The 65,599-nt window shown below is 36.6% G+C and overlaps 2 protein-coding genes across 2 annotated transcripts; one reads left to right on the top strand and one right to left on the bottom strand.

Annotated features, from left to right (window-relative positions):
* Nucleotides 1–10,948: 10,948 nt before the first annotated feature.
* Nucleotides 10,949–35,579, bottom strand: CCDC122 (coiled-coil domain containing 122). Its single transcript, XM_007466467.1, is given in 5 exon segments — nucleotides 10,949–11,119; nucleotides 25,141–25,257; nucleotides 26,015–26,413; nucleotides 34,904–35,019; nucleotides 35,534–35,579. Coding segments are annotated over 5 exon segments (849 nt in total).
* An 11,401-nt stretch (nucleotides 35,580–46,980) lies between these two features.
* Nucleotides 46,981–55,132, top strand: LACC1 (laccase domain containing 1). Its single transcript, XM_007466466.1, has 6 exons — nucleotides 46,981–47,534; nucleotides 48,138–48,316; nucleotides 49,413–49,578; nucleotides 52,376–52,601; nucleotides 53,754–53,914; nucleotides 54,948–55,132. Exons 1-5 carry the CDS (start codon nucleotides 46,985–46,987, stop codon nucleotides 53,911–53,913), a joined length of 1,281 nt encoding a protein of 426 aa, XP_007466528.1. The 5' UTR covers nucleotides 46,981–46,984; the 3' UTR covers nucleotide 53,914; nucleotides 54,948–55,132.
* Nucleotides 55,133–65,599: the final 10,467 nt, after the last annotated feature.

Genomic DNA, 65,599 nt, shown 5'->3' with positions numbered 1-65,599 from the left:
CTTCCCCTACACTTACTGTATGCAAAGACCTCCTATGGTGTATTGTACAGAAAATGAAGTCATTAGATAGTCAGCATTGTCATCATCATCATGATGATTTTCATCATTACTATTACGCAAAGGATTACACTATAACTTGGCCAGTGGTCTTTGTGTAGTCGTTTCTCAATTTAGTTTATTATCATGTATTGCTAAAAAGGGGTCTACTCTCTTTTTCTCTGAAAACCTTATAGTGTTATTCATGTACTAGAAGAAAACATGGGCATGTTCCTTTATGAGTTAGGTACAGGGAGAACTTTCCTGTGACACAAAATACAGAAGCAATAAAGAAAAAAATTGATAAATTTAACTACATAAAAATAAAACAACTTTGCATGGCAAAAGAAGTACTATAAACAAAGTAAAAAGGCAAATGACAAACTGGAATAAATATGTGCTACTTGTATCACAAACAAAAGATTATTCTGGCATCAGGATAGATGTATTGACCAATGAAATAGAATACAGAGCTCCAAAATAAACCATCCCATATATGGTCAAATGATTTTTGACAAGGGTGCCAAGACCATCCAATGGGGAGAGGACAGTCTTTTCAATGAATAGTGCTAGAAAACTGGATGTCCACATGCAAAGGAATGAAGTTGGACTCTTACCTTACGTCATATACAAAATTAACACAAAGTGGATTAAAGACCTAAATGTAAGAACCCAAACAATAAAACTCTTAGAAAAAAACATAGAGGAAAAGTTTCATGACATTGGATTTGGCAGGAATTTTTTGGATATGATACCAAAAGCACAGTCAAAAAGAAAAAATAAATAAACTGGATTTCATCAAAATTAAAATTTTCTGCACATCAAAGGATGCAATCAACAGAGTGAAGAGGAAATCCATGGAGTGGGGAAAATATTTGTAAATAAAATATTTGATAAAGGATTAATATCTATAATATATCAAGAACTTCTACAGCTCAACAACAACAACGAAAATAAAAACAACCGAATAAAAAATGGACAAAGGACTTGAGTAGACATTTCTCCAAAGAAGATATACAAATGGCCAATAAGCACATGAAATGATTCTCTACATCACTAAGGAAACATGGCTCAAAACCAAAGTGAGATATCACTTTATATCCATAAGCATGGTTATTATAAAAATAAAATAAGTGTTGGCGAAGATGCTGAGAAATTGGAACGCTTGTACATTGCTAGTATGCTAACATAATCTCCCAGGTTTGGGGAGTGAGTTCAACATGAGTGATCCACATGATATGGCTACCATACAAGCCTTTGTAAACTTAGGCTGCATTAACAGAAAACTGAGTCCCAAGTATGGAATGAAACAAGACTCTTCTACAGGTGGTTGATCAGACTAATACCTTAAGTGTTGTTTTCTGTTCTGCATCTTTCATAGGACAATACTAAGGCAGAACACATCCAGAGGGATGTGACTAGGATGGCGGAGGGATATGAACTAAAGTCACATGAGTTGTTATAAACTGGGAATATTTAGCTCAGAGAAAACAGTTCTTGGGCTGGACATGGGCTATATATTTCCGGCACTTTGAAACAGAGTTCATAGTCACTTTAAAAACATATATAATTAAAATATACTGTTCCTAATGTTTTGCAATCTACTTTTCCTCTTAATTCATTCAACAAATTTATACTCTCAGTAATATGCATATTAATAAGCTCTTTTTTCTCATTATTTTTAATAAGGTATATTTGGCTTTTCATTTTTTTTAACCTTTATTGGAGTATAATTGCTTTACAATGGTGTGTTAGTTTCTGCTTTATAACAAAGTCAATCAGTTATACATATGTTCCCATATCTCTTCCCTCTTGCATCTACCTCCCTCCCGCCCTCCCTATCCCACCCCTCTAGGTGGTCACAAAGCACAGAGCTGATCTCCCTGTGCTATGCAGCTGCTTCTCACTAGACCTACTAGAGAATGGACTTGAGGATATGGGGAGGGGGAAGGGTAAAGTGACAAAGTGAGAGAGTGGCATGGACATATATACACTACCAAACGTAAAATAGATGGCTTTTCATTTTTTTGTTCACTCCACTCCAGGGCCCACCATATTAAATAGTGCTGCAATTTTTATTCAGATTCAAAGAATGCTTACAATTTCAAGAACTTGGGTATTCTCTGAACTTATTTGCCTAAATTGTGATGCATTAGCAATTACAATAGTTAATATCACAGAATACACGTTTTCCCTTTGGTATATGGGATGTTAAGCTATGTTACTATGGTCATTTATTTATTTATCAGCTACTCAGTGCTTTTTCTCAAATGGCCCTGGTTAAAGCAGCCACAATTATACTAAGCTATATCTGAAATTAAAGCATTTGGGAAACATCCTAATGAAAGCTCAAAACTCCCTTTCTACCTGAAAATTAACACTCTCCAAGGCCTAATAAGCATGGTTAAGGATACTTCTGATGCCAAAACTCTGAAAAGCACTTAAAACCCCTGTGCCATCAGCTAATGGAATATTGCCATTCTAGGGGAAGAAAGTAAAGAATATTTGAAAATGATTAAAAGGGAGGACATTTTTAGTGGTGTAAAGACTAATATAATAATAGACATAGGAAGTTGGTTTCCTGAAAATGATTTTGCTACAGATGTAATTAGGAAAGATATAAAGTGTGTCATTGGGAAAAATTATATTAGAATTATAGTTAAACTCCACAATTATGCATAAACCATATAGAAATAATAAAAACAAAGTGAAATTGCCCCAAATTATCCTGAATAGGCATTACATTTATGAATATACAATATTCAATAGAACATTACAATATTCTGTTGAATACAATATTCAATAGAATATTACAATATACTGTTGAATATTCAACAGTCCTCCTTGTTTAGTTGTATTTTTATGAAGCTTTCACAGCTTTCTTCTTTAAAAGATGGAACATTTTACATAATTTTTCAATACATAAAACTCTTTTAAAAGCATGGTTCAAACTGTTTATAATTGAAGAACACAAGGGCATATTTCTTGTGGCTTGTTAAACATGTTTACTTTCATTAGAGTTACATAAAAGTTTCATTTCATTTTCTAAAAAAGCATTTAAAGAAAAGTTTTGGTGTTTATAAATATTCACATATTTTGGTTTAAAATCATAAAAGTAAATTTCCGAAGTAATTTTCATGTTTTTTAAATAATAAATGAATTGTCTGTTATTTGGTATCATCCTATGTCAATCAAATGATCCCATGCCAGACTATCCATAATTAAGCCCAATATATAAAAGCTTAAAGTTATTTTAACCTATTTTAAACAAGGAACTCTACATAAGTTCTCTAAATTATAAGCCAATATTTATTTTGATTCAGAAATCATGGTATATATTTCTTAGTACTTCTAAGCTACAGCATTGCAGAGAAACTGAGGCATTTTAAATGTAGTTCAGCTTTATAGTAGCTGTAACTGTTGAACTTGGTTCTGAGGCTGTGTTATTGTTGACTCCTGAATGTAGGAGAGAGAACTTGAAGCAAATCTGTGAAAATACATGCCTACAGAAGACCTAGAATTTTGTTTTGGCTGGTGGAAAGGGTTTATTGTTAAATCGAACAGAAAATAAAATGGAAAAAAAGGCAGTGTTTACTGTTTAGTCCTGAAATGGATTTTGTGTCTTTGGAAAGTTTTTCTTTTTTCTTTTTTTCCCAGAAGAGGCATTTCATGCTCAGTTTTTACTCAAAGAAGATAACTCAAGAAATAGTATTAATAATAAGATTAGAGGTAGGAGAGACTGACGACAGGGATGTTGGGAGATAATGACAAGAAGAGCAATGGTTATCTTATTCACTAATTCATTCAACATACGCCAGAGCACCTATTATGTATGCCAGGTATCTGCTTGCTGATGGCAATGCAAAAGGGAATAAAATAGAAACTTTCAGAGTCTGATAAGTGAAAACAATCACGAGAAAATAATTGCTTTGCAGCCCACCTCAAATGTCACCTCTTCTTTTAAACTCTTCCACCGTCATCTGGAAATAACTGCACCTTATTTTGTGTTTCCACAGGGTTTGGTTTATGCTTCTATTACAGGATGTTTTATGTTGTATTTGAACCTATTATATACATGTCTCTCTTGCCAACTAAATTAATCTCCTGAATGGAAAGAACCATGACATATTTATTTTTGCAATTACCTAACAAAGAAGGTAGAACGTGAAATTTGTTTCTTTGCCATCATCAGCTCACTGTGTTGGGCTTTAACGCATACCAGTCAGCTTCTTTTTTAGATTATGTTACAAAATGAAAGCGGATATTCAAATTTTGTTCCTATTGCTGGGCCCTACTTCCATAAGTGTAAGACATTTTGCAGAATTTTAACTTATTTATACATCAGCTTGAAGTTTTGAGAACTAGCAACACTAATGTTTACAAGTGTTTGGAGGCCAAGAGCAAGAAGTCTTAATAACTTTAGCCTAGGTTAAAACCATTTTCACAACACTAATAATTTTTTTTTATAACTGTTACCAATTTTATATTTTTTGATGCTGTTAATGTAAAAAATCACAAAGATATTATAAAAGACCCTTAGCAATACTTTTAAAGTGACTGTAAATTTTATGAAACCATGATGACAGATGCTATGATTTTGATTTTTTACAATGTTCTGTCTTCTAGATCCACATTTCTTTGTAATATTCTGAGTTAATTATTCTTGATCTGCAACAGACTGTTATTCTAGGGTTTTGAGTTGTAGGTGGAATAATGAATGATTAAAAGGGAGAATTGCTAATTTTAAAAAATGGAAAAGATGGGAAAGGATGGTTTGAAAGAACCAGGATGATTATACAAGGCCATAGGATCTGGGGATGTGCACACATGATTTTTTCCTGTCCCTGTCTTTGTCGTTTAGTTGGAAAGAGAGCAACCAAAATGTTTTCCTTAAATATCACCCTTTTTGTCTGGTTGCATGAGTCTTTTAATAAACCTGTCTAAAAATCACATGACCTCAGCACAGTTGAAAAAATTTTAAATTAAAAAATTGTTAAATTCAAAATCAAGATTTATTTAATAAATTTATAGTATGTAGCAACATGGTAGTTCCTAAGAATACTAATATCAAAAAAAGTTTAATACAAAATAGTGATTGATTTATTATACTTGAAGGCTCATAGTGTACTTTTACTGTTGTACTAAATAAATGGAATAAAGTTTGTGTCTGTTGGCTTGCCTTTTTAACTTAAAGCAAATAAAAATATCAAAATTATACTAAATGGGATAGTAATTAGATTTCAAAGGTGCTAAGTTTCTTGCTTTTTTTTTCCCTGTTGCTGCTGCTGCTGGAAGCAGAATTGATCTGGAATGAGGAACCGGAGTAGAGTAAGTCATATCTTGAAAATAGAGATTTCAATGTGTAATTATTTTTGCAAGGTGACTTGGTTTGGGATTCCCAGAAGCAGACTCCGAGCAAGTGATTTATTAGTGAAGTCCTCCCAGGAGAAATTGGTGAGGGAAGCAAGACTGGAAAGAAAAAAAAAAGCCAAGCAAGGCTGTAATAGCAGGTAAAGTCCTTTTGAGGGTAGCAGGACTCCCACAGTGTTGGTGAGAGCTAGTGGAGGTAAAAGCATAGCTCACTTGGGAGAGGGGTGCTCAAAAAGGATAAAAAAGAGATCTGAGAGGGTCTGGGCAGAGCACTGACTGTGTCAATGTTTCTGAGAAAGTTTATCTCTGGGGTGCAGTTCAAAATAAAGATGGAGTCTCTTGCAAGACAGTTATAAATGAAGAGATTGTTTTCAATGTTCGGGATCTAAATTTAGGCAAGTGAATTAAACTTTGGAGTTACACCAAAAATGAGAATTGGAGTCTGAAGATGATACAACTGGGGCTCTGCAGAGACTGAGAAAAGGAAAGCTCTGAAGAGGAAGTGGTATTTTTTGCTGGAAAGAAATGGAAGAAAAATGAGAGAATTAGACTAATTATTAGGAAACTGTGCCTGAGTAAATTACATTGACAGATTAATTGAGATTGAAAGGCTTAGAAGATGAATAATCTAAATTAGTGAAAGATTAGAAAAAGAATGGACTCTTCTGAGAATTGAGTGCTTTATACAAATTTGTATGAACCACAAATTAAAATAATATCAACATTATCTAAATTCCCAGCCAAGTCAATATTACATCCAAGGGACGGAGGTGTCCTCAAAACGGTCTCCCTCTAAGGAATGACAGACACTTGACAATGGCTGTACACAGTCTCTGTGGGAAAGGTGGATGAGGAAAAAACTGTGTAATAGTTTCAGCCAAGTATATGTGCTGACATCTGGCTGGCTAACTGGGCATGAATTAGTTAACACTAGTCATTGAAGACAAAACAACTCATTTTTGCAGGATTGTTATATTTTTCCCATATCACATACATAAAGAAGCACTATGGAATCAAGGAGAAATAGTCTTGAAAGCACCTTGAGGAAGCTTCTCCAATACAAGCACGGGGATTACAAATTTCTATTCTATGTAAAATAATGTCATGGGGAGTAATAAGTAATACATAATAGATAAGGTGGATGATATGTCTTGACTTAAACGTTTTGGACAAGAAAGAAATTTGAAGGTCTATCTTAGACTGGCAGTGTGTTATTATTGCCTCTAAATTACCCTGTGCTATGTGGCTGAGCAACACTGGCAAATATCTGTAATTTAAGGGTTTTATTCTAATTCTGACATGATTGTTATGCCAGAGAGCTTTTTGAGTAAGAAGCCTTTTAAAACTATTTATCACATGAACTCTGGTTTTGCTTTTGGAATACATCATCTCATTAATTAAAAGATTGAAGTTTCATGTCTGTCTTTACTGGGTTATGTAAACAGCAACTCTGTCATTACTAAAGCATATGCTATTTAAATTTTTCTAAAAATGTAGACCTCTTAGCCATCATTGAAATAGAACATTACAGAAGAGAAAAAGCAATTTGGAGCATCCCATTCTTAGATATGTATTGAATAAATCTATTCTGTTATTAGTATCTGTTTCATTTTATTTTTCCTGGTTTCGGTCATAGTTCAGTAACATTCAGGAGAAAATGCTATATGGTAGCTAATGGGATATAGAAGACCCATTACTTATCCTGCCAAATTTATCAGGAAAGTAAAAGAACAAAAACCAAAAACCAAACCCTTCCCTTAGAAACACATTATAAATTCAAGTAAACAAATATAGCATAGGTTATTTATGACAGGCACACAACTTTTAGCTACTGATCATTAGCTTTACTAATCATTAGCTTAGTTAATGAAAAATAAAATATAATATTGAAAATATGAGCAACTAGTAAATCAAATAGTTTTTAGTTGAAAAACCATAAGTTCTTCTTAGTCTACTGATTCTCCCCACCAAAAAATAGTCCTAAATTTCCACAGTATTGATATAGGCCTTAATGATTTGTATGGATGAACAAGGGATTCCATGTTCAATGCAAGATGATACAGGAACTTTGAGTATTAATTGTAATCACCTATGTGAACTTTACAAGGTTCCAAAGCAATTTTTATAAGCAGAATTTCACTTTCCTTAGCCAAAATGTTTTACTAATACTGACTTTCATGTACTGATGTCATACAGTGTGAAGTAAGTCAGAAAGAGAAAAACAAACACCATATGCTAACACATATATGTGGAATCTAAAAAAAAAAAAAAAAAAAGGTTCTGATGAACCTAGGGGCAGGACAGGAATAAAGACGCAGTTGTAGAGAATGGACTTGAGGACGCAGGGAGGGGGAAGGGTAAGCTGGGATAAAGTGAGAGAGTAGCATCGACATATATAAACTACCAAATGTAAAATAGATAGCCAGAGGGAAGCAGCCGCATAGCACAGGGAGATCAGGTGCTTTGTGACCACGTAGAGGGGTGGGATAGGGAGGGTGGGAGGGAGATGCAAGAGGGAGGGGATATGGAGATATATGTATACGTATAGCTGGGTCATTTTGTTATACAGCAGAAACTAACACAACGTTGTAAAGCAATTATATTCCAATAAAGATGTTTAAAAAATAACAAATTTTTAAAGCAGTTGTAGGTTTATAACAAAATTGAGAGAAAGTCACAGAGGTTTCCCATATACTCCCTGGTCCCACACATGCACAGCCTTCCCATTCATTAACGTTACTCACCAGAATGGTACATCTTTTTAAACCAAGGATGAACCTACACTGACACATCATAATCACCCAAAGTCCACAGTTTACCTTAGGATTCACCCTTGGTACTGTACATTCTACACATTTGGACAAGTGTATAATGACATATATCCATCATTACAGCATCATACAAAATATTTTCACTGCCCTAAAAAAATCCCCTGTGCTCCACCTAGTCATCTCTCCTCCAACCCCCGACCCTCAGCAACCCTGGCAACCACTGATATTTTTACTGCTTCCATAGTTTTTCTTTTTCCAGAATGTCATATAGTTAGACTTGTGTAACTTTTTCAGATTGGCTTCTCTCACTTAGTAATATACACTGAAGTTTCCTCGTATCTTTTCATGGCTTAAAAACATTTCTTTTTTAGCACTAAATAATATTCCATTGTCTGGATATACCACAGTTTATTTATCCATTCACCTACCAAAGGTCATCTTGGTTGTTTCCAAGTTTTGACAATTATGGAAAAAGCTGCTATAATCATCTGTGTTTTTGTGTGGACATCAGTTTTCTACTCCTTTGGATAAATACCAAGGAGTGTGACTGTAGGACCATATGTTAAGGGTATGTTTAGTTTTGTAAGAAACTACCAAACTATCTTCTAAAATGGTTGTATCATTTTGCATTTCTGTTTTTTTGGATAAATTATGAAATTTATTTATATTTCACCTTTTAAAAGCCAGAACATAACAAATGTCACTTTCTGGAAAGTTGTCTTATTAGAAATACATGAAGTGCACTTAATACAAGGAACTCAGTTTCTTGGTATCACCAGTGAGACCACCATCATCAGGTCCCGCAAATGAAGGTTTTGTCAAATTTCCCTTTAAACTTAGACTGAGATGAACTTCTTCCAAAATGGTTGTACCATTTTGCATTTCTGTTTGGGGTTTCTGTTGCTCCACATTCTCATCAGCATTTGGTGTTGTCAGTGTTACAGATTTTGGCCATTCTAATAGGTGTGTAGTGGTATCTCGCTTTTTTTGTTTGTTTGTTTGTTTGTTTTGCGTTACGCGGGCCTCTCACTGCTGTGGCCTCTCCCGTTGCGGAGCACAGCCTCTGGACTGCGCAGGCTCAGCAGCCATGGCTCAAGGGCCCAGCCGCTCCGAAGCATGTGGGATCCTCCCGGGCCTGGGGCACGAACCCATGTCCCCTGCATTGGCAGGCAGACCCTCAACCACTGCACCACCAGGGAAGCCCTCTCATTGTTTTAATTCTCATTTCCCTGATGACATATCATGTGGAGCATATTTTCATATGCTTATCTGCCATCTGTGTATCTTCTTTGGTGAGGTGTCTGTTAGGTCTTTGGCCCATTTTTTAATCTGGTTATTTGTTTTCTTATTGTTGAGTTTTAAGAGTTTACTTTATATTTTGAATAACATTTCTTTATCAGGTTTGCCTTTTGCAAATATTTTCTTTCAGTCTATAGCTTGTCTTATCATTCTCTTGACAGTGTCTATTACAGAGCAGACATTTTTAATTTTAATGAAGTCTAGCTTATCAATTATTTCTTTCATGGTTTGTGCCTTCAGTGTTGTATCTAAAAAAGACATCACCATACTGACGGTTAGCTAGGCTTTCTCCTATGTTATCTTCTAGCAGTTTTATAATTTTGCATTTTGCATTTATGTCTGTGATCTACTAACTCTAACCCTAAGCCTAATCCTAAAAAATAGCAGAAAGAAAATAACCTAGTTCTGAGTCATGGGCCAACGCTGATTGTGTTACAGCATAAGCCACTTGAAGTGTTAGCCATAATAAGCCATGCAAATTCCTAATAGGACTACTAATATTAGGCAAACAAGATTATCAGGTTTTATGTCAGCTATACTCTTACTGAATCTTATGCACATAGAAAGGTGAGGAGAAAATGGACCTAAGATACCTTTTTGATGTTATTGTTTTGAACTCATTAAATCCTAAAAGTGAATATTTAAAAACCATATCTTCAATAATTAATGTTTTGTTTCTGCTTCTAAAAATTTGATGCAGTGGAGCCACAAGAAGGAGTGCTTTTATACTAAAAGGCACTAGTTTGTTGCTGTGGACATAGTATATGACTTTCAATGAGAAAAAAAATGTTAGTCTACATTGGTTAACATTAAGAGCTGGTATGTTTGCCTTACATGATGTTATAAATTCAATTTAGCTATAGAATAGTAAGAAAGAACATACAGACAGAAAAGTGAACAAAAAATTGTATACATTGCAACACTCTAAAAATATGTTATCCAACAGCAAAGAAAAATGATTGTTACCTTCTGGATAAAAGAGAAAAACTAAGTAAATATCTGAAGCCTTGAACACATAACGACCTTATTATAAATGTCAACATTTATGGACTGCTTTGAAGCCAGGGGTAAAAATGCAGGTAGTTTGAAACAGACAACCATTTAAAATATCTTAACAATTTAAACCACTGTAAATTCAAATGCATCTTTTCTTCTAAATTTTTGCTTCATGTGCTAGTGAAGGCAACATGTTTATAAACAGGCATTCATGAGTACAATACATCTTATACACTCAACATATTCACACAGAGTCTTTCACTATTCTTCTGTGAGCCTTCCTATTGTCTCTCTATTGCTATCAATTATTGGGCTGGAAGCCATTTCAGCAAACAGATGACTGATTCAAAGAATCGGTCAAAGAAAAGAAAACATATCTGTCATTAAGAGATGTCAGTTGTTAAGACCCAAAGGATATTCTCACCTTTCTATCCCATAATTTTTGTGGCATAGTCTGTGCTCAGCATTACCCTATACTACATTACCCTCTGGCCACGTTAATCTTTCGTTCCAATACATTTTCTCAGTTCAGCTGCAGTTTTTTGCAGCTGTTGAATGTTCCATTGCCATTGTCTTCTATCTGACTGAAGCTTGTTCACCTGACAGTGCAAACGCTTGAGAATTGCACCGTATCTCTTATGTTGTACCTATTAAAAGAAGAGCACATGTCAATGGGCCTTGAGAAGGAAAAATAGTAAACAGCCATAAAGGATATTTTGACTACTCTAAAGAGGAAAGGACTTGATTAAAAATTACTCACTGTAAATAATAATGATAATAAAAATAAACAGTAATTATAAGTATTCAACACATTACATGCTAGATACTGTGATGAGAGCTTTTTACATGTAATTAAATTCTCATAACACCTTATGATGTAAATATTATTATCCCCACTTTTGTATAAACTGAAGATCAAAGAGCGTAAGTAATGCACTCAAGGTTTCACAGCTAGCAAGTGATGGTGTTTGGGATTTGAACACAAGGGAAGCATCTGTGATGGAGGGCCTTCTACTTATCAAAGCAGGTTCTGGTTAAGAGAAATGGTTTCATTTCCTGTATCTAGTGGTTCACTGAAACATAGACCCATTGATCTAAAAGATCCAGGAGATCATGTAGGCCATTTCTCTGCCATTAAGTAGATCAGTATTTATGCTGAGACAGACAAGGCTACAGCAGAGGGCAGTGAGGCACAGTGGAAAGTGCATGGGCTAAGGCTGAATAATATTTCATTGTGTGTATATACCACAGTTTGTTTATCCATTCATCCATTGATGGACATTTGGGTTGTTCCTATTTTTGGCTATTGTGACTAACGCTGCTATGAATATGGATATAAATATATCTTTGAGACTCTGCTTTCAATTCTTTTAGGTATATATCCAGAAGTAGAATTGCTGGATCATACAGTAATTCTATCTTTAACTTTTTGCTCAACTGCCATGCCGTTTTCTACTCTGGCTGCACGAGTTTACATTCTCACCAGCGTGTGGGAGGGTTCCAATTCTTCACACACTGAAAGTATTTGATATTACCTGTCTTTTTGATCATAATAAAAGCCATCTTAGTGGGTGTGAAGTGGTACTTCCAGTGAGTGTGACAGTGGTATTGTAGTAAAACACCCACTTTAAAGTGAACTGATTAGTGGGGCTGGGAAAGTTACTTCTTCATGCTCATGTCTATTTAAGAGAGAGCTCTAGTCAGTCAGGAAGGTGATTCCAGGTCAATACAAAGAAGAATCAATTTGTCAAAACAATTTGTCAAAACACCAATTCACCAAATTTGTCAAAATAACCAATTTGCCAAAATAAGTTTATAGCTTAAGATGGCTGTAGGGAGACAAGACTCTGGGTTTCTGGGGCCTTAAGACTCTGTCCCCGACCTGTCTCCCCTTCTCTCTGTAACTCAGCTTTCCTTTTTACTGGGGCCCTTTTTCCTGGGACCCTCAGTACAGGTTCCCCTCTCTCTTCCCCAGCTCCTCCCTTAACTTGGGGGCTTCTTCACCTTTATTATGCCATGGCTCGTTTTGATAGTATATGAGGACTATGGACTTCTCCTTAGAATGTTTTTAAATGCATAAAATAAAACATACAGGATTACAAAAGAAACCAATTATATGGAAACACAGTTCTGCAGAGCATCAGGGGAACTAGGACAGAAACACTGTAAGCATTCCAAAATACTGGTATAAAAACAAAGTGAAAACTTGTCAAGTAACACTTCACATAAATTGCTATAAACTTTAAACATCCTTTTAAGTTTTCAGTTTTGTTAATTCTTCAAAGTCAGATAGTTCATTCAAATTGGTGAACTAGGCCTCCTGATATATTGTCAAAACAGAAAGTGACTTTAAAAGAATTATAAATAAATTAGTAAACAGAAACATCATATTAGATAATGAAACTATATTCAAAAGGAGATTTTTAATATATCAAGTATATTCAAAGGGATATATATCAACTTATATGTATATATGTAATACACATCACTGCATATAATATTTATTAATATGTAATAAATATATCCATTGATATATCCAATAGCATACATTCATAAGGAGAATATAGTCAATGAATATGCTTATATACATGTTCATAGAATATACTAATAGAAATCAAATAACTAGAATAAAATTTTGGTTACTCCATAAATCATATTAGCCTGCTTCTAAAATTATTCTTCAGCAGTGAAGCTGTGAAACTAATACACCATGGATCAGAGTAGAGACATGCAAAGCCCCCTTAGTGGGACTCTAGATCACCAGCCTCAGCTAGATATCACAGGAGGTATTAATATAAACTAAAGAAAGAATATATCAGCAGAAGGTATTATGTGAAGAATGTAGCACAAAAATAGGCAAGTGAAGGAGGCATGTGTTGGTAGTTCCCATCCAGTGACTATCTGATAAGAATAACGCTGTTACGGAGATTGGCTCCTTGAGTGTCCAGAGCCAGAGGTCAAGAACACTCCAACTCAAATGAATGACTTGATTTCCATGCTCAGTAACCAGCTTTATGATAATTTGGCTTCCAGTGTAGTTTCCTTACAGGGAGAAGCAGCACTAATGACTGACAGGTTTTCTGATTTCCTTGAGAGTTTTGTGTACTATTGTAAATTAATAAACTGGCATTTGAGTTTTATACATCAGGTTCTTGTGAACTCTACTAGCACTTCTCCATGTCTACCCAACCCTGGGATACTTAAAAGGTTAATTTTCTAAGCCCACAAGGCTAAAAGGAGGTTTTGGCCAAGAAGTGACTTCATAAAGGTGAAGGTCACATTGTGAGCCTTCTTGAAGGCCAGCCAATTGTTCAGCCTCTATTGGTATAATTCTGCCTTTGGTATGTGTCAAAATTCAAACTTGAATACCATTACACAGCTAAGGATGTAGTGGTTCTGGAGAGAATACAGCTTTTTTTGCCTCTAAGAAATGGAGGGGTTACTATTCTTATTTAGTTATTGTTACACTCAAGGCAGAAATAGGAATAATAATGAAGCAGGGGTGGTGCTCAGAAAACACAGCGGCAAAAAGAGTGGCCTCTTCATTCCCTTCACTCTAGACACACTTCACTTCTAGAATCTGTGTCCAAGTACGTTCTCATCTTAAGACTTTTGCACTTACTTTTTCCTTTGCCTGGAAAGCTATTCCTCAGATCTACATGACTAGCTCCTTCACTTCTTTACATTGTTTGTGTTTTGAAAGTTAAACCAACTCTGCATTCCTGAGATAACCTTTGCTTGGTCATGAGTTACTAACCTTTTTATACATACCAGCAGATGTCAATTTGAAAATATTCTGCATCTACGTTCATGAGGAACATTGGTCTGTAATTACTTTCCTGGTAATGTTCTTGTTCATTCTTTGTGTCAGGGTTATGCTGGCCTCCTAAAATAAGCTGGGAAGAGTTCCACCCTCCATTTTCTGAAAAAATTTGTATAGGCTGGGTATTATTTGTTCCTTAGATGTGTGATAGAATTTACCAGTGAAGCCATGTCAGTCTGAAGCTTTCCTTGTGGGGAGGGTTTTAATTATGAGTTCAATTTCATTGATTCCTACTTCACACCATTTATATAGCCTAATTTTAAATGGATCATAGGTCTAAACATAAAAGTAATTTCTTCCTGTGTTACTGATGTTATGTGCACTTTTCAAGGAATTTGTCCATTTCATCTAAGTTGTTAAATTTATTGTTGTTTATAATAGGCCTTTATCATCCTTTTAAGTCTATAGGACCTAAAGTAGTGTCCCCATGATTCTCATTTTTTTGATCAGTATTGTTATGGTTTATCAATTTTATTAGTCTTTTCAACTTTTGGCTTTGCTGATTTTCTCTGATTTTCCATTTTCTATTTCACTTATTTCTACTATTTATTATGTCATTTCTTCCTATTTGCTATTGGCTGAATTTATTCTTATTTTCTAGTCTCCTAAGATGGAAGCTTAGATAATTGCTTTTAAACCTTTTTTCTCTTCTAATATGCACATTTAAAGTTGTAAATTTTCCTCTAAATACTGCTCTAGCTATACCCTATGGTTTTTTATATGCTGTGTTTTCATTATCATTCAATTTCAAATATTTTCTAATAATTCTCATGATTTTTTTTGTGATTTCTTCTTTGACTCATGGATTATTTATAATTGTGATGCTCAATTTCAAAATGTTTATGTATTTTCTAGCTTTCTTATTGTTACTGATTTCTAATTAAATTCTGCTGTTATCAAAGAATATCAAATTCTTTGAAATTTATCATCCAGTGTACTGTCTATCTTGGTGAATGTTCCATGTGCATTTGAAAATAAAGTATAATCAACAGTTATTAGGTGGAGTATTTTATATATGGTAATTAGGTTTAGTTGGTAGATAAGTTGTTCAAATATTCTATATGCTTGCTTACTGATTTTGCATATTGTTCCATCAACTATTCAAAAAAGTTGTTAAGCTCTCCAATATGATTGTAGATTTGTGTCTTTTTCTTTTTAATTTTGTCAGTTTTTATGTATTTTGAAGCTTTATGATTAGGTAAATACACATTTAGTATTATTATTTGTTTCTGGTGAATTGCCTGGCCCTCTCCAACTTTGATGGTAGTCCATATCTTAAAATCTACTTGATATTAATACAGCCATGACCAGCTTTCTTAAGACTGATGAAGGGCCTCTCACCATTGTGGCCTCTCCCGTCGCGGAGCACAGGCTCCGGACGCACAGGCCCAGCGGCCATGGCCCACGGGCCCAGCCGCCTCGCGGCACGCGGGATCCTCCTGAACTGGGGCACGAACCCGCGTCCCCTGCATTGGCAGGTGGACTCCCAACCACTGCGCCACCAGGGAAGCCCATAGCTTATCTTTTTCTATCTTTCAACCTGTCTGTGTCTTTATATTCAAAGTGCATCTCTTGTGAAAAAGTTATGTTCACAAATTGTTTTTTCAATCCAATCTGATCAGTTTTACCTTTTAATTGGAGTGTTTAGTCCATTTACATTTGATGTAACCACTGATATGTTTGGGTTTAAGTCTACCATTTCAATATTTGTGTTCTATTAGTCTCTTTTGCCTTTTTTATTTATTTCTTTTCTGTCTACACTCAGAGTGGATCACAGACCTAAATATAGAATGCAAAACTATAGAACTCCTAGAAGATAACACAGGAGAAAGCCTAGATGACCCTGGTTTTGGTGATGTCTTTTTACATACAACACTGAAGGCACAATCCACGAAAGAAATGATTGATAAGCTGGACCTCATAAAAATTAAACCTTCTGCTCTGTAAAAGACATTGTCAAGAAAATAAGACAAGCCATAGACTGGGAGAAAATATTTGCAAAAGACACATCTGATAAAGAGCTGTTATTCAAAATATACAACAAACTCTTAAAATGCAACCATAAGAAAACAAATAACCAGATTAAAATATAGGCCAGAAACCTGAACAGACACCACACCAGAGAAGATATACAAATGGCAAATAAGCATATGAAAACATGCTCCACATGAAATGTCATCAGGGAAATGAGAATTAAAACAATGAGATACCACTACACACCTATGAGAATGACCAAAATCTGCAACACTGACGACACCAAATGCTGGTGAGGATGTGGAGCAAGAGGAACTCTCTCCTTCATTGCTGGTGGGAATGCAAAATGGTCCAGCCACTTTGGAAGACAGCTTGGTGGTTTCTTACAAAACTAAACATACTCTACCACATGATCCAGCAATCACACCCTTTGGCATTTACTCAAAGGAGTTGAAAACTGATATCCACACAAAAATACAGATGTTTATATCAGCTTTATTCGTAATTGCCAAAACTTGGAAGCAATCAAGATGTCCCTCAGTAGGTGAAAGAATAAACTGTTGTATATCCAGATAACAGAATATTATTTAGCACTAAAAAGATAAATAAATAAAACAAAAAATGAGCTATCAAGCCATGAAATGTCACAAGGAACCTTAAATGCATATTACTAAGTGGAAGAAGCCAATCTGAAAAGGCCACAAACTGTATGATTCTAACTATATGATATTCTGGAAAAGGTAAAACCATGGAGACAGTAAAAAGATCTGTGGCTGACAGAGGCTGGGGGAGGGAGGGATGAATACATAGAGCACAGAGGATTTTTAGGACAGTGAAACTTTTTTAAAAAAATTGGTTATCTATTTTATACATATTAGTGTATATATGTCAATCCCAATCTCCCAATTCATCCCACCACCACCACCCCCCTGAAACTCTTCTGTATGATATTATAATGGTGGATACATGTCATTATACCTCTGTCAAAATTCATAGAAAGTACACCACCAAGAATAAACCCTAATGTAAACTATGAACTCTGGGTGACAATGATATGTCAACATAGGTTTATCAGTTTTAACAAATGTACCACCCTGGTGGGAGCTGTTGATAGCTTGGGAGGCTGCCAGGGGGCAGGGAGTATGAGGGAACACTCTGTACCTTCTGCTCAATTTTGCTGTGAACCTAAAACTGCTCTAAAACAATAAAGTCTATTAAAAAAATCAATAACCATCACTGTTCTTGTATATTTAATGTGACTTTTTTTCTGGCTGCTTTTAAGATATTTTTCTTTGTATTTGGTTTTCAGTAGCTTGACTATAATTTCCTTAGATAAAGTTTTCTCTGTATTTATCCTGCTTTAGGTTTGGTAAATTTCTTGAATCTATGAGTTATTCTTTTAGTCAAGTTTGGAAAATTGTTGGCCAGTATTTCTTAATATTTCTGTTCCCTTTTCTCTCTCTCTCCTCACCTCCTGGAACTCTAATTACCCATATGTCACATTGCTTAACATGGTCTCACAAGTCACTGAGGCTCTATGCATTTTCTTCAGTTCTTTTTCTTTTTCTCTTTATGCTTGCTTTGATGACTTCTACTGATTTGTCTTCAGGTTCAAGAAAGATCTTGCTTCTGTTGTGTCTAATCTGCTATTACTTACACCCAATAAATTTTTTTCAACTTTTTCTTCAGTTCTAAGATTTCCGTTTGGTTCTTTTATATGATTAATATTCTTTCTCTTTACTCATTACTGTGTATCCATCTTTCATGTAGAACAGGGGTCCCCAACCCCGGGGCCATGGACCAGTACTGGTCTGCGGCCTGTTAGGAACCAGGCCACACAGCAGGAGGTGAGCGGTAGGCGAGTGAGCAAAGCTTCATCTGCAGCTCCCCATCTCTCCCCATCACTCGCGTTACCGCCTGAACCATTGCTCTACTCCCCCCATCCCTGTCCGTGGAAAAATGTCTGCCATAAAACTGGTCCCTGGTGCCAAAAAGGCTGGGGGCCGCTGCTGTAGAATATTTAACATATTTAATCATAATTTTCCATCCTTGCCGAACAACTGATGAGTCAACTGTGACTTAATTATTCAACTGTTTTTCTTGATTATTCTCTTAATTATTGGTAATACTTCTCTATTTGTTTACATGTGTAAGAATGCTTTTTATTAACTGAACAGTGTACATATATTATAAACTCTGGATTATGTTATTTTCTTCTGAAAAGTTTTGAATTTTGTTCTAACAGTCAGTTAAGTTGCTGGTGGATCATCTTGAACTTGTGAGACTTTATTTTATACTTTTGCTAGAGAGTGTCCATTTCAGTTTTGTTCTTAGATCTAGGCCTTGTCTTTAGTCTAGTTTTGTGTAAGTTCTTAGTTCTGAGTATTGTCTTTACTCCTAAAGCGTGGCAGTAGTAGCAGTGGGCGGATGCTAAAATCTCAGGTCAGTTCTTCAGCATTGTAGCTGTTTTTCCCCCACTATGATCCTTGAAATTTTACCCCCGCCCCCAATGCAACTGCAGTTCAAGTTAAAGCCAAGGATTTGAAGGGAGATAATACAGAAGTTTGGGGCTCCAAATAAGGCCAAATTTAATACTTACTCAATCAACCTCATGATGAGGGGTAGGAATCCCTAAAACAGTATAAAATGATTTCAAACGTAAGTTATTATTATTATTTGTGGTGATAATTATTAGGAGAACATATTAAATATTAGTAAGATCACAGAACTTATCTTACGACCCAGTAATTCTACTTCTTGATACAAAGGGTGTGTGTACTATGTTCACTACAACACTATTTTTAACAGTGAAACGCTGGAAATAACAATGTCTATCAGTTGTGGCATGTTTATATAAATTAAGGTATAGTCATACTGTGAGATATTTTGCAGCAGTTAAAAAGAATAATGTAGGCCCATAGATACTAATATGAAAAAAATCTATGATATAGGTTATTGAGTAAGTAAAGTAGTTGCAAAATTATATGTATGGTACTTTATGTAATCTTCCCTTATGCATAGATGTGTGTTCATGTGTGTATGTACATGCACATGTGTATATATACATATATATATACATACTCATGCTTACCCAAGTGCACACACCAAACAGCGGTTGCCATTAGGAAGAGGTGAGTGTGATAAGAGAGCAATGTAATGGGAGGCAGTGGTCAAAGGAACTTTAGCCTTCCCTCTAAAATTTTAATCTTTTCCAAGGAGAATATATTTCCACAGAAGTGAAAACCATTTTTTAAAAAGATTGGGAGTAGAGTCCAAAAGACATGGACTCATATTCTATTCTGTTCCTTATCACTAGCTATATAACCTTGTACAAGTTATTTAAATTTTCTGAAAATCTGTAAAATATGCTACTGTGAGAATTTAAATGGGATAGCCTACACAAAGTGCTTGAAAAATACCAGGCACTCAATAAACAGCAATAGATTTAATAATACTGAACATTTCTTCTTGTACCTTTTGTAAGACAGAATAATTTATTACCATGTTATCTAGCTATCTGAATCATTCTTACCCTGCCTTTAGTTTACCTTTTTACCTTTGCTTCTTTGGGTTTTACATGTAGGACCAGCTTTCTAGTTGTGTAATCATTTCTGTGGCTGACCTCAGTAAATGAATGGATTAGTTAATTGTGTAACCTGCATGTTGCATTATAACAAGTGAAACGTATTTTGTTCCTGATCCCTAGTAGCTCCAAAAGCACTCTGAATTTTTCCCTGTCCTTTAAATTTGTAGTTCAAATTGAACAAAATTTCGGCAAGAGTAACCGTTAATAAATATTAAAATGCTTTACACAATAGCTGTTTATCATAAAATGTTACCTGCAGCACTCATCATTTGCTAAAAACTTCTTAACTGCTCTAGTTTCCCTTCCCTGAAAACTCTTGGATTTGGCAAATAATGTGTTTTTAAAAATGACTGCTGCTTAATGCTTCGTATTTGAAGCTTTGTGTTTGTATGCTTTGTATTTTGCTTCCCCGCTTTTCTTCGTCAGTGACTCATAACATCTTTATTTTCCGCTCTTTAGTTCCTTTCTTCTAAAATATGTATAAGGACAGACAATAGACAGGGAAAAAAGGCATTTGGGGATAATTATTTGGAAATACTTCTTTCATTCAGATATGGCCTAAAATTACCAAAAACATTCGACTAAAGAAAAAACATGTAAAATTCAAAAACCATTTTCAGTTTTTCTTAATCAAAAAATGTAAAAAGCAACATTAATATCAAGATTAAACATGCAAAGCACAAAATATTGAAAGAATTAAACATAAGAACAAAAGAATGCTATAATCCAGGCAAAAGATGACCATGAACTGTACCAAGACAATGGCTAAAAACATCCAGAAGGAATAGAAAAAAAAAAAAAGACTCAAAAAAGAAATAAGTAATAAAAATCTTCTGGTATTTAAATTTATATTCTTAAAAAACTAGTTGTTTTGAGAAAGAAGTTACTTGTGTCAATGATAAATTCTCATCAAGCAATAAATGAAATTGTTGGGAAAAAAATGCAGTGTTCTCAAGACAATGCTGTGGCTGTAGTATTTGTCCTTCAGTGTTATAGTTTATTACAGATAATCTCTAATTTCTTAGATTTTCATTTTTTAAACCATAACATTGTGATAGAATTGAGGACTACTTTTTAATGCATTAGAGTTAATAAAACTAAAATTAAAAAGCCTAAAAGGATCTTTAGTAACCCTATTATGAAAGCTTAAAAAAGAGTTTATTAAATTTCACGATAAGAAATATACTGATGAAAACATTAAAAACTGAAGTCTCAAGCTCAATGACATTCCATCGAAATCTATCATTAGTAGACATTTACATCACCCTTTACCACTAAAAATACCTATGTACACTTCTGCTTCTGTCAAAATAAAGTAGATGCATTTCACATACCTATTCCTCATGCTAAGTACAACTAAAATCCCTGGACACTGTACATAATATTAGCATAAGAAGCTTCTGAAAGGTGGAGAGAAGAAGGCAGACTGGCTGGAGACCTTAGGATCCTAGGAACGACTTGGTAATGAGTTCCCTGGGTTTTCATTTTGCCTCATATATCCCAGACTGGATATGGGGAAGACAGCAAGCTGGAAATGCCAATAGGTGCAGACAAAAACAAAACAAAACAAAAAAACTCCAAGAAAAGCCTGTTATCTAGCCAAAGGACCAGGAAAAAGGCAGACTATGCAAGACTGAAAACTTTTAGGTAGTAACTACTCAAGTCAAACACCACAGAAAAAACTATGGCCCCACCACCACCCACACTAGCAAAGCCTACACTTTCACCATTGCTGGGCTATTGCAAGGTGCCCTGGTCCTCCTGCTGAGGCGGTGTCAGAGAAGGCTGACTGGGGAGCCAGGACTTTTCATTCCCTCTGGAAAGTAACAAACCACATCCTCTGGTGTGAGTGGAGCCCATCTGGGGAGGCTGGCCTTCTACTCCCATCTAGTGGTAACAAGGCATTCGTTCCCCTCCTCACTGGGAGAATGTCAGAGGAGGCCTCGTGGAGAGTCAGGGCTTTTACCACCGCTCAGTAGTAGCAAGGCCACATCTACACGGGAGCAGTAAAGAGGTGCTCCTGCCCTTTCCCAGCCACAGGCTTATCAACAGAAGCCTAGTGGGCAGCCAGAACTCCCACTTTTGACTAGCAGTAACAAGAAGCCCTTCTTCTCTCCATGAGTGTCCATGGAGACTCTGAACTTCCAGTACTACCTGGAAGCAACAATGACCCAGAGTCTTAAAACATAGTACCCAACATGTCCAGATCTCAATAGAAAATCTCTCATCAAAGCAAGAACCAAGAAGACCTCAAACTGAGTAAGAAATAACAATCAACATGTGCCAACACCAAGAAAATGCAGAAGTTAGCATTATCTGACAAGCATTTTAAAGCCGATCATCATAAAAATGCTTCAATGAGTAATTATGAATTGCCTGAAACAAATGAAAATTATAAAAAGTCTCAGCAAAGGAAAAAAGGAAACAAAGAACCAAATGGAAAAAACACAGTAACTGAAATAAAAAATTTCATGGGATGGTTCAATAGCAGAATGGAGGGGATAAAGGAAAGAATCAGTGAATGGAAGATAGAACTCTAAGGATTACTCAATCTGAAAAACTGAGAGATAAAAGACTGAAAAAAAGAAATGAAGAGAGCCTCAGGGACCTGTAGAGCTATATCAAAAAAAGACCTATGATTTGTGTCATCAGAGTCCTGGAAGGATAGGAGAAAAGAGGGCAGAACTTCAAAAGTATTCAAATAAATCAGAGCTGAAAACTTCTCAAATTTGGCAAAAGACATAAGTCTACAGAATCAAGAAGCTGAGAATTTTCCAGATAGTATAAATCCAAAGAAATTAATTCCAAAACATATAACAGTAAAACTTCTGAAAACTAAAGACAGGAAAGCTTGAAAGCAGCAAGAAACAAATACCTTATCTGTAGAGAGAAAAACAATTCAAATGACGGTGGATTATCTGTTAGAAATCATATAGACCAGAAAGAAGTGGCACAGCATTTTTCAACTGAAAAGAACTGTCAACCCAGAATTCTATATCCATCAAAATATCTTTCAGAGATGAAAGGGAAATGCAGACATTCTCAGATGAAAAAAAAGAAAAAACCCAGAGACTGACACCAGCCGACTTCTCCTAAAAGAATGAATTTAGAAATTTTCTAAAGGGAAAGGAAATGATAAAAGAAGAAATCTTAGAACATCAGGAAGGAAGAAAGAATATGGTGGAGTAAAAATATGGGTAAATACAATAGACAAATGGAGATGGCACAGCTAAAGGGTATGGGGTTTCTTTTGAGGTGATGAAAATTTCTAAAATTGACTATGGTAATGGTTACAAATTATCTGTATTCATACTAAAACCCACTGAATTATGCAGTTTAAATAGGTGAATTGTATGGTAGGTGAATTATAACTCAATAAAGTTGTTTTCAAAATCAGCATAGTGATAGCCTGAGGAAAAGGGACAAGAGAACTTTCCGGGCACGATGCAAAACTTTTATATCTTGATCTAGGTCATGGTAACCCAGGTGTATGTATAAATTGTCAAAATTAATCAAGCTAAACCCTTATAAATAGTGTACCTACTCTTATGACAATTATACCTTAATAAAAATTACTAAGAATCTCAAATTTCTCTCCAAAATGCTTTTACCAATTTATACTCATACCAATAGTATTTTAGAATTCAGGTGGTCCACATCTTACAAATTGTAATATTGATAACTGACAGGCTAAATATGGGGCCTTATTGTGGTTTGAATTATCAACCCCTTATTGTTAGCAAGGTTGTTCATCATTTCCATTGGGTTTTTTTTTTTTGATATTCATGTTTTGAAAGGTAAGACTTTTCATACCATTTTACCAATGTTCTATGGCTTGTTTGAAATTTTCTTATCTCTTAGTCGCTTATGTATGTTACAAATACCCTCTCTCAAAATGAGTCTTGTCTTCCTTATTGTTATGCTGCATTTCAATAATCTAGAAATTTATGATATAGTCAAAAGTAACATTTAATCATGCAGTTTGCATATATGTCTGTGTGTCTTTTAAAACAAACACTTCTGTAACACAAATGGTTAAGTTTGTGTCCTATATTGTCTTCAATCCTCGTGGAAGCATGTGCATGTATGTGTTAAGAGGTAGTAGGAATCTAATTTTGTTTCAAAATTGTCTTTATTTTTTTCATATGGCTAACTTGTTTTTGTTTGTACCATTTATGATGGATTATTTCTGGATTCTTTTTTTCTGTTTCATTAATCATTTTTTCTATTTCTATGCCACTTATATGCTGTCTTACTATTACAGTTTTATAATAAATCTTGATATCTAGAAGGGTAAAAAAACACCCATTTATTTAGATTGCTAGTAAAATATAAGATAAAATCATGGTGTTTCTTGAAGAGAATGTTTTGTAAAGGTGAGGGTTTTTGTCTTCTAATTCCTCAGGATTTTTTTATTGTGTCAAACACAAACAAGTTGAAAATATACATCTTTTTATTTTCCAAAGTAATTTTTAAGGGTGAAAATTATTTTTTTGCCCTTAACAACGTATACTTTTCCATTTTTGTTCTGCCCTCATCTAAACAATAATGACTATAGAGGTCTACCAGTGGCACCTCAAACTTAGTTTCACTTTTAATTTTACATATCAGTTTGTTGTTTTTAATTGGACAGTTGAAAAATTACAAATAGGAAGTCAGAGGGGTTTAGAATACCAATACTTCCATTGTCTTTACTTTACTTTGAAGAGCCTTTAATTTCTGTCTAGGAGTGGTCATATTTTTGACTGGATAGCTTCTACTTTCTTTTTTTTTTATGTTTATAGCAACTTTATTCATAATGGCCTAAACCTTGAAGCAAGAACGATGTCCTCTAGCAGGTGAATGGATAAACAGTGGTACATCTAGAGAATGGAATTATCACTCAGCTCACTATCAAGACATGAAAACACATGGAAGGATTTTAAATGCATATTGCTAGGTGAAAGAAGCCAATCTGAAAAGGCCACATACAGTACTAGCCTCTGCTTTCTAGCCAATAATTGGGTACAAAATTGGTGGAATGCGACCTGGAAGAATTCTAGGCCAGATTTAAATAAGAGTGAGTACTTGCTTTCTTTGAATGTATTAATATATTTGAATATTTTTGAATGAGGGAGTCTCTATACTTATCTATTAATGGTTTAGACTTATCAACTGCTTTTTGTAGTTCTTTTTTGTTCTCTAGCTGTTTTGGGAATTAAGAGTAAACTATGGAAATTATGACTATAGTAAAAGTTTAAAAAATGATCCCATAAAATATTGAAATCCAGATAATTAAGACTTACCTCTATTTCTTTTCTTAATTTTTCATGTGCCTTTTTTTCTTCCTCAAGAAAACAAGTTTTTTCAATGATGGATTCTTTTACAGTTATAATTTTATCCTTTAGGTTTGTAATGTCTTCCTGTATGTTTATAGAATTTAAAATATGCACATCAAACAATGAATGGTCAATATAAATCCAAGATTTTCAGTGTTTCTGTAATTTAAGAAAACTAGCCATCACATTTAATTTTGATAAATAGGATTAGAATATTACTTCTATAGGTACGAGGAACAAAGAATGGTTATTCAAACAAGCAAACCTTAGGTTTGAAAATATAGAAGTAAAAACCAAATGAAAATAAGACATAAAGGAAAGTGGTAGTCACAGGGGCAATTGCCCAGCTACAATATAGAGGATATTTTTTAATTCTTTAGCAAGAAATAATAGATATTTTAAGTTTTTATCTCCCAACGTCTTCAAAGAATATTAAGAAAAAGATGCTTAGGGTACAATTATTAATTCATATTGTTTGTGTAACAGCATTAAGCACACTAAATTGATTTTAATTGGTCTGTATCCATTAGCCTGGAAGCTAGAGTTTCAACATCTTTGTGAGTCACACCTTCTGTAACAAATGGATTAATTGTTCACTGTGATTTTGTTTGACTATATATTTTTATTAATCCATAAGGGATTTGGGGATGTTTCCTTTATGCATTTGCACATATGGCATAGTTGTTACATAACTCATGCACTTATACAAGTTTTCAAATTTGTGAATCGAGTTAGAGCACCCATGGGTATTTTATTAAGTTAATGATAAGTTTATCACTTAGTAAGTGTACCTGCAATAAAAGGAATAATAGAAAACATTTTAATAAGTGATATTTCAAACCTGTACTTGTTTCATCAGGTTTCCTTCTGGATTTTGGAGATCCTGCATAAGTTCCTCTTTCATTGTCTTTAGTTTTCTAACAAGGTCTCGTTTCTCATTGAGTTCAGTCATGAAGGACCATTTGCTCTCTACCTCTCTCAAACTATCTTTATGTGCTTTTATTTTTGCATAGTATTCATTATATCTTATCATTTGTTCCTCAAAATCTTCTTGTGCTGCCTCTATGTCAAATTTAAGCTTCACATTTTCTGTATGTAAGGATTTGATTTGATTTTCCAGGTTTCCACAATGAAGTTTGGTATTCTGTATGGCAGCATCTTGCTGATATATTTGCCTTTCTGTTTCTTTAGTTTCTGCAGAGACAGATGCTATTTGTGTTTTAAGCTCATGAAGTTCATTCTGTAAGATATTTCAACATTATTATTATTAGTTCATGATATTCAACATGAAAGAAAAGTCATTGTTTTGATCCATACTGTGTGTAGAAAAATCACTTAACATAAAAAATATATATTTATCAGATACAGAAAAATTGATGCATAACAGGAGACATGTAATAAAGTAACAAAATTATTTTATAATCAGAGGGAGCCCAGGGTTATATATTTCTCATTTTTTAATGTTCATCTAATTCTAAATATTAAAATTTTATCCTTTGTCTTAACATTTTATATGTAAAAGATACTTTACAATCATTTTAATAATATATTTGTGGGCAATCAGAAGTACAAACTAAAGAAAAACTATATGATAAAAATGATAAAACCCTGAATTGAAAACACAAAAGATCTAGGTTCTAGTGTCCTTACTACTATTTACTAGTTGGGGTGATCATACATAGCAAACTTAATTACCCTATTCAAACCTCACTGTCTTCACTTGTAAGATGAGTTTAAAGGTATATTTAGCTTTGCCTCTCTGAGGCATTTGGCATTTCTAACCAGCACCTCCTTTTTAAAACCTACCGGCACTCTTCTCTGCTTCTCCTTAGATATCTCTGAGCATTGCTTTTCAATCTCGATGATTCCTTCAAATACAGGTTTTCCTCAGGGTGCAGTCATCATAATTTCCTCCTCTCATTCTGTATATACTCCTTGGGTAATCTTATCCATACTTAGATCTTGAGATACATATATGCTAATGATTCACAGAATATAAGTGGCTGTTAAGTCCTATACCCCGCTGCCACTGGCCATCTCAAATTCATCGTGTCCAAAAATCAGACTAATCCTCCCCTCCCCGATCCCATCCTGCTCTGCCTTGTATCAGTCACTTATTGTCAGAACCACAAAACCTCGGTGACCTATAACTAGTGTTTATTGCTCATGTGATGAGAAGCAACTGGGCTTGGCTAGGTGGTTCTGTTGACTTTGGTTGGATTTCCTCAAATGTCTGGAGGTTGGCTGGCTGTAAGATGATTTAGGTTGGCTTCAACTGGGCCAACCGGGGTGTCTTGGCTTTGCTTCACATGTATCTTATCCTCCAGTGGGCCAGGACAGGCAAGTCCTTCTCATGATGATAGCAGATGCAGAAGAATGGAAGCCCAATTATGGAACAACTTTTTCAAACTTCTGTTTGAATAACATCCCAGCTGGTCACATGACCAAATCTCAGTGGAGGGGTAGAAAGTATGTCCACCCATTATGGGAGGGCATTATAATGATAAATGGCAAAGGGTGTGGATATACACGAGGTTGAAGATTTGGGACTAAAAATGCAAATTACCACACCCCTATGTTCCCAAACTTAGTTAATGGTATTCCTTTGGGAGCCATATTTAATTCCTCCCTTCTCTTTTTTTTTTTTTTTTTTTTTTTTTTTTTTGCGGTATGCGGGCCTCTCACTGTTGTGGCCTCTCCCGTTGCGGAGCACAGGCTCTGGACGCACAGGCTCAGCGGCCATGGCTCACAGGCCCAGCCACTCCGCGGCATGTAGGATCCTCCCGGACCGGGGCACGAACCCGTGTCCCCTGCATCGGCAGGCGGACTCTCAACCACTGCGCCACCAGGGAAGCCCCTCTCTTCTCTTTATATTTAACTATTCATCAAATTCTGTAGATCCTCCCACCAATACAACTGTAGGCCTTTATCTTTTTTCTTCTATCCAGTATGGTCATCCTCTTTAAATGAATCTATAATTTGGGGAGGGAAGCACTTCACTAAAAAGGCAGACCCAGCCTATCCTTTTCTTGGCAGAGACAAGAGAGGGAAGTACACTGAAAAATACATCATGCTGATAAACTTCAATCTTTATCTCCAGCTCTAATATTTAAAATGCCCACTCAACAGTTCTATTTGGATATGTAATAGATGTCTCAACTACACAGGTTCAGGAAAGAACTTCTAATTTGCACACCCAACATGTTCCTCTTCCAGCTTTCCTGATTTCAATAAACTGTACCACTTTCCACCTGGACACTTAAAAACCTAGTAGTCGTTCTTGATTCTTCCCTTTACCTTAACCCCCACAACCTATTTACCAACAAATCTTGATGGTTGGGCCTCCAAAATATATAAAATCCCAGCTCACTTCTGACCAGTCTTTGTAGCATAGTCCAGCTTCCAACTGGTCTCCCTGTTTCTCCCTGCTTCTTCCTCTCCCCCAACTAGACTCCATTTTTCAGGCAGAAGAATCCTTTAAAAACATAAATCATATCATGCTACTTCCCTGCTCAAGATCCTGCAGTGGTTTTCCATTGCACTAATAATAAAATTCAAATTCTGTAATATGGCTTTTAAGGCCAAACATGCTCTAATCCCTATCCACTTTGCCATCCCTCTCGTGTACTACTCTCCCCACTTCCAGCTTCCTTTTGTTTATGAAATACGCCTAGTTCCTTCTCTCCTAAGGGCATTTGTAACTGTTCCCTGCACCTTAGAATTCTCTATCCCTAGCTATTACCTGCTGGGGTCTTTGTCTTTCACAATTCAGCTTTATTACTACTCCTCAGAACAGTCTTCCCTGAATCAAAATATAAATTAACTAGCCACCTTCCTCCCTGTTATTCTCTACACATCATCCTATTGTATTTCCTTTGTAAAACCTCAATCAATGGAATTGCTTTATATCTTTATTGCTTGCCTGCCTTAACTAGAAAGTAAACTCCATGGGTGCAGTAAACTTGTCTAACTTCTTTACCACCATCTTCCCTATAGTTAAAATAGTACCTGGCACAAAGTAGGTGCTCTATAAATATTTAATAAATGAGTGAATGAGTGATGTACATGGAATGGTCAGGAAAGGGACACATGACCTGTCAACTAGATCAGGCTCTTGACCCTATTGATCAATATGGGGAGATGACATTTACACTAATTTGGTCATCATCTCTTCTCTTTCTTAGACTAACATAACTAATAGACTGTTGACTTTTCTCCCTGGCTTTACTCAATTCCTCCTCCAATCCACTTCTACTCTTTCACTAGAATTTTATGTCTTCTTGTTGTTGCATCTCCCCCTCCTCCTGCTTCTCTTCCTCCTCCTCCTCCTCCCCCTCCTTCCTTCTTCCTTCTTTCCTTCCTCTTTCTCATCTCCCTCCCCCTCTTCTCCTTCCTTTCTTTGTTAATAGATTTATTGAAATATGATTGATATAAATAACTGCACATATTTAAACTTTACAATTTGATAAGTTTTGACTTACTTTTATGATCATGAGACTGTCACAATTAAGACAGTGAACTTATCCATTACCCACATGTCCAAATATCAGACATGTCCAAAAAAGTTTCCTCCTGATCCCTTGTGATCTATCCTTCCATCCTCAGCTCTCTGTTTCCAGGCAAACATTCACCTGCTCTGTCACCAAAAATTAGTTTGCATTTTCAAGAATTTTATATGAAAAGAATCATACAATATATACAATTTTAGTTTCATTCCTTTCACTCAGCCTAATTAGAGACTCATCCATGTTGTTAGATATATCAGTAGCTCTTTCTTTTTATTGCTGAGCAATATTTCTTATATGAATATACCACACTTTGTTTACTCATTCATCTGGTAGACATTTGTGTTGTTCCTGGTTTTCCAGTGGGCATACACTTTTATTTCTCTTGGGTAAATGAAGAGCTAGAAATTGAATGTATGGGTTATATGGTAGATGTATTTTAAACTTTTAACAAACTGTGTACTATTTTCTCAAATGGTACATCACTTACATTCCAAAATGATTGGGTCTGAGAATTCTAGTTCTTTTATATCTGCACCAGCACTTGGTATGGTCAGTCATTTTAAATTTACCCATTCTAGTGGGTATAGAATGAAATCTCATTATGATTTCAATTTGCATTTCTTTAATAATTGATACTGAGTATCTTTTCATGTGCTTGTCTTTTGCAATATCTTTTTGCATGAAATGACCATTGAAATCTTTTGCCCATTTTTAAACTGGGTTGTTTGCCTTCCTGAATTGTAAGAGTTCTTTATACAGTATAAATACATTCAAGTACATTGTCAGGTATGTTTTCAAGTATTTTCTCCCAGTCTATGACAACCCAAATGCCCATAGGGCCCCAGCAGGTATACCTCACATTCATTTTCATAACAGTGCCTTTTGAACAGAAATAAAAACGTTTTTTAATGAAGTCCAATTTAAAAAATTTTTGTGTACTATTTAAGAAACCTTTGCCAAACCCAGCATCACTAAGTTTTTCCTCCTATATTTTCTTCTAGATACTATGTACTTTCAATTCTTGTATTTAGGCCTATGATCCATTTTGAGTTAATTTTCATATACAGTATGAGGTGGAAATTGAAGTTCACTTTTTTTGCATGTAGCTGTCCTCCACCACTTGTTGAAAGATCATCCTTTCTCTAATGAAGTGCTTTGGCACCCATCTTAATCAGCTCAGGATTCTATTAAAAAAAACAAAAACAAAAACGGAGAAACACCATAGACTGGGTGGCATAAACAACAGACTTGATTTCTTACAACTCTGGAGGCTAGGAAGTCCAAGATCGAGGTGCAGCAGATTTGGTTACTGGTGAGAGGCCTATTCCTGGCTTGCAGACAAATGCCTTTTTGCTGTGTCCTCATATGGCAGAGAGAGAGGGAGGGAGAGGGGGGTGGAGAGAGAGAAGAGAGAGAGAGAGAGAGAGAGAGAGAGAGAGAGAGAGAGAGAGAGGGAGAGGGAGAGGGAGAGGGAGAGGGAGGGAGAGAAAGGGAGAAAAAAAAGCTCTGGGGTCTCTTTCTCTTCCTATAATCCCATCATAGGGCCCTCACCCTCACAACCTCATCTAAACCTATTTACCTCCTAAAAGCCTCACCCCCAAATACCATCACATTGGAAGGAACACAAACATTCTGTCCATGAGAGCACCTCTGAAATCAATTGTTATGTGTGGGGCTATTTCTGGATACTACTCTGTTCTGTTCCATGGATCTATATGTCTGTCTCTACGCCATGTTACACTGTCCTGATTACTGTACTCTATAATAAATCTCAAAGTCAGGTAATATTATGGGAGTTCCCTGGTGGCCTAGTGGTTAGGATTCTGGGCTGTCACTGCTGAGGGCCTGGGTTCGATCCCTGGTCAGGGAACTGAGATCCTGCAAGCTGTGTGGTGCAGCCAAAAAAAAACAACAACAAAGTAATAGTAGTACTTCCAACATTGTTCTTCACAGTTGTTTTGGCTACTATAGGTTCTTTGCATTTTGGAATTAGCCTGTCAATTTCTCTAAAAATTGCCTGCTGGGATTTTGATTGGAGCTGCTTTTAAACAATAGATAAAAGAGAAAGAACTCACATGTTAACAATACTGAATCTTATGATTCATGAAAATTGTATATCTCTCTATTTTGACCCTTAATTTCTCTCAGCAGTGTTTCACAGTTTTCAGTATACAGGTCTTACATATTGTCTTAGTTTGCTGGCGCTGCCATAACAAAATACCATAGACTTAGTGGCTAAAACAACAGAAATTTATTTCTCACAGTTCTGTAGGCTGGAAAGGGTGTCAGCATAGTCAGGTTCTGGTGAGAACGTTCTCACTGTGTCCTCACATGGCAGAAAGTAAGCTCTCTGGCGTCTCTTTTTATAAGGGCACTAATCCTATCACCAGGACCCCATTCTCATGACCTCATCTAAGCCTAATTACCTCCCAAAGACCTCATGTCCAGATACAACCACATTGGTGATTAAGGCTTCAACATATGAATTTTGGGGAGATACAAACATTCAGTCTATAACACAAAACTTTCATCAAATTTACCCCTAAGTATTTCATAGTTTTGATGTTACTGTAAATGATAATGCTTTAAAAACTTTAATTTCTGATAGTTTCTTTCAGTATATGTAAATACAACTGATTTTTATAATTAATCTTATCTTGCAACCTTTCTAAACTCCCTTATTAGTCCTAATAGCTTTTTAAAATAATAGATTCCTTAGGATTTTCCAGAAATAATCATGCTATCTGTGAATAAAAACAGTTTTACTCCCTCCTTTCCAATCTGGATGCCTTTTATTTCTTTTTCTTGCAAGGAGTGGCTTGAATTATCAGTACCGTAGAATGAAAAGAAGTGATAAGACACATGCTTGCCTTATCCCTGATCTTAGGAGAGAAATATTCAGTCTCTCCCTATTAGGTATGCTGTTGGCTGTAGGATTTATGTAGATGCCTTTTTTTAGTTGGCTGGAGTTCTCTTCTATTCCTAATTTGCTGGAAATTTTTATCTTAAATTGATGTTGGATTATAACAAGTATCTTTCATGCATCTAGAATTCTCTTTCTAAAACGTAAATTTAATCATTCACTCTTTTGCTTGAAGTCCATCAAAACCCTCCCATCACCTCTAGAATAAAGTTCAAGTTTTTTATCATGCTATACATCTCTTGTTGCTTCTCAAAATACATTCTATGTTATTCCACTATCAAACTACTTATAGTTCTATGAATGTACCAATTTTATTTCAGGACTCTGTGAGTTTTTTCAGGTTCTTTTTGTCTGGAATATCATCCTCCTCACCCCCCAACCCTCAAACGTATCCCAGACACCTAATCATTCAAGTGAACTCCGGATATTTTTTAAAACTCCACCAATCACTCCTCTTTCAGTGTTAAACCTGTGTTTACGCTTCTACTGTTGACGCCACTTCCTTGCATGTAATTATTTGTTTACTTATTTGTCTCCCTCTTTAATAGATGGTGAGTAGTGTAAAAGTGAGGACTATATTCAGAAAAATGCTTAATAGAAATTAGGCCCTCAACATAAGTGAAATGACATCAGTAAAACTCTTTGAAGATTGACAATCTTTATAGAAAATTTCTTTATAGAAATCTAAGACATTATTATCTTCGTATTGTATCCTATTGTCAACGTGTATTCTTTTCTGAAAGTGACTAATGCAATGCAAATACTTATAAGAAATCTATATCACCACAAAGGTATAATTATTATCATCATATCTCTGTTGATGCATTAATACCTAAAGCCATTATCAAAATCTGGTCCCATACTGCCTACCAGGGCCCCAGAAAGGATATCTTACATAATGTTTACAAGTATTATTTCATTTAATTGTCATGAAAACCTTACAGGCAGGTCTTATTATTATCTCCATTTTACAAATGAGAAAAGAGAAGCATGGAGAGATTAAACCATGGAACCGGAAGTAGCAAATCTCTTCTTTCAAACTAGGCAGTTCAGCTCTAGAGCAGCAGTGCCCAACCTTTTTGGCACCAGGGACAGGTTTCATGGAAGACAGTTTTTCCTCGGCCTAGGGTGGGAGACTGGGGGGAGATGGTTTCGGGATGACTCAAGCGCATCACATTTATTGTGCACTTTATTTCTATTATTATTACATTGTGATATATAATGAAATAATTATACAACTCACCATAATGCACAATCAGTGGGAGCCCTGAGCTTGTTTTCACTTGTCACTCACTGATAGGGTTTTGATATGAATCTGCAAGCAATTGATTTATTATGGTCTCTGTGCGGTCAAACCTCTCTGCTAACGATAATCTGTATTTACAGATGCTCCCCAGTGCCTCAGCTCCACCTCAGATCATCAGGCATTAGATTCTCATGAGGAGCGCACAACCTAGATCCCTCGCATGCGCAGTTCACAGTAGGGTTCGCGCTCCTATGGGAATCTAATGCCACCACTGATCTGACAGGAGGCAGAAAGGTAATGTGAGCAATGGGGAGCGGATGTAAATACAGATGAAGCTTTGCTCGCTCGGCTGCTGCTCACCCCCTGCTGTGTGGCCCAGTTCCTAACAGGCCACAGATTGGTACCTGTCCGTGGCCCAGGGGCTGGGGACCCCTGCTCTAGAGCATATTCTTTTCATTTCTATGTTATATTTAATTTAAAAACCTTTAAAAATTAAATACACTTTTAATTTTTGCTCCTTTAGCTATATTAACAGAGAACAGTTATGTCTAATTATGCTGAATACAAAAACAAGTATGGCTTCCAGATGCCTGTGGTGGAATTATGAACATATTTTGAAATTTAAGGAACACAGAAATGTTCCTTACCTACCTGAAATGTTCACCGGCAACTAGTAATTCATGAGCCGTAGCTTTAAGAACACAGGCTTAAAAACTTAACCTTCTTTCAATTCAGAATTTTAGGAAAAACTATCAAATAGAGTGAATTTAAAATAATTCTATGTGACATATTTTTTATGCTTATTTATAGTCACAATGACATTGTTGAATGTTTGCACACTGGATGTGTAAAATGTTCCATGAAACTGGAATACTCATGTAGACTTTACTTAGGGATACCAGAATAATTTAGAAGGTGTAAATATGAAAAACAGACATTTTAAGTTGCCTCCTCAGAGTTATTAAGTTATGCTTAATAACTTCCCTGTTACAAATTTAATATAGCTTTGAAGAACATAAAGACTCATTTAAAAGACTGTGTGAAATAGGTTACCTGCAAATTGAACAGAACTTTTTTGTTTTTTTCTATTTCTGATGTTTGTGATTGTTGTTGCTGTGCAACTTGCTCGACAGCATCAGTTAATGAAGATGTGTCTTGTTTAGCCAGAGCTAGACAAAATAAAGTACATAATAAAAATCTAAATGCAAACATTCTAAGAAACATGTTTCTTCACTCAAAGTCATGAAAACTGTTATGTTTTCTCAAAAATAAACTAAATTTAGGGTTGGTACTCTTCCTTTTTGACTACAAACAAAACCAAAATCAAAGGCCATAAAAACGGACAATTCAAAGTCACCTACTGCAATATTATACCTGTTACTTTATGGAACAGTATAAATATTTTGATTGTCCTAAAAATTTTTATCTAGACCATTTGCACATATACTACAATTATAGTGGTACCATAACCATTTCTCAATTGCAGTTGATGAATTTTCATTATAGGCCTGCATTTCAGGTTGTTATACTTTTTCTAAACATTCTATAAGTTTCCTCCTGGTAAACTTCAACAGCTTCCCTCTATTCTAATTTGCTACTAATTTTAACACAATTATCCTAGCATACTACTTTTTTGTTACCGCTCATCTTTTAGTTATATATTTCTGAAGATAGCTTCATTACCTTCTTCAGGAACTCCTTGACTCTTCCTTTCTTCATTGCCTGACATTCTTGTGTCTCTTTTCCCCTTTTTAGGTCACCTTCTTTACTCCTACAAAATAATCAGTGTAGACAATCTTTCACTTTTCTTTTTTTTTTCCGTCATGTATGAGTGATCCTGAAAGTAAATTAACTGTCAAATATCTCACAAGGATGACAATGACATTCGTCATCAGCTCCAAGAATTAAGATACAATGACTGAGTGAGAGATTTGGGGAAAAAGTGGAACTGTCCTTCCATCTTGGTTGTCCTGCTTTTCAGCTGTTATGACCCTGGGAAGTTTCTTAATTTCTTTGCTCATCAGTGTCCTCATCCATAAAACCTCATAGGGCTGTTGTAATAATTAATGTATGTAACATGCTTAGCACAGTAACTGACATAGAGTGAGTAACTCATTATTCTGGATTAGTAGCTAGTACCTCTAGAACTATTATGAAATGGATTCTAAAACTATAACCAGAATCTGTGAAAAACAGTGCCAAGATGAACTAGCAACTTCTGTCATGGGTATAGGATGCAGGGAATATGGCACTCCTGTGTAAAAGGCCAGGGTAAGCCTTACACAAGTTTAAAATCACCATTCAATCTCTTCTATACGTAGGAGAAACGGATGAGATGAAGGGGTAGATTTTTTTTCTCCCCTGAAAGATGGAGAGAAAGAGTTCTTTCCTGTACCAGCGCAACAAATGAATGCTGAGTTGGCAGAGTTAAAGGCACTACCAGTCTTTGGAAAAAGAGTATCTGATTTTGCCCGTCCATTCCTATACAAAAGAAATCATACAATTTTGCATGATTAATAAAAGGAATGTAGTGTTCCTGCTTAACATTTGAACATATGGATTTTTCTTTTTAGATGACATCCTTTTAAAAACATCTTCTCCCTAAAACCACCTAGTTTCTCTGAGGTTCATGCCATCATTAGCTTCAGATGAGTAAAGTAAGAAAAAGTAAAAAGTAAAGTAATGTAAGCTTTTCTCTTCCTTATTGTTATCAGTTGACTTCTAAATCTCTACCCTTCACTCCTAGATTACAGTATCTGACTTACTGTGTCTCTATTACTACTTTTTAAAATATTTCTTTTGAATTTCAACATCCACACAGGTGGTACTTTTAATACCCTGACTTCTCAGTTCTTTGATATTTTTCCTTATCCATCCTCCCCAGCCACCCACAGAGTATCACTACACCTCATCCATAATCTCAGATTCAAACACATTTTTCAGCTCATCCCTCCTAGTATTTTGACTGTAAGAGCTGTTCGACCACATTGACTCTTCTACCTTTGCATGGTCCCTTAGCCTCTCATGTACTCACGTCACTTACCCAGTTTAGATTCCTTTGCATTCAACCTCACTTTTTTTGTACCGCTCTCTCCCTGTCCTATCCTACTTCCCTGGAAAAATTCCAACCAGTTGCTCTGCTTACATACTAGTAGCTGAATACGCCTCAAGAAAAGCACACACCTGTGCTGTGGTCTCACTTAAAATTCAAGACACTTTATGTCAAGTGGGCCCTTGATGCTAGGCCCCTAGGATTCATTAAGTTTCATGGATGATTATTTCATTCCTTCTTCTCTGTCTTAAACCTCCCACATCTCTTTCCCCCCTCCTCTTTCAGTTGATAACCCATCTTCTTATTTAACTGAGATAGTAGGAAAATATCAGAGAGGGTGGTAAATCACCCCATCTACCAGTCTTCCTGGACCTATACCTATATACTAGTCTATTCTTTTCTTGAAGTGAATAAAGTGTACTTGCTCTGACCTAGGGCTAATCCTCTACTTCTGTACCCCTTCCTCTCCTACTCAGGGACATTGCTCCTTCAAACGTCCCATCAATAGAATTTCCTCCTTTATTTGGTCAAACATATTATCCTGGACAGCCTATCGTATAATCATCAACAACAATAACCACTTTTGCTTGACACTTCAATCTCTTTCAGCTATTGACCCCTCTCTTTGCTCTCCTTTAGAGCCAAGATCCTTTCTGTCTACTTCCTCTCCACCAATTCTTCTTGAACCCCCCCCCAGAATTAATCGTTTACAACTCTAAAGTTCTTATCAAGGTATCTATGACATCCACATTGCCACTTCAATGGCAAGTTTGGTCCTCATCTTCCTTAACGTATCCATGTCATTTGACACATTTGATCATGCCCTCCTCCTTGAAACAACATACTTCTTGGTTTCCTTTGCCGGCTCCTCCTCACCTTTCTCATTTACGTTAGAGCGCCCTAGCACTCAGTCCTCAGGCCTCTTATTTTCTCTAAACTTACTCTGCAGGTAATGCCAACCAGTTCTATGGCTTTAAACTCCCCTTATAGGCTCGTAACTCCCAAATTCATACCCCTAACGTGACATCCCTCTTGAGCTCCAGACTCATACACAATTTCCTACCTGATATTTCCACTTGAATTTTTTATAGGCATTTCAACTTACTATGTTCCAAACCGAACTCTTTATGTCTCTGTCCACTCCATCACTACCCCTAAACCTGCTCCTTCATGGTCTTCTCCAACCCAGTAAATTATAAGTTCATTTTTCTTATTCACACTCAAAACTCTAGAACATTGTCAGGGAGGTATCTAGAAGGGTATAGAGCCCAAGGCAATTTAATCAGCCTTGCCCAAGATAATCATAAATGAGAGCTCATTGTTGATGTTCCATAGACCCTTTGGGAAATCATTTGAGATATTCGCCAAGTATGTGGCCCAAGACTGCTGCCCCAATTGTTTTACCCAATAGACAAATCAGAATCTTGACTCTTTTCTTTCTCTTACATGCTGCATGCAATTCTTTTGGCAAAACTCACTGGTTCCACCTTTAAATTATATTGGAATTCAACCACTCCTTACCTCTTCCAAATACTATCTTAGCTAAGAAGGCTTCCCTGATAATCCCTCTAAAACATGACCTTCACCCCCCATTTCCTTACCCTGCCTCATTTTTCTTAACAGCATTTAACACTTTTATCATTTTCCTTTTTTATTTCCTTTTACAAATGTAAGCTCCATGAGGGAAGAGACCTAGAACAGTGCCTGGAACATAACAGGTGTCTAACTATAGTCTATCTCCACTTCAATTGACCCTGTTCTACTGACAGAATAATGCTTCTGAAACACTGTTCTGATCACATCAAATAGCAACCAATCTTTCAACTCCACCTTAGATGCATCTTCTTTAAGAAGTTTTTCTTGATCTTTCTGGGTAGATATGATCTCTCTCTCTCTTTTTAGTACAGTTGTTTCTATATCTCTATTATACCAAGATAGATAACAGTCTAGGGTTACTCAGGGTAAGATAGGGCTAATCTTGAATCTAGGTTGTGCCACTTACTAGTTTATTAGGCAAATTCTTTCCAACCTGAGCCTCAGATTCCTTGTCAATAATAGTACCTTCCTCGTTAGATTTTTGTGAGGATGAAGTGAAATAATGAATATAACGCATTTAGCAAATTCCTGCTACTCAACAATTTCTATTCCTACTGTTTACATTATTTTATACTATATTTCCCTATTAGACTATAAGCTCCAGGAAGTCTTACTCATTTTTGTATTCTTTAAAGTATTTGATGAAGAAACCAAAAAAAAAATTAAGAAAATTAGATTTATACAATAAAAAATAAAGTAACTGGTACTTCTTGATATCTATTTCTGAAGCAGCATAAATTGAAGAACTCTTGGGTGATATTTATTTAAACCAGCTATTCATGAAAGGATATCTGGTTTAAAATTGAGGAAGTTTTCATTTTTTCTGGATCTCTACTGTAGAATGGACAAAAAATAAAAATGAAAACAAACTACTGCCATCTACTGATAATTCATTACAATTGCATAAATCAATAAAAACAAGAGTTTAGAGACTAGACAGTATTAATTATTCTTTCATTCAAACCATGTATGTCGGTACATATTATATACAAAGCATTGTGGGAAATATAAATATGAATTGACTGATTAATAAAAAACACCTTATACTACCTATAGTATTTGATAGTAAATATCCAAATATTACTTATAAAAAAACATTTAGGCAAAACACTCTCAACTAAAAAAGTAGCTTTAGGGCTTCCCTGGTGGTGCAGTGGTTGGGAGTCCGCCTGCCGATGCAGGGGACATGGGTTCGATCCCCGGTCCGGGAGGATCCCACATGCCGCGGAGCGGCTGGGTCCGTGAGCCATGGCCGCTAAGCCTGTGCGTCCGGAGCCTGTGCGCCGCAACGGGAGAGGCCACAACAGCGAGAAGCCCACGTACCGCAAAAAAAAAAAAAAAAAAAAAAAAAAGTAGCTTTACAGAAAACAATGCAATGGAAATACTATAAACCACCATGTTCTATATTAACTATAGCCAACATTTACTAATTACTATAAGTACTTTCACATAGACTATCTGTTTTAGCCTTCAGAGCAATCCTATAAGCTAGACATGATTTTTACCTATATTTTGTAAATGAAGAGACTAAGACTTCGAGAAATAAGGAAATTCGCCAAAGGTCATACATCCGAGCAGGAAGGATGAAATCTGAAGCACTTAGGATCCAAATTAACATTTATTAGGTATTTAGTATGCACTAAAGCATTGTGATGAGCATGATTTTTGTGCACCATCTCATCTGAATTCGAGGCGGGTGCCTGTAATTGGCCCTTGGGAGGAGATTTTAAAAAGGCCATGGCTTGAGTTTTTGGAAACTCATCGTCTTCAAGTTAATGAGCAAAATAAAGCAAGGCTATCAAACTCCCCTAGGGTTTTGAGAGCTTCAGGCTTAAAAGAATCAAGACGAGGCAACTGTCCATGTGCGCCCATGTCACATAAGCACCATTTTTCATCCTGAATGGAAAAAGCTGCTATGTGGACCTGCCAAGCAGTTTAAGTAGTTAAGTTTATAATCACCTCCTACCCCCTTTAGAACATACATTTGATCAGAAAACAAGGAAAGAAAAATTACTTAATTTTCACATAAGTGTGAAATTGCTTTTGTTTTTGTTTTCCAAGTGGGAGGGGGAGTTTAATATCTGAAGCTGATGTTTAACTGGGGAAGCTAAAAAAACTGACTTGGGGAAGAGAGAAAAGTTTTCCTGGAATTGAGAGTTTAAAATTATGTCTATATTTGTCATAAGCATGATGGAATCAGTTCTGGATGGTTCAATTCCAACAATAAATTAAAGAGGAATCATGGGGAAAATGTAACAAACTGCACAAATGAGTAAGAATCAATAACACATACTTCAGGTAAAAAAGAGGACAAGTCTTTTCAACCACATGTTTTCAAGAGACGTTACATCATCAGAGTCATCCAAAAAGAATAAATTAATTGAATCATTAAAAATGTCTTGCATACCTATTATATACCAGAGTCTTAGAATCTGCTGAAACTAGGGACTTTTCCCTGGCTAGGTAATGAGATTAAAGTTTCAGGATGCTGAAAACAGAAAGAAACCAGAGGATTGGTACTGTTCCTTAACTTTCTTTCAGAGACAATTTGGAGAACATTCAGATATTACTCATTGATAGCTTTAAGCCAAAGGTGGGATTTCTCTGAATGTACAGATAGTACTGGACTACAAAAACATCTCGTTTTGGGGTGTAGACATACAAGGGTTGGTCTGCAGCTCAAATCTAAGTCTTAAGGGCTGCCCAGGCAACTGTTTGAAAAAGAAATTATAGGTCTTTGGTGAAATCCAGTCATAACCTCCCTGCTTGTCTCACTCAGGACAGTAAGGGGAAAAGTCTTTTATTTTTACTCTGTAAACAAGTAAACATGATTTCTAAACCAAAAGGAGCTCGTAGCACGTTGAATTGTGGTCCCTCAGACAGATGTCTGTGTCCTCACCCCCAGAAACTGTGACTATGAGCTTATTTGGAAAAAGGATGTTTGCAGGTGTAATTAAGTTAAAGACCTCGAGACAAGATCATCTTGGATTTAGGGTGGACCCTAAATTCAGTGACAGGTGAGAGGCTGAGCATGCAAACAAACAGTGACTAGGCCAAATATAAAAACAGGACTCTGACCCACAACCTGCAGCAACCAACCCAGGAAACCATCCATCATCTACAGTAACCAGCTACCCTGCCATCTGAAGTCAGACCACTATCTCTAATAACAATTCAGGAACCAAACACTGACCCCTGTAACAAATGGCCCCCAAATGGCCAGTGCTTGATTAATAAATAACAACTTCCCTAGTTTTTGTCCTTACTTCCAACTTAGGACCAACCAGAGAAAGCCAAATATGCACCCCTAACCAATCACATAGGATGCACAACTTCTAGTGAGCCCATCTACAGCTTCCCCAGGCCAACAGCCTGCAATCAGGGCATACTTGATTTCCCTTTTTTCCACTATAAGCTTTCCCACCCCTCTGCCTGCCTTTGAGTCTCTGCCAAAACACAAGTAATGTGGCTGACTCCCTTATTCTAGCAAGCTCTGATTAAATAGGCTTTGCTTACTCTATGGTTGGCCTTTTCTTTATTTCCACTCATGTGTCTTTATGTGAGAAAGGTACAGGGAGATTTGAGACTCAGACACACAGGAAAGTAGACCATGTGAGGACAGAGGCATAGAGCCCCACGTCATGCACCCCAACGCAAGGAACACGTGGAGCCCACAGAAGCTGGAAGAGGCAAGGAAAGCTTTGAAGGGAGCACGGTCCTGACACACCTTGATTTAAGACTTCTGCCTCCATAACTATAAGACAACACATTTTTGTTGTTTTAAGCCATCCAGTTTGTGTTCATTTGTTATGGAAAACTTAGGAAACTGACATAATCTTTTAACAAGGAAATTTGCATGTTACATGTCCTTTTCTGGAAGGACTCATAAACCCTAGTGTAAATGGTTTAAAGACAACTGTTCCCAATTTTATTCTAATTGTTCTCAGGATATGGATTTACATGGTGATTAAGAACGCCTGGGGGGCTTCCATGGTGGCGCAGTGGTTGAGAGTCCGCCTGCCGATGCAGGGGACACGGGTTCGTGCCCCGGTCCGGGAAGATCCCACATGCTGCGGAGCGGCTGGGCCCGGGAGCCATGGCCGCTGAGCCTGTGAGTCCGGAACCTGTGCTCCGCAACGGGAGAGGCCACAACAGCGAGAGGCCCACGTACAGCAAAAAAAAAAAAAAAAAAAAAAAAAAAAAAAGAATGCCTGGGGATTTTCCCAATGGTTCCCCTCAACAGCCAGGCACTCTCTCTGCCCCCAAAATGCTCTAAGTCTCTATGGGGTAAATAGATGGAAAGTCAAATAATGAAAATGTAGAGGAACAGTAGGCGTTCTCTTAGTCTACCTACACTTAACCTCTAACCAATTGACTCATTTTGTTTCCTTTTAAATCATAAGCTGCTAATTCCCACATCACGTTGAATGCGCATGCTGAATGCTAAAGGGTTAGAAAGCTACTCTCCAGTGAGTCTGCCCGCTTCTGCTCCTACCAGTGGAGCTGTACATCTGACAATGTCACTTGTGTTTGTTCCTGAACCTGTTTATGCCAGCTGTACTTGTCACTGTGCTTTCATAATTTAATTAAATATTATGTAAACCAATGAAATAGTGTGGAAATAAAGTTTGTTGTTTCTTTAAAAGCTATGTTTAATATTTTGGAAAGACCCAACTAAGGTGAGTTGTTTGAATGTGTGAGATAACTATAAATGATTATAAAGAAGAAATCTGCACTCAGCTTCACAAGTCCCTCTAGATTATTTTCCTCTTAAAGGAACCGAATCTTGGGAAAGCTTAGCTGATGGTTGAGAAGTGTAGTTTATGGAAGAGATATGATGCAGAACTCTAATCAGGAGGCCATGTGCAAAGAAAAGGCCTTGGACCTTCTCAACAGATTGGCAAACAAGCATATAGTTGTTTTAGGTTAAAAATTGCTTAACGTATTATGGTATACTTTTTCATAACTCTCTGGTTTAACTGACTTTCCTTTGAAACAGTTTTATTTAGATATAATTTATATACTACCATGTTCATCTTTATGAGGTACACAATTTAATGTTTAATTGACTTTTTCAATGTACTGCTTGGTTATGGATACAGATTGCATCTATGAGAGAGCTTCTCCTATACAAACAAAATGCTAAAAGAAGCAGTTAATTCTGCTTAGCGAGGGGATGGGGATTCAAGATGATGTTTGAGCTTGAAGGGTCTTGAACAAGTAACAGCTAAAAAGAGCATATAAAGAGAAGAGTGTTCTAAGCAGAAGGGATAGCTTATGCGAAGGATGAAATCATACGGTGTTCCAAGGAACAGCCTTTAGTTTGAGTGGCTTGGGAATAGGGAAGTTGTTTTCTCAAATCTAATTATGCATCTGAATCATCTGTAGAGATTAAAACAAAACAAAAAGCAAAGCAAAACAGGCCGAGACTTGACTCCCGGAGTGAGACTTGACTCCCTGAGTTTCTGATTCAAATGTATATCTGGAGGTGGTGGAGGGGGAAGCTCCCTGGATTTATTTATTTTTTAAGTTCTACTTGTAGTTCTGAGGTGTAGCCAGGATTGAGAGCCACTGCAGTGGGGGGAATGGGGATGAGGTAAGAGAGTGCTAGGAGATGAGGCCACAGCCCAGTACCAGATGGTGAAAGGAAATGGTATATAAATACAATATAACAGCAAACTTTCTCTTCCCTGACAGCTTCCCTATTCTGAAATATTTCTTTTTTAACTTTTTTACTGTTACCGTTGCACGACAGAAAATGAATTCCCACCATTGTCTATAAAAAGAGATAAATGTTTTCACCTAGCTTTGTTAACTAAAGACCTCTATTTTGCTTACAGTAATATTTAACATAAAGCAAGCTCAGGGCAGAGCGGATCAGGTGCACCACATAGCACTCAGTGCTCTTAATAAATGTCCAGCAAAAATGATGAAAGTACAATTTTTGACAGAAACATCTGCCAGATACTGAACAGTGGGTTCCTATTCTGGGTTGGTGACGCCATAGAATAGCAGCGCCTGCCCACTTCAGGTGCTCTTCTAAACTCCCAGATGGCTGAGATTCTTTCTCTCAGGGACAGGTTCTTCAGCACTTATCGTCTGAGCGACTGTCAGAAGAAAGGGATCCCTTCCTTCCGTCATAACCAGTTCCACAGGAAGCATCCTTTCTCCTACTCTTTGAAGGTTGGAGATATTTCCCCTTGGCCAGAGCGTCTGCCTTCCATATACGTAGGAGCTGTTCAATATTTTTAAATAAATGAATGTTATGCTCTTTCAGGGCAGAGAAAGGATGCTAATTTACATCTTTATCACAACTCTAAGAGTCAGTGCCTTCTAATTTTCTACTCCTGGCGCGTATTTTTCAAAGGGCACCTAGGACCTCAGTTTATCCACACACGTGCAGGAGCCGTAAAGTTTAGTCAGCAAGTTAGGCAGGATCAGCAAAAAGGCAAAGGAGGGGTTCAGTCAACTCGTTTCTGGAAACAACTAAAGCAAAACCGTTAAAAAAATAAAAAGTCTACCTCAGGAGGCACGTTACTTGAACTTGGATGGGACAGAGTGCCGAGTGCTAACGCAAGGAGGTTCTCAGGCCTGGACTCTGGGGTGGAAACCTAGTGTCCCGACCGCGCTGCCAGGCCGGCGACTCGTTGTGGCCCGACTGGGAGCGCGGACGCCGGGAAAGGGCTTCATCGACCCCGGGCAGCAGGAGGAGGTCATCGACCCGAGGCCGCTAGGCCGCGCGCCCAGTCAGGAGGCCCGCCCCGCTCCCTCGCGCCCCGCCCAGCCACCGGCCCGCGGACCCGCCTGGCTCCGGTCACTCGGTCAGTGCGCTGCTCCGGTTCCCGTTCCTCCTCCTGACGCCGGGCGGCGGGTGCGGGCTGGCGCCCTCCTGACCCGGAACTGCTGACGGTTCCACGCGGTCTGGCGCGTCCGACCCGAGGGTCGCTCCCCGGGTCGCTCCCGCCTCCCCGGCACCCAGCCCCCCGGCCCGGCCTCCGCGGCTGTCAGGGGGCTGCCGGGCGGGGGCTCCGTCAGTCCGCGGTCAGGCGGGTGAGGCGGGACGGGCGCCGCCCGCTCAGCGCCCGGGCACAAGCTCGCGGCCTCCCGGTCTCGTTCGGGCGGAGGACTGGAGGCGGCAGACGCCTCAGAGCTCGCCGCCCACCGAGTGTGCAGCGCAAGGCGACGCGAGACGGGCGAGGACGGAGAGGCCTTGGGTGTGCGTCTGGCCGTCGGAAAATCTCGAAGGGGCGGGAGGAGTCCAGCAGGTGAGGATCTGCGCCCCACGGGGCCGAGAGCGGACCGGGCGGGTGGCAGAGGCGTCGTGGGGCTTTTCACGGTCCAGAGCGAGGGGGTTAGGAGTGGCGGCAGGAGAAAACCATCCGGGGCAAAGGGGGTCACCGAAGGGGTCACCAAAGAGAGACCGGCAGTCTGGGGTGGGGGAGGGCAGGGGCTGGGGTGAGAAGATCTGTGCGCGAGGAGTGAAGAGGGGAGCAGGTGGGACGCACACCTGATCCAAACTGCGGTTGCTTGTGACATAATTGCCATACCTGAGTCCGGCGTGAATCCTGGAGTCTGCTTTTATCTCCTTAAAAACGCATTTAAAAAAAATTGAAGTATAGCTGATTTACAATATTAGTTTCAGGTGTACAACATAGTGAGTCAATATTTTTATAGATTTTATGCCGTTTAAAGTTATTATCAAATATTGGCTATATTCTCTGTGCTGTACAACATATCCTTGTAGCTTATTTATTTTATACATAGTAGTTTGTACCTCTTAATCTCCGACCCCTATCTTGCCCCTCCCTCCTTCCCTCTCCCCGCTGGTAACCACTAGTTTGTCCTCTGTATCTGTGAGTCTGCTTCTGAAAAACAACAATAACAAAATGCAATTTTTCTCAAGGAAAAAAAAAGCAAGAATTTAATAATTTTTAGGTGCAGCTCCTTTTAACCTATTGAACTCGAGACCCAGGTATTTCATATGAAGGGATGTAAATTAGCAAACCAGTCATATCCGGATTAATGATATATCAATAAGTTGACACCCTGTAATTAAAATACAGGACTTTGTCTAAGTCAACAAGTAATTTCCTGCTTAAAATTTGCTACCTGCACCATTGTAAAGCAATTATACTCCAATAAAGATATTTTTTAAAAAATTACTACCTGAAAACAAAACAAAACAAAAACTGTTGTTCTGCTGGAAAGATGTAAAGTACTTTCACAAAATGAATTAAGAGATGGCTTTGCTTTTCATTGTCCTGGTTCTGACAAATAGTGCACTAGCTTTTCTGGGAGGAGTCTAGATTCACTATTTTGGTTACATTTTTAAGTCAATGCAATTCTTTTTACCCATCCACAAGTTTCTGTTGTAACTATAAGGAGATTGATATAACTTTGTATTCTTACTTATGCTAATGTTTCTTTACAGGTGATTTTGGGGGGCACAAAAACCTTCTTTGAAGAACTTTGTACAGTGTTGAAGGATGGCAGAAGCAGTGTTGATAGATCTCTTTGGTTTGAAATTAAACTCTCAGAAAACCTGTCATCAGACATTACTAAAGACATTGAATGCTGTCCGAAACCACCATGGTGCCAAAGCCAAGTTCCTTTGCATAATGTGTTGCAGTAACATCAGCTGTGACCATGATAATTGTGAATTAGAAACAAGCAATGGATTATCTGCTTTACTGAGAGAATTTGAGACTGTTAGCAATCCCAGCATGGCTGCCTCATTGTATACCATTAAACAAAAAATTGATGAAAAAAATTTGAGCAGCATTAAGGTAATTGTGCCTGTGCACCGGAAGACATTAATGATGGCTTTTATTGGTCAACTCTTCACTGATGTTTACAATTTTGAGTTTGAAGATTTACAGATGACTTTGAGGGGAGGTCTTTTGAAACAGCCTACTGAAATAAACATAATCACAGCTCAAGAACTAGAAGCAATCCAGAATGAAATAGAAACATATTTGAGAAGTTTGCCAACACTGAAAGGAGAATTAACCATTATCACATCTCCTTTGATCCCAGGTACGTTAAACACTATCTGTTGTTTTTACTGGATGTGAAAAACCAGTCTTTCTTTACAGGTTGTTCACCTCTTTTTGCTTCTTTCTTTTGTAGACTGTTGTGAATTTATGTGTTCATTAGCATCAGTTACAACACGGGAGTGTCATGCATGGCCTTGTAGTGTCAGGGGTGTCAAGGGATAGCCACCCTAAGTAAATAATTTCTCTTTATGCAAATTCAGCTTTAAGACAAATCCCCCAGCCTTCCTTTTAAATGAGATTTATGACCGTAAGCATTTCCCACTTAGAAATTCTGAAACCTTAACTCATTGGTGCTTTCACAGAAGAATGAAGTTTACTGTGAGCTATATGCTATTGGGATAACAAAGACAAATGGAACAGAAGATACCCTTTGAAGAGCAATAATCTCACAGAGAAGGTAAAACAAACTCAAAGCATTATGTCATAAGAATAGGTGGAGGTATAAAGAGCTGTAGAAATTAGAAGGCAGATAAACTAATGCAGGTTGAGGTGGTTAGGGAAAGTCTTAATGAGAGACTGGGTTTGTAATGCTTATAGTCTTTTGTATGTCATGTTTTTAATCTTCATTATTTATCTTCAACAGATATTTTCATACATGGATTTACTACAAGAACAGGTGGGATATCTTACATACCAACTCTTAGCTCATTCAATCTCTTCAGTAGTTCCAAACGGAGAGATCCCAAGGCTGTTGTTCAAGAAAATCTGCGTAGGCTGGGGAATGCAGCAGGATTTAATGTGAAGAAATTTTACCGAATAAAGGTACAATTTTGTTTCCTATTTTGGAAGATGTAAAGTATATTCTTATTTATTTATTTATTGCTGTGTTGGGTCTTCCTTGCTGCATGCGGGCTTTCTCTAGTTGTGACAAGCAAGGGCTACTCTTCCTTGCGGTGCGTGGGCTTCTCATTGTGGTGGCTTCTCTTGTGGAGCACATGCTGTAGGCGTGTAGGCTTCTATAGTTGTGGTGTGCAGGCTCAGTAGTTGTGGCTTGCAGGCTGTAGAACGCAGGCTCAGTAGTTGTGGCGCATGGGCTTAGTTGCTCCGTGGCATGTAGGATCTTCCCGGACCAGGGATCAAACCCGTGTCTTCTGCATTGGCAGGTGGATTCCTAACCACGGCGCCACCGGGGAAGTACCTAAAGTATATTCTTGACTCTGCTAATGACTACGTGGGCTTTAACTTTTGCATCTAGTGTTTTATCTAAGATTTAGGATAATGTTTGTGATTATTTTTCTTAGAGCTGTATACCATAACCTAAAGATCAATTCTATGACAATATATATATATTTCACCTGGAGCTCCTCACATCTAAAAGTATAGTGAATTCTCAGAGTATAGTACCACTGCCCTTTTTGATTTAGAAGGAAGGTTCCTGCTTGGTGGGAGAGAAAAGCCATTATTAATCAATAGTAGGAGGAACTCGGGTACAACTGATGAGATAATTGTTTCTTACAGAATTCTAGCGTTACTTGACTCCAGGAAAAGTAAAAATATCATTGATTTGGAAATTTAATTTCTTTCAGTAAATTAGTACTTTGTGGAAAGTACTGCAATTAGAGATTTACCCATCTCTAGGGGGAGGTATTCATGATGGATGGACTATTTTGAATTTTTTAAAATGTTTGTTAAATGTAAAAGTCTGCTTTCCTTTGAGGAAAATATGCAGAGATTATCATATCATAGAGTTAAATAAGTAAGTTTGTTATTTTATCATATATGGACCTGATATATTTAATGAATGCTTGTAACCTTAAACTGGTTATATTATTTTGTACAAGATGCATACTTTTAGAAAAGCTTATGGTATGAGAAACTCTATCTTCAAAACATTTTTTTCTCACATCTTTGGTATTAGACTGATCATGCCAATGATGTCTGGATTATGGGAAGGAAGGAGCCTGAATCTTACGATGGAATCACCACAAATCAAAGAGGAGTCACAATAGCGGCTCTTGGTGCTGACTGTATACCGATAGTTTTTGCCGATCCTGTCAGAAAAGCATGTGGGGTTGCTCACTCTGGTAAGTGTAGTTAATTTAACATCTAGGATTTTACCAATTTTTTTGGTACAGGAAAAGTTATAATTTCTTTCTGATGGACATTACAAATAGTTAATTACTACCCATGGTGATAAGTGTAAAGATAGGGAAGAGCTAGCAGACTCTTAGGACAGGAGCAGATAAAAGGAGTCCCTAAGTCAAATTATATGAATCAGAGTATAATTCCCAAAGAAAGCAGTACTTAGGCTGATTCCTGGGGGATTTATAGGATTTGGCTAGGTGCCAGTGTTTCTCAGCAGGGGTGCTATTAACATTTGGGGCAAGATAGTCTTACACTGACTGCAGACCAAGTTTACTTGGCTTTTTGAAATTCTTCATGCCAGTAGCACTCAGAGTTGTAAGAACCAAAAAAATAAAGCCTCCATGCTTTTCAGAACACTCCCAGGGAGTTGTACTGCCTCTAGTTGAGAACCCTTGAAGTCCAGGTAATAGGGAATAGGAAGTTGAGACATGTCGGGTCGCAGAAGGTGTTTATGAAAATGCAGCAGCATGTGTAAAGGTGTGGAGGTAAGAAAAAGCAAGATATGTTTGGAAAACCGCATTTAGTTTAGTATGCTGTAGTCTAGTGGCTTTAACTATTCTCTAAAGATAAGAACAAAGAATTTTTAGGTTCTGTGTTGTGTTAATGGAATTTTGTTTTCTGGTGATTTTTAAAAAAAATACTGTTTAGACTAACCAGTGGTTATGAGTTTATGTAAAATGAAGAATGATCTTTTAGATTTTCTTCTGCTTGTAAATCAACGATTACTTTGCATTTTAGACTATAGATAAATAAGAAAGTGGTGCATTTTTCTTTTTATCGAGCTAAAGTAATGAATGACTAGAAGTCAGTGACATTGTCAAAAGTTACTTAAAATTTAAGTTTTAGTTCCTGGATATAAAATGGGAATATTATTTGCTACTTCCTGGGTTTTGAAACATTAAATTCAAAAATATCAAAGATAAACAGTCTTGAAAAGGAATGAAGTTCGATGTCTCACACGTCTCGATTTCAAAACTTGTTATAAAGCTACAGTAATCAAAACAGTATGTATGGTGCTGGTATAAAGACAGACGTATAGAGCAGTGGAATAGAATAGACATCCCAGAAATAAACCCTTGCATATATGGTCAAATGATTTTTCACAAGGTACCTAGACTATACAATGGGGAAAGGACAGTTTCTTTAACAAATGGTACTGGGAAAACTGGATAGTCATATGCAAAAAAATAATGTTAGACCCTTATCTTACGTCATATATAAAACTTAACTCAAAATGGATCAAAGATCTAAATGTAAGAGCTAAAACTCTAAAACTCATAGAAGAAAGTGTAATTGTAAATCCTTGTGATCTTGGATTAAGCAATGACTTCTTAGATATGATGCCAAAAGCACAAGCAACAGAAGTAAAAATAGATAAATTGGATTTTGTCAAAAGTAAAAACTTCTGTGCATCAAAGGACACAGTAAACAAAGTGAAAATTCAACCCAACCAATTGAGAGTAAATATTTGCAATTCATATATCTACTAAGGAGTTAATATTCAGAATATATAAAGAACACCTACAGTTCAACAACAACAGAAACCAACTTGATTGAAAAATGGGTTAAGGACTTCAATAGAACATTGAAAAATGGGTAAAGGACTTCAATAGAACATTCTCCAAAGATGATATGCAAATGTCCAACAAGCATGTGAAAAGATGCCCAACATCGCTAATAATTTGGGAAAAGCAAATCAAAACCACAGGATATCACCTCACACCCATTAGGATGACTAATATTATTTTAAAAAGTGTTGGTGAAGAAAAATGGAAACCATAATGCACTATTGGTGGGAGTATAAAATGGTGCAGCTCCTATAGAAAACAGTATGATGGTTCCTCAAAAATTTTTAAATAGAATTATCATATTACCCAGCAATTCCACTTCTGAATATATATCCAAAAGAATTGAAAGCAGGATGTTGGCAGGATATTTGCACACCTATCTTCATAGCAGAATTATTCACAATAGCTAAGAGGTGAAAGTAACCCAAGTGTCCATCCACGATTGAATGGATAAGCAAAATTCATACAATGGAATACTATCCAGCCTTAAAAAGGAAGGAAATCCTGACCCATGCTACAACATTGAATGAATCTTGAGGATATTACGCTAAGTGAAATAAGCCAGTCACAAAAAGACAAATACTATATGATTCCACTTATAGGAGGTACCTAGCGTAGTCAAATTCATAGGAACAGAAAGAAGACAGGTGGTTGCCAGAGACTGGGGAAGGTGGAAAGGCCAAGTTCTTGTTTAATGGGCTTAGAGTTTTAGTTTGCAAAATGAGAAAGTTCTGGAGATTGGTTGCACAACAATGTGAATAGACTTAACGTTACTGAAGAGTACACTTGTAAACAGTTAAAATGGTATGTGTTTTTTCCCATGATTTTTAAAAGTGTGCATAAAAAGTGAAGGAGAGAGAGAAGACTAAGAAGATATAATTCCAGTGGAAACTGAAAGTATAGAACATTTTAAAAAGGAAGTGGAAGGGACCTCCCATTAAATGTCTCTTCTGTGTCAGGTGCTTTGTATAATATACCTCATTTAAAAACCAGTATTTTAATTAATTAGTTGATTATTTGGCTTAATTAATTAATTTTGTGATTCATTTACTATTTCTGGACTTTGAAAATACACAAACTGACTGTTCATTTTTAACTTAGATATAAATTATGATGAAATTTTCTTATGTTTTAACTTTGCTTATCTCTTTTTCTTCTTATTTACTAGGTTGGAGAGGTACTTTGTTAGGTGTTGCTATGGCTACAGTGAATGCTATGATAGCAGAATACAGCTGTAGTTTGGAAGACATTACTGTTGTACTGGGGCCTTCAGTAGGACCTTGCTGTTTTACTCTTCCAAGGGAATCAGCAAAGGCATTTCATAATCTTGATCCCGGATGTGTACGGCTCTTTGGCTCACCAAATCCCTATGTTGACATCCGTAAAGCCACGAGGTATGCTTGATTGCAGTCCAGAGCTGCATGTTTGATTATTGCTTATTGCTTCTAAAATGAAGATAATTTTAGAAAACAATTAGTAACTCCAAGAAAAATTCAGGTGGCAGGTATTTAAGTAGCTGACATATACACTTACACAAAAACTAATTTTAAATAGGAAATCTTTTCTCATTTAAGTTTGAATAACAGCAGTCTTTTGATCTGGTATCTCTTATTGATTTAAAAGTGAAGGAAGAAACAGCTGGCATTTAATTTTAAGAGATCTACTTAAACGTCATATAGAAAAGTTGGCACTTTTTATAGAAAAGAATGGCACTTCACAGACATTCCTCAGCTAAATTCTCCTAAATATAATGAACTATCAGGAAACTGATATTTTAAAATTATTCTTATTCTCTAATTAACTGGAGGAATATATTTTTCAGCAAAAATACTAGATAATATAAACACATAGATACTTTCAAGTTTTTTATGGTCCCTTGCATTTTTGAATTTATGAAATTTTGCTATTAATAGATAATAAAAATTATTTGTCATTTCTACAAAGGAAAATTGATGTCTGATTTGAATCGTGTTTCTTTTCCAGTCAGCAAAACCTTACCCAGATTCTGCCTCATTTAGTACATAAGTAGAAAGGATTGAAATTGATTCTTAAATGTGACCTGTGAAATAAGTGCACTAATTTATAGTCATATTTCATACCATGAAGTGTTTAAGGAGAAGCAAGTTTTCTGTGAAAAATCTGGTTAATAGAAGGAAAGGAGGCGGGAGAGCCAGATGACTACAAAGCACGCTCTGTCTGAATCAATTGAATCTTGTCTTCAAGATTCTTCTTAAATAAGTACTTGATTTTGCTTATAAAAGTTTCTTCTTAAATAAGTACTTGATTTTGCTTATAGAATCCTATACCCAGATCATGTCTGCAGGACAATATGGAGGTTATACAGTTCACATATGAACTTAGGTGATTAATGGTGGTGGAATCTACCATTTCCTGACTTGTCCTTGTTCTGTAACTGAATAACAATTTGCATTGTTCCAAGCAGATCTTTCCCAGAATTCTTTTACACCAATATCCATACTTTTCCCATATTGCTTTGGCTGTTGGTAAAGTAAACTTTCTGTCTTTTGAAAAATCTTCATCCTAAGGATTCTTCTAGAACAGGGAGGAATTCTACCACAGAATATTCAGGACCAGAACCAAGATCTCAACCTCTGTACCTCCTGTCATCCTGACAAGTTTTTCTCCCATGTCCGAGATGGCCTTAACTTTGGTACACAGATTGGCTTCATATCAATTAGAGAATGAGGTATAGTAGCTTCTCTCGCCCTGCTCCCCCTCCCTTCTCCTCCCTCTTTCCACCTTTCCCTCCCCTCATTTTAAAAAATAATTAATTATATTTAATTATTTATTTATTTATTCCTATAGGAAGAATTAATTCTCTACTTTTTAGTAAAGCGATAGTAGTAGGACAGTTAATTTTCTGTGACATACTCTAATATAAAGAGCAGCTACTTCTTTTCCTAGTTAATGAAGAATATATTATAAGTATATATAAAAGTATAAAAATAAAATATTTTTTTCATTAAAAAATCATGTTATATATGCCATTTAACTCTCCTACGTACTTGACATCTGTGTATTTTCTTTTTTTGATATCTGTATATATTTTTTTGACATCCGTATATTTTCTATCATAACATCTTTATATCTTTCTTTTTTAACTTCTTTTGATTTTTGAGAAGAAATCTTTACATAAAAATTCGAAATTCTATAATAATAATACATACACAGACCAGCCTGGTTTTACAACCAAATTTCCAGCTGATTATCTATAGTAGGAGTTGGTCAGTTTTCTTTAAAGGGCTAGATAGTACATATTTTAGGCTTTGTGCAACATGTAGTCTCTGCTCAGCTATTCAACTCTGCTTTTGTAGAGCAAAAGCAGACAGGAGCAGAAATGAATGAGTATGTCCAGCTTCAGTAAAACTTTATTTACAAAATAAAGATTTGGTCCACAGGGTATAGTTTGCTGACACTTGAGCCACAATCATAGAGCAAGATTTAGCGTAATTTCATTAAATTAGTATTTCTTAGAGATGGATTTCTTTTTTTAGTTATACAAAAAATATTTTGCAACAGTGAATTGGCACTGACCCTTTAGCATATACCTGATTTTCTTTAAGGTTACTTTAAAATGAATTAATATTGTTTTTAGGCTTTACATTGTCTTTAACTCTTTAATATACAAAAGGCTTTGATAAATTTAGTGATTCTTACATTGATATTTTAATAGCACTACTAATGGCCTCCTCATATTTGATTTCTATGTATTTTTACAGATACTTGACTGGATTTTTGCATAACTCTTTCCTGCTTCCTTCCAAACCAACTGAAAGAGAGAAATTTAGCAGTTTGATATACTTAAAACCAAAAGGATTATAATGAATAATTCATCTTTCAGATATATTTTCATTATTATCCAAAGCCAAATGATTTCATTGATTCTAACAATAACTGACACAAAATTAATATGATGTATTGGGTTGGCCAAAAGGTTTGCTCAGTTAATGAATACGTTGTTCAATAACGTTCTTGGTGAAAATGAAAAATGTGTCTTTTATTTTTACTTAAACCCAAATGAACTTTTTGGCCAACCCAATAGTTTATATGTTACACAGATAAGGATTATTCTTAAAGTTTGTACTCTGTATTTGTTATGTAAATCAGGAATAGGTCTATTCAGTTTAGTATTTATTGGGTAGCCTCTATTTGTCAAGTGTTGTGTGAATCATAGGTGAAATCAAGATGAGTAATACTTTTTCCCTTTGAGTCTAATGCAGTGGAAGAGATAAACACTTCTAACACTTTAATTTTAATAGCCAAAGAGTACAGGAGAAGGGAGGATTAATTCTATGTGAAAGGCAGAATAGAGAAGGTATTACAGAGAAAATGACTTACCACATGCGCCCGAAAGATGATGTACAGGCTTTTGACAAATAAAGAACAACCACAACAGGTAAAGGGAATACCATAAACTAGGGCATGAAGCTGTACGTGTATAACATGTTCTGGAAAGAGAAAGGTGTGGTCAGGAGTTACTGGAAAAACAGGTTAGAAACAGATTAGTTCAGGTCTTGAATGCTGTGTCAGAGAGTTTGGAGTTTATCTTCCAGGCAAAGAGTAAGCATAGAAAGTAGGAGAGTGTTTTTACGTCCTTGGCATTGCATTTAACAGGATGGATTTAATTTGTGAGAGACTAAAGCAGAGAGATTAGTTAAGAGGCAGTCATGATACTTTTAAAAAGAAATAATGAAACCTGAATGCAGTGGAAATTAAAACAGAGGCAAGAGTAGATGAATTAGCAAGACATTTCAGAGATGGAATCTGCAGATCCTGTTCCTAGATCATGGAGGTAAGAGATGAGGAAGAGTGGAGAAGTCCCTGATGCCTCCACAGTCTCTGCTTGGCTGACTACCTAGAGTGGCAGCAAAGATGGGGAGGAGGTTTGGGGCAAGGGGGAGGGATAGTGAGATTGACACACAGACTGAAGTACATCCAGATGGAAATTATGTGGTCAATAATTAGAAATAGAGACCAGGAACCTGGGAGGGAGTCGCGAAAAAGACAGCAATTTGGGAGTTGGCTATGCAGAGGCAATGCCCGAGTCTGCTGGAATAGGCTGGATCATCTCTGTAGAAACATAGAGTGAGAAGAAGGGAGGTCCAAGGATGAAACCTCATGCAACACTTGCATTTGGAGAGCCAGAAGCTGAACCAGTCAAAAATATTGGTCCTAGAAGAAAAAAATGTATAGTCATTTTGGAGAAAGAAGCCAGCATAGATATGAGAGGAAAAGAAATCTTCAGGGAGTTCCCTGGTGGCCTAGTGGTTAGGATTTGGTGCTTTCAATATGGAGGCCCAGATTTGATCCCTGGTCAGCATCCTGCATGCCGTTCAGCATGGCCAAAATACAAAAATAAATAAGTAAGTAAGTAAGTAAAAAAAAAAAAAAAGAAATCTTCAGAGAGAAAATAAAATGAGAAGAAACCAATGGATTAACCATGTTGAAGCTGTTCTATAGGTCATGGTGGAGGAGTCAGATTTCAGTTCTTTGCACCAGTGTCAACCCTTCGTCGCTAGTATTTATTGGAGAAAATAAAGCACCGAGGGCTGTATTTTGAAGCATGGTGTGTGTGTGTGTGTGTGTGTGTGTGTGTGTGTGTGTGTGTGTGTGTGTGTGTGTGTGTGTGTGTGTATTTGGGAGGGGGGATGAGTAGTCTTAAGTGTATTTGTAGGCTGAAGAGAGGAGTTAGGCTGTTTTCACTTGGGAAAAATGGTATGTATGGTACATACTTTTAATGTGAATTGTCACACTGTACCTTAAAAAGATTTCTTATTTCATACATATATTTCTTACCTGAATATGCAGGAAATTACATTTGTTTGGTACTTGTAAAGGACTTTCAAGTCCATTACCTCATTTTACCTTTACAGGTACCCTGAAGTACATGTCAGGTGCTGTTCCTTTTATTCAGATGAGAAAACTGAGCCTCATTCAGGTAGAGGCTAAAATCACATAATTTGTGATAAAGTAAGATTTGAACCCACATCTTGTGACTCCAAATATCATTTCAGATTTTACAGTTAATCAGAGCTATCTAAATTAAAGTTTTGCAACTTTTTGTTAATATCACGTATTCATCCACTCAGTCAAAATTTTGTTGAGGTGCTAGGGTAGGTTAAAAATTATAGTTATGGCCCTCAAGATATTTAATATCCAGTGAAAGGTGACATTCAATAAAGCAACAATTTTAATACTGTGATATGTGTTGTAAGGTTGTTTAATTCTTTTATGTAACTCATAGCTCAGTGTGAAATTTATATAAAATACCTCATTTCTTCCAATTTAGGGAAGGCATTAAATACAAATCATAGGACAAACTCATGCAATCAAACTCATGTAAAATACTCGTTTCATGGTAACAATAAGATTAAGAAATAATTCCATTGAGAAAGATGGATAATTTTCCAGTTCTTCACTGTGTATTATTTTGTTGAATGCAGAGTGTTAGGCAGCCATGTTTTACTTTATGTACCAAAATACTCCAAAACCAAATAAAAATTATGTTTGATTATCTATGATTTTGCATTATCTGTGTCAAAGCATAGAATGAAAAGTTGTCTCCTTGCTCTTTTACTGAGTGAAAAGTATTGATTCATTAACTCAAAAACAGAGTGTTGGTTGTTAAATAGTCATATCTTATTGCCTCTACAAGATCTCTCTCATTTTTAAGCATTGGTATATAGGTTTCTGGGACTTTCAGGGTGTAACTACAGTGATGACTTTTAATAAGTTTTGTTCTGTTTTCAATCTAAGCACCACTACTAAAACTGCACATAGAAAATATAAGTTGTCGTTTTAGTAAGACGATAAGTTTGTAAATCAGAGTTCATGACATGAGTTTTTAGAGGTGCTAATTAGCAAACTAAAATTTATCTAACTGTAATTTTAAATTCGGAAGAGTAGCATAGTCATTAACTATGCTATACTCCATTGCTTTATAAAGCAAAGGAAAAAACGATCTTTCCACTAGGAGGTAGTATTTCTACAAGTAGCTCTGCTCTGTTTCTTGGTATAAAGTTGAATCAATCTTAACCTCTGTATTTATTTGTACAAAACACATACATGGCTCTTACTTTCGATGCAGCTTATTATAGTTCAAGTAGGTAAAAACATTTAGGAATCCTCACCTACCTGGGTCTCACTTCTACAGAATCTCCAGTAACTGCTTTTCTGTAAGTAGATTGGGGGGTAGGGGGCATTCAGAGAAGCTTATTCTGTGTCACATGACAAAAACATAAATGATACCCATGGATTCAGAAGCTGGAAATAAGAGGACAGTGACATATGAACTCATTTTATATCTCAAAGTGGGATTTGGTATTTGTTTTCACTCAGTGGTCCTAAAGTTGTACTTCCGATGTATCCATCCTTTTATGTGAACACTTAGAGAGTGCCACCAGTCTTAGACATGGATCTGTGTGTGTGTGTGCTAAATGGTAAACAAGACATATGTGCCATGTATGGTACATAGCCTCTTTGCCCCAGCTAACGTAAAGTCACACAAAATACATTGGATGCAGTGGAATCATAGATTTCCCTCTATAAAAATTTTGTAAATCGGACAGTAAAGAATGGAAGCATGGTCCTTAGGTTCACTGTATGTGTTTATGGGAGCTCTGGTCTAGAGCACGTCCATTTCCATTGTAGGCAGTGTTTTTAAACTTTACTTGTGATTTCAAAGATGACGCAGCTGCTGTAAGTAATGCGTTGTTCTGTGTGAGGTCATTGCTTAATGAAGGAAAAAGAAATCTGCCAGTACTGCTTTTTCCAGATTAATGCATTTGGTTTGGACTCACAATGATCACATGTCAGTTGTGTGGAGACAAACTTCTCATACTCTCCGTAGACGCATTTCCTCTGTAGAGAGAGAAATGCTTACATCACGCTCCCTATGTCTGTGCCAGTTGCCTGAGGTGAGCTATGTCCTTTCTGTATCTGGAGCAGGCTTTTTCTTTTATGTAGTTCTCAAAAGGCTGGGTGTCCAGTTACTGTATCAAACAATTAAAATTTCTAGCAGATTCAATAGCTCAAAATACCACATTCCTTTCTAACAACAACAAAAAGGGTACTCTCATTCCATGAGAAACATCTGTAGAAAATCGACCTGTTCATGGTGACAACTGAGTTTTGAATTTTTATTTTCCTTTATTTTCTTCTTATTTATTTTTGCATCACACATTGCTACACTTTACACCTTACCAGTGCCTCCCTATTATTTCACTTTCCTTAAGTACTTGTTTTAGCCTGAATCTAATCAAGCTCTAGAGCTAATTATCAATGTGTAAGAAATATGGGGGAGGGAGGATTAAGTTAAAAGATACCACAAATTTGGGGTGGTAAAAAAGTGATCCACTTTTTGAAACTGGTCAAGAATTTTAAAAAGGGTGGGAGATACAGCTGAAACCAATATGTCAACTTTACTTCAATAAATTTTTTTTTAATAAAAAAGTGGCTATATCATTTTACCAAAGAAAAGATCGGAGGGGGACTATTCTGGATTAAAATAAATTTATTAGACCTAACAGTCCCATGAAATGAGTGGGCCTAGTTTGGATTCCAATGAGAAGAAATAAACTACAGAATATATTTTTGAAACAATTGGGAAATATTTGAATATGATCTAGGTATTAAATGATGCCAGGAACTATCATTAGTTTTTCTAGAGGTTAATGATATTGAAGTTCTGTAAAAAATACGTTGATCTGTATTGAACTGTGTAGGAGTAAACTGATGTGTTACATGCCAGTTGCTACCAAATGTTTAAATAGTAATAATAATGATAGTAATAATAAGGATATGATGCAAACATGGCAAAATCTTGAATTGTTAAACCAGAGCGATGGTTATCTGGGGGTTCATTGTACTGTTTTCTCTACTTCCGTGAATGTTTAAAATTTAGCCATAATTTTTAAAAATTTAAACTTCTTGCACTGCTAGTAATATTTAAAGTAACATTTTTCTTTAGAAAAAGTATGTACACATTTCAGTTTTCTTTATTAAAGCGGAATATGAACATTGTCAACTCATTCTTTTATATGCATGGTGTGGGGAGTGGAGAGGAGAAAGCAAACATATCTGACTGTTGGATTCTTGTTTAAATGAGGAATAGGAGAATTATATGCCATTTATATTAACACAGGAGATCTATAATTCACAAAATAGGGGAGAATAAGTAGCCACACTTTTCTGCTAAATAACTATCCTAAAATAATCTTACTTTTACATTTTCTATTATATTAAGTGGAATCTGGTTGGTATGATGATTCCTTTAATGAAAAACTACATGGAACTTCCACCCTCTGGCATAAGAATAGTCTAGAATAGAATAAAAGTGTATGGCTTAATAGCAGTTTATGGTAAAAGTTAGTGTTTTTCAATGAGAATTAACGGGACTGCCAAAAAACCTCATGGGATCCCAGGTTGCCGTATAGAAGTCTACTTCTAGAATGAGCAAAGCAATGTTTCTATTCTGTTCTAAATTGATTAGACCGTACTCGGGGTATTGTAGTACATTTTGGGAAGTACCCCTTAAACAAGGTCAGAGAAAAGCAGTACTAATGGTGAGGGGGCCCAAAGCCAGATTATGGGAGGGATGGGTCAAAGGGAATAGAAATGATTAGCTTGGAGAAAAGAAGTCTCAGTGGAATTTAAACAACACACCATAGATATTTGAAGTACAGAATGCTGACGGAATAGAAAAAAATAGAACAAATTAGTGGAAATTATAGGAAGACTGATTTTGGATTAGTATGAATGTTGAGAAAGGCTATCTGCCATGGGCCTTAAGTACTCCAGCAATGCCGTTTGCTCTTTTTTATTTTTCCAGCACATTTATCAGGGTTGTGTTTGCAGCAAGCAATCTTGAGGGATAGGTTAAGATACCATTTTGGAGAAAAGGCAGACTTGCTTACCACTTATTATAAAAGTGAATTCCCCAAGCTCAGTGTTCTTAACCTAGGACAAAAACCTACCATGTGCATACAATACACCTGAGCCCCTCTTTGGTGCCCCCATGGGACTTGGAGGGAAGGGAACTAACTCAGATAAGATGTTTATCCTACTTGTTAACTATGAATAATGAAATATTCTGTCTCTAACTCAGTCATCTCACATCTTCTGCCAATACTGGTGAAACAGTGATAGACTAATTTATTAGCCCATAAGTAGGATTAGATAGATAAATCCCAGATCCAACAAGGGAGAAGCACATTAGTTCGTGGGTTCCCTATTGAGAGGTGTTCAAAAGTGAATGGATAAGCCTCTATTTAGGATACTGCATAAACATAGCAAAAACCAAAGCCCCAGACTAGTTTTCCTTAGGCATTCAATGTCATGCCAATTGCATAAATTTTATTTTTCTTTTTAGGAAAGACAGTATATAAATTTAGACTTGTCTGTAGAATACCAGGAGATTCTTACTGAGTTACTCCAAGAGAATATTGCTATGCCCCTCCAAGTTGAACCACTAGGAAATCCCTATATAAACATGGCCTCAATACGTATTTAAATGACCCAACTTCACCCATTGTCTCTGTGTATCCCTAATCTCATATTTTTTATTTGCCTTCAGATGAAGGGAGACTCAAAATTATTATGCCAAAGATGTAATTCATCTCTGATTTCATGTCAAAGCTTTTAGCACCCTGGGGAGTCAAGACTGGAATCTTGAATCTCTGCCTTGACAGCCCTCTTTCTGCCCTATGACAAGTTAAGTATCTCTGACTTGTCCTATTGGAAATTCATGAACATAAGTTTTATTAGCATTAATAAAACTTTAGTATCTAATGTGGTGGTAAGCACACTCAATATTTTTCTTACATTGCTGAAAGCCTTTCATAATATTTACCAGAATACTTTGAAAACTGTGTATTAAAATCTAGTCTGGCTTTCTGAATGAGTGGTGTGATTCACGTTTGGATCACATATGATATCATTGAACATAAAGTTTTAACACTAGCATCATGGTGATAACCTCTCACAGTCTTCCTTTGTCTGTTCCTTTGCATATGATTTGTGCATCATGAACATTCATCCACTGGGTGGCAATGTGTACTCAAGAATGTTTACTGTTTCTAGTTCCCTCAGTCTAACTGAAATTAAGTCATCAAACTTGTATTTGGAAAATTGTCATTGTATCAAATCTTAAGAAACAATATTGCCTGGATTCAAGCTCCTACCTACAGAGATTTTAATAATGTTAATACTTCCTACCGTTTACCCTTAACCACATTTTTCTCCCAATATGTTCACAGGCCACACATTTGCAAAATAGATGATCCCTCGTGCTCTTCTCAATGCATGCCATTTTATAATTATTCATACCTCACTCCTTAAACACACACATGCCCCTTCTATATTTCCCTAAACTATTTTCTGACCCCAACACTAAGTTCCCCAGCTCTCATTTCTTTGGCTCTTGCCTGACAGTGAATTTTCCCCTTTTCCATTTTGTTTCTTAAATACCACATCTCCTTCACAGTGAAATCAAGAGACACATCATTAAGCTCCTATATAACATAGTATACATTCTCTCCGGTTCTGTACTACATCCTAGATAAGGAGAGCAGATTCAGGAGATTCATTTAGTCTTGGGAAGTCCTGTAGTTCCCTTTCCCTTGACTTAATTGTCCAAAATGCAGAATAATACTAACTAACTAGCTCTATCTAAGATTTATCTTCAAGTTAAGAGAGGGAAAAACTTCCAAGAAATTAAATTGTATATCAAGTGTGATTACAACATGAGAAAACCCACAAAACTTTATATATTTTTTTTAAATTGAAAATAAAATAGTAGTAATAGTAGTTGCATTAGATGGTGAGATTATGAAAACTTTTGTTTCCCCTTTCTGCTTTTCTGTATTTTTCTATATTTTCTATATATTTTAATGAACTATACTTTTTTCAAAAGAAAAAATTATATCTAACTGTGCCTAAACCATAAACCATATTTTATCTTTCTCTTTCCTGGATTGAAAACCTCCTTTTTCTTTCACATATCCTTGGCTGTCTAATTTTCCAAAAGGTACTTAATAATATTTTGACGTTTCCTTGAATCTCCACGTGGTGCTGAGTGTGATGGGAGGTTTGGCTCGTGCTTTCGTTTTTTAAAAACAATTTTTAGGGCTTCCCTGGTGGCGCAGTGCTTGAGAGTCCGCCTGCCGATGCAGGAGACGCGGGTTCGTGCCCCGTTTCGGGAGGATCCCACATGCCGCGGAGCGGCTGGGCCCGTGAGCCATGGCCGCTGGGCCTGCGCGTCTGGAGCCTGTGCTCCGCAAATGGGAGAGGCCACGACAGTGAGAGGCCCGCATAACGCAAGGAAAAAAAAAAAAAAAAAAAAAAAAAAAAAACAATTTTTATTTTAGCATAGTTTTTAGACTTACAGAGAATTGTAAAAACCCCCTGTACCCCACATCTACTTTTCCCTATTACTAACATCTTACATTAGTTTGGTACATTTGTTGCAATTCATGAACCAATATTGATACAATATTGTTAGCTAAAGTTCATACCTTATTCAGATTTCCTTTGTTTTCGAGTCCTTTTTTCTGTTCCAGCATCCTATCCAGGACACCACATTACCCTTAGCCATCCTATCTCCTTAGGCTCCTCTTGGGTGTGACAGTTTCTCAAGCTTTCCTTATTTTTTCATGACCTCAGCAGCTTTGAGGAATACTCGTTAGGTATTGTGTAGAATGCCCCTCAACTGGGATTTCTCTGGTGTGTTTCTATTGAACAGACTTGAATTACGGATATTGGGGAAGAAGACCGCAGAGGTGAAGTCATATCAAGGGTAAGTACAATCAGCATGACTGAGCACCACTGATCACCTTGCTGAGGTAGTGTTTGTCAGGTTTCTCCATGGTGAAGCCACTCTTTCATTCCTCCTTTCCACGGTTTACTCTTTGGTGGTGTGCACACAGCTGCACTTCGTAGGGAGTTATGTTCCACCTCTGTGAAGGGAGAGTATCTACATAAATCATTTGAAAATTTTCTGCACAGATTTATCTACTCTCCTCCCTTTATTATTTATTCAATAATTTATTTATATCCAAAGGAAACAAAAACACTAATTTGAAAACATACATGCACCCCAGTGTCCATAGCAGCACTGTTCACAATAGCCAAGATATGGAAGCAAACCTAGCTGTCCATCCATGAATGGATAAAGGAGATGTGGTACATAGATACAATGGAATACGACTCAGCCATAAAAAAGAATGAAATAAGGTCATTAGCAGCAATATAGGTAGATTTAGAGATTATCATACTAAGTGAAGTAAGACAAAGACAAATATCATACAATACCAGTCATATGTGGAATCTAAAAAATAAAGTGAACGAATGAATATAACAAAAGAGACAGACTCACAGATAAAGAGAACAAACTAGTGGTTACTGGTGGGGAGAGGGCAGGGGGGAGGGGTAAGATGGGGTAGGGGATTAAGAGGTACAAACTACTATATATAAAATAAATAAGCTACAGGATATATTGTACAACACAGGGAATATAGTCAATATTTTATAATAACTTTAAATGTATTATAATCTGTAAAAATTTTGAATCACTGTGGTGTACACTTGAAACTAAAATATTGTAAATCAACTAAATATTTCAATTAAAAACAAAACAAAACAAAATTCAGTCATCCCCAATGAATCTTTCTGTACTTTTAGTACTGATACGTAGCTTCTCTTCTGGCCCTACTTAGAGATTCTACATACACCAACACTGAGACCCAGAGATCTGGTGACCTTCTTAGGTCACCCTGCAGTTAATAGTATGGAACTGGATGCCTACTCACTTGACCTTCGACCTTCAGGTCAGAGCTCTTTACACCACAGAGCTTTGCCTCATTTAATAATTGATTTATACATTTAGCTCATTCATTTGTTCAACAAAAAATGCCTGAGTAACTGCTTCATACCTGACACTGTGCTAGGATTTGGAGAGTTTATACCACTTTAAATAGAATCTAAAATTGGGTAAACTGCCACCAGGTGGCGTAAACCCTCAGACTGGCAAGGATATTTGTAAGTAATTTGTAGGTAACCATTCAGTTTTTCCTCTTAGACATTTTTTCAAATTCAGATGGTGAGAACTGGTCTGAATGTGTCATCCAGGTTTATCATGTTCTGCGAAGGTGCAGCCAATCTTCCAGCCTCCCAGGCAGAAATCTTTGAGTTATTTTTGTTTCATGTTTTACTTATTGAGTCACTGCTTGTTCAAACTGGCTCCTTCCCTTACCTATAACCCCTTCATAAAAATCTCCAATTTAGAAGTGTCAGGGTAAAAACACCCTGGTCTGGTCTCAGCCTCCTGAAATTTCACTGCTGCTTCTGAGCCTTTGCTCCTGACGTTCTCTTTCCC

The sequence above is a fragment of the Lipotes vexillifer genome, unplaced genomic scaffold (assembly GCF_000442215.2).
Source record: "Lipotes vexillifer unplaced genomic scaffold, Lipotes_vexillifer_v1.1 scaffold384, whole genome shotgun sequence".
NCBI lineage: Eukaryota > Metazoa > Chordata > Mammalia > Artiodactyla > Lipotidae > Lipotes > Lipotes vexillifer.
This window is presented reverse-complemented; position numbering and strand designations above follow the sequence as displayed.

Excerpts from the sequence above, each read along its gene's own strand:
- LACC1 (XM_007466466.1), top strand. The coding sequence starts at position 46,985 with ATGGCAGAAGCAGTGTTGATAGATCTCTTTGGTTTGAAATTAAACTCT. Across the intron at positions 49,579-52,375 it reads ATGTGGGGTTGCTCACTCTG|GTTGGAGAGGTACTTTGTTA; the intron begins GTAAGTGTAGTT and ends CTTATTTACTAG. Across the intron at positions 52,602-53,753 it reads GACATCCGTAAAGCCACGAG|GATTCTTCTAGAACAGGGAG; the intron begins GTATGCTTGATT and ends CTTCATCCTAAG.